General features: G+C 41.4%; 1 protein-coding gene across 2 annotated transcripts; it reads right to left on the reverse strand.

Annotated features, from left to right (window-relative positions):
- Positions 1-37,218: 37,218 nt before the first annotated feature.
- On the reverse strand, positions 37,219-57,878 carry Tlr8 (toll like receptor 8). 2 transcript variants are annotated; one of them, XM_045140818.1, is made up of 4 exons: positions 55,570-55,652; positions 51,699-51,764; positions 47,913-47,967; positions 37,219-40,329 (listed from the first exon to the last, which is right to left on the reverse strand). In XM_045140818.1, exons 2-4 carry the CDS (start codon positions 51,737-51,739, stop codon positions 37,219-37,221), a joined length of 3,207 nt encoding a protein of 1,068 aa, XP_044996753.1. In that variant the 5' UTR covers positions 51,740-51,764; positions 55,570-55,652. The 2 variants fall into 2 exon arrangements, with proteins under 2 accessions (XP_044996753.1, XP_044996754.1); XM_045140819.1 differs by lacking the exons at positions 51,699-51,764; positions 55,570-55,652 and adding an exon at positions 57,801-57,878.
- Between the last annotated feature and the right edge of the window lie 10,103 nt (positions 57,879-67,981).

The following is a 67,981-nucleotide window of genomic DNA, read 5'->3' on the forward strand; positions in this document are numbered from 1 at the left end:
GTAGTCTCAGGGTTGCTTCAAACTCATGGTGATCCTTGTATATCTGTCTCCTGAGTGCTGAGATTAAAGGCGTGTGCCACCACACCCAGCTTAATTCATGTTTTAAAAGACAGAGCCTTGTTTTAGCTCAGGTTGGCCTCAAGTTTGTAATCTTCCTGCCTCAGTCTCACCAAGATTTGGGGACTTTAAGAGTACATGGGCATAACTGGTTCTTAATTTTTAAACTAACCTTCATTTGTTCAACCTATATTTATTGAGCTACTAATTTGTGGTAAGCAACATTCTAGGAGCTGGGAATATCTCAGAAAACAAAACATCTGTTATTAATAAGTTTCTATTCTACAGGAACAGAGAGAGATTGCTCAGTGGGTAACTCTCTGGGTTAGCATCGCTAGAACCCATATAAAATGCTGGTCATGGTGTCACATTCCTGTACATCCGGGGCTGGGGAGGTGGAAACAGGGAATCCTTGGGACACACTGGCTGGCTAGTGTAGCTATATTGGTGAGCTCTAGGTTCAGTGGGAGACCCTGTCTCAAACGATAAGGTAGAGAGCGATTGAACTCTGGCCTCCATGTGCACTCCCACATACATGCCTACTTACACACGTATGAACATGTATACAGACACCCACACATAACACACACACACATAAACTGTATAAAAGGTGTGGTATAAATGAAGCTGAATATGGATGGATGAATGTGGGAAGGTGATAGAGAGGGCATCTGTGTAGGAAAGGTGGTCCAGGTTAGCTCCATGAGGTCAGGTGAAGAGACTGAGTAACAGAAAGGTGGTGGGGGGGAACAATAAAAATCTAAGAGGGTATGATAAGTCATATGGAAACTACTTTTTTGGACAATGGTGCACCCAGAAGCCATAGATTATTACTAGAAAATTTCTAGTGCCAGGGATGGGATACCTTCCAGTGAGTTTTTGGCCAGGGAGGTCCCTGATGCCCCCCAAACATTACAGGCCATTGCTGAGGCCCCTGGTTTCCCACCAGGAATAGATGGTAAGACCCTATTGCTGAAGATTCCATATATTTGTGCTCCAAGATCCCTGAGAAATCCTGCTGGAGCTGAGCTGAAAACATCGTATGTGTAAACCAGCTGACAGAAAGCTGGAAAAAGCTACACTGCATGAAGTTCCATGGGAGAGACAGAAGTCATCAGTGGAGATACTCAACAGTGGACACGGCAAGCCTTAAGTTTGGCCAGCCAAGACAAATGAGCCAATGGGTGTAATAGTGGCATGTCTGTTATAGGAGAAACCAACTGCCCTAATCAGAATAGAGTCCCACTCCATGGGAGGGAATATATGCTTGATATTGAAAACATAAAAAAAAAAAAGCAATCGAGTGCCATCTGAAGAAAGATTCACAGGAATGAGGAAGTGAGTAGATGTTGGGGATGGACATTATGCTGGGGGAAAGGCCACAGCAATTCCAAGGCCTTGAGTGGGGATCATAGCCACATATAAAGTCCATCACAGCTTACACAAGGAGAGCCACAATGACCCAAAGCAGTGTAATACATGAGGTCAAAGAGGTGAAATTACCTCATGCAAGTGTGGGACATGTGATGCTAATCGTTTAAGAATAGTGGCCTTCCCTTTCCCTGTGAAGTAGCAAGCCATTGGAAGTATGCAAACAGAGAAGGCCCAGGGGCTGATTTAGATTTGCAAGAGCTGTTTGTTGTGAAAAAAAACTGGAAGCAAGGAAACTGCTTTGGAGAGTAAGAGGAAGCAGACTGCCTTGGGATAGGACAGAGGAGTAGTCATGAATGCACTGAGACATCTTGAAGTATATCACACTTGTTATTCATTTGTTGCATGTATATGTGTGTGGTATTTTGAAGGTAGGGCCAAAAGGGTGTGCTCAATAGGCTATGGAGAGGGAGAGAAAGTGGAATCAATAGGCTGGAGAGATGGCTTTGGTTAAAGCATCTGATTGCAAAGTCTAAGGACCTCAGTTCAATTCTCCAAGGACTTATGTAAGCCAAATGCATAAGGTGGTGCATGAATCTGGAGTGTACCCATTCTCTCTCTCCCTCTGCCTCTTTCTCTCTCAAACTAATAAAGAAAAATAAAATATATGGGCTGGAGAGATGGCTTAGCAGTTAAGGCATTTGCCTGCAAAGCCAAAGGATCCCGATTCGGCTCTCCAGGACCCACGTAAGCTAGCTGTACAAGGGGTGCATGAATCTGGAGTTGGTTTGCAGTGGCTGGAGGCCCTGGTGTGCCCATTCTCAGTCTCTCTCAAATAAATGAATAAATAAATGTATAAATTTAAAAAAATAAAAATGATATATTTAAAATTGGAGTCAAGAATGATACCAAAGATGTTGGTGTGTACAGCTAGGAAAATGGTGTTGCCATCCACTGAGTGGGGTGGGAGGAACTGGATTTGAGGTAGAAGACTGTTAGCTCAGATGGGACATTAGACTGTTTTTGTGCATGTGCATGTGTGATTGCTGTGATTGCATGTATGCACGTTCACATGCATGTGGTCACATATATTTGCATGTTCGCCTGTGTGTGGAGGCCAGAGATCAACTTTAGGTGTCTTCCTCTATTGCTATTGCTCTGGACCTTGTTTTCTGAGATAGGATCTCTCGTTGGACCCAGACCTCACAAATTCAGCAGATGAGCTAGCAAACAAGTCATGGAGACCCTCTCGTCTTCTCTCCTGCACCGCTGTGTTTACAGGCATACACCATGATGCCTGACATTTTATGTGGTCTGAGGATTTGAACTCAGGTCTTCATATTTGTATGGTAAGTGCTTTGCCAACTGTGCCATCTTCCCAGCCCAACGCAAGACATCTGATTTTCTATTCGAACGTAGGTAGATATGTTGGAAAGCATGTCAATGAATATCTTTCTCTCTTCTTTCTTTTTTTCTTTACAGTACCTCTCCCAAAGGCTTGGAGAGGATCCTACAGGATCTAGCTTTCTATGGCTTCCATTTGCAGATGAAACAAGAGCCATTTGGGAATTGAATTGGTTGCATATCATTGCATGGCATCTACTGGGCATTAATCAGTTAGATGCAAGAGATTTGTACTCAGAGGAATTTGAAGAAAACAAACTGAATTATTATTCTATGAGCAAGAATGCTAAAACTGCAAGGAAGGGGAAATACATGAAAGTGGGAAAGAAAGAATGGAAGGGAAAAAAGTACTTCCTGTCCATTGAGAGCTGCTGCTTGTTTTATTTTATTTTATTATTTTATTTTTTGCCTTCAATTCCTGAAACTTCAATGTTTTTGCTTTCTTTATTAATTAGAGGTATTTTAGTTTATTATTTAGTTTACAGCATGCATCATGGTTGGCGTCACCAGAATGTGTAAAAATGTTCATATTTATAAAATTTCATAGTTCCAGAGATGCTGCAAGAATGATTAATAGCAATGTACTCATTGCCTGAGTTGACCAATTGTTAATAGTTGACCACATTGGCTTCATGAATTACTTTATTGACCGCCATGCACCTTTTCATTTTTAATTTAATTTATTTTTTTTATTTTTACTTTTATTTTTTTGAGGTAGGATTTCACTCTAGCCAAGGTTGACCTGGAATTCACTATGTAGTCTAAGGTTGGCCTCAAACTCATGGTGATCCTCCTACCTTTGTCTCTGGAATGTTGGGATTAAAGGCGTGTGCCAAAACGCCCAGTCTATGCACTTTTTCTAAATCATTTGAGAATAAGTTGTGAATATCACACCTTTTACCACCCCCCTAGGTATGCATTGACTAGCATTTATTAACAACAAGTGTCCAACACAGCCAAGGTACAATTATCAGTACCTGGAAATGTCACTCTGCTATAATACAACTATCTACAGACTTGGTGCAAATTTTGTCTATTAGCCTCATAACATCCTTCCAACAATTCTTTTCTGGTCCAAATACCACTCCAGGATCACATTCAGTTGTCACATTCCATTAGTGTCTTTTAATTTAGAACTTCCTTAGACACTCTTGGTTTTGCATGACACTAATATTTTGACTGAAGGCCAACTATTGGGTGGAGTTTCTTTTGATTTCAGGTTGGCTAATGTTTCCTTGTGATTGAATGTGTGCATTTTCTTTCTGGAAGAAATACTGTATGAGAGATGCTGTGTGTGAGATTCTGCATGGGAATGAGGGACCCAGAAGTTCCATGGCAAGGATCTGACCCCCTTCAGTATTGCTTCCCAAATAAAAATATTTTTCCCCTGATGTAGTGTCCCATTGTGACCCAGAATAACCTAGAACTCACTCTGTGGCCTTAGGTTGGCCTCAAGCTCATGGTGATCCTTTTACCTCAACCTCCCTATTGCTGGAATTAAAGGTGTACATCACCATGCTTGGCTTTCCCAAAGGAAAATCTGTGTTTATAGGTTTAGAGCTTCAAAGAGTCATCCAATAACCTGGAGCCTGCAATGTTTGTAAATGTCTGTTTTAGCTAAGGAAGCTCAACTTTCCACTTTCCTTGCTAGGAGAAGTGGGTTGAAGGAGAACTGTCTATGAAGACTAGCCACAGAGCCAGTGTTTTATGCATTTGTATGTTTACTTATTTATTTAGTAATCTGACAGAGAGAGAGAGATAGCGGAGAAAGAGAGAGTGAGTATGGGAACTTCAGGGCCTCTTGCCACTGCAAGCAAACTCCAGATGCATGTGCCACTTTGTGCACCTGTCTTTTTGTGGGTACTGGTGAATTGAACCTGGGTTGGCAGGCTTTGACAGCAAGCAGCTTCTTTAACTGCTGACCCATTTCTCCAGACACTGCCAGTGCTTCTGAATTCTCGTAGTAAGCTTGTCAGGTTGCTATGATGAACATTCCATGTCACATGTTTATGGCTCAAAGTAGTGACATGCACAAAGTCACTTCACTAGTAGCACCAACCCTACAAGATCAGTTTCAAATTTTATTTTTCAGCATTTTATTTTCATTTCCCCCATTAAGCATGGGGAAGCAAAGAAGGAGATGGTAAGATCTTTGCTACTATAAAAATTTAATCAGCCATTGACTAAGTTGAAACAGCATATACATGTATCAAATATATACATGGATTTAAAATAAGTACATTGGGAGCTGGGGAGATTGCTTAGTGGTTAAAGGCATTTGCTTGCAAAACCTACTGCCTGAGCTGGGCGTGGTGGTGCATGACTTTAATCCTAACACTCAGGCCACGGAGGTAGGAAGATCACTGTGAGTTCAAGGACACCCTTAGACAACATAATGAATTTGAGGTCAGCCTAGGCTAAACTGAGACCCTAGCAAACAAATAAATAAAAACGAAAACAAACAAGCAAAAAAAAGAAAAAGAAAAAGAAAAAAAAGAACTACTGCCTGGGTTGGCCTGGGCTGGATTCCCTAGTACCCACATAAAGTAAAAAGGTCAGATGTATAGAGACAGTTTCCACAAGGGAATTTAAACAAATATTCACAGCCTGCCTCTGGTGAAAGAGAATGGAGACTTTACTTACAAAACTTACATATGTACCAGAAACACTTAATACTTTTCTATTAATTGTATTACTTTTTACATTTCACCTTCATTTTTAGATATTTCAAAAATATTACTTTTTTTATTTTTTTGTGTTCAAAAAATGTGACACAAAACCAACCCAAAGACAATTGGGTAAGCTTTTGAAAGAAACAGAATGTGACCTGGGTTTGGGGTTTCTTTAGTAAGAAACACCTTTGGAAGGAAGTGAAAGACACCACCAGATGCTCAACCCAAGGAAGGGGACTTCCTGCTTATTTGCAAGTGGAGGAGCTCGTGTTCTTAAAGGGGAAGGTGGACAGGAATTGCCAAGTGTATGGCTACGAAGCTTTAAAAAAAAAAAAAAAACAGCGAACCATAGACCACTGTGCAGTAGTCTTTTCTTCTAGAATATATCATGGCACACCAGCCAGACGCTGTTAAAATCAACCTAATTTCAGCAGCTACTCCTTGAACAGTTTCCTGTAAAATATGAGCAAGTCTTTATTTACATTTTGGTGAGCTGTTTTGCAGTTTTAGTGAGGTACAGAACCTGCTACCATGATCATAGAGGTGTGAGTGTGTGTGTGTGTGTGTGTGTGTGTGTGTGTGTGTGTGTGTGTGTGTGTTTTAAATACCCATGTGTGCAGTTTATTTATGTAGAACCTAGGGTGAAGCTGGAAGCATATTTACAGGGGCTCTGGTTTGTTACTTTTTTTAAATTGGTTTTCTTCTTCTAGTTTATTCTTGCCAACCCTCCCCCCAAGCACATAAGGATGTGTCTAGGTAGCGGGCATCCCGCCTGTATGTGGAGATGTGAAGTGCACAGCAAGGCAAGAAGTAGGTTCCAAGCTCTCAACAGGGTGGCTTTCTGGCCTGGTGCCCCTACAGGGGAGGAGCTGTGGTTTCCTAGGGTTTCATCATCTAGCAGCCAACCGTTTATGTGGAAGTAACTTTCCACCGACTTCTCCTAGGTCTCCCTTGAGTGAAATGCCAACGTGGTGCTGAAGTGGGGTGCTTTGAGGAGGGACGCAAGTGAGTAGTGGATAGAGTAACTCTGGAAATATATAGGAGTCCTCAGGATAAGGGGGACAGACACCATTCTTCCCCGCCTCTGACCTATAATCCAGGGGTACTCCTCCTTCCCTGCCCCTTGTGACTGGAGAGTAAGAACTATGAAAAAGACTCCCAAGGGGTTGAGGAGGTAGAGCATATATATTCTTAGCCTTGATGCTCTTGTCACATTTGTCCACAGCCTATTTGCCACATGAATTATGGGTTATTCTGCAGAAGCAGAGCAGAGAAGGCTCATATACTTGCTGGACAGTCAACATTGTCCTGGGTTGTTGGCATCGATTCTGATGCTTCTGAAGAAAGAAAATAGTATAAGCTTGGTCCCAGCTGTTACCACCTGTTGGGGCCTTGTCTTCTCAAACCCTATTAGGATAGGTGTTCTTTTCTAAAAAAAAAATATTTTTTATTATCTTATTTATTAGAGACAGAGAGAGGTAGAGAGGTGGGGGGGGAGGGAGAGAATAGGCATGTGAGGGCCTCTAGCCACTGCAAATGAACTCCAGATGCGCCACCATATGCGTGTGGCTTATGTGGGGGACTTGGAGAATTGAAACGGGGTCCTTAGGCTTCGCAGACATGTGCCTTAACCGCTAAGCCACCTCTCCAACCCCAGAATAGGCGTTCTTGATGGTGGGCCACCTCTTATGTCTGTGCCTCTGCCACATAGAATGTGCTTTGATTCCCTGAGAGTGCCAGGTCAGGCTTAAAGAAATGGTAGGTTCTCTTCCCTTTCCCACCATTCCCATCATACCCTGATAGAGGAATGTTCACACTTAACTAATATAAACATGTAAGAGATCCACTTTATAGTGAAATTCCAAAGAAATAGCCAGTAATTTTGTAGTATATCAAATGCAGTAGTTACAACAGACTTATATTGAACAATTATCTTGTTTAGCTGAAATTGTGAGTGGACCATCCTATAATATGTGTGGCAATCCTACCCTGTAAGGGAAAACTTAGATTCATTTTCAGATTTCATTGCTACTTAGTAGTTTATCTACGCAGATTTACCCAAATACACACACAGGCACACACACATACACACACACACACTCAAATCTCATGATCCTAAGCTCTCCTTTCAGCAGTTAGTTCCTATCAGTCCTGACCCAGCTAGAAAGGTGGAAAGGAGAAGAAGGAGAAGAGTGGGAGAGGGAGGAAAGTGTAGTGAGAAAGAGAGGGAAAGAAATAGAATGAAAGGTGTGTAGAAGAAACACTAGAAGAGATGGCCTATACAAAGCAGATTTGTGGGTCACAAGCTTCAAGAGAAATTGGAAGCCACCTATTTGATAAAGAAGCCAGAGCCAGTGCAGCCAGCAGCCTGTGTTTTCACAAGATAAGCCTGAAGTATCCTTTAAAAAAAAAAGAAAGAAAAAGAAAAAGAGGCTTCATGTAGCTCAGGCTGTCTTCCAACTCACTATGTAGCTGAGGATGACCTCGAACTTCTGATCCTCCTGACTCCACCACCCGAGTGCTGGAATTACAGGCATATGCCACCACATCATCTCTACACAGCCCTGGGGATCAACCCCAGGGCTTCATGCCTGATAGGCAAGCATTCCACCAATCAAGCTTCATGCTTAGTGCTGAGCCTGTGGTATTCACATTGTCACCCAAAGGCAGAGTTCAGAACCAGGAGTGATGCCCAGTGGCTCCTGGGGAAATGTACAGCTTCAGACTTCCTGAATCCTCCATGGTCTCATTTAGCAGAAAATTCCTATGTTCCAAGACTGCTATATTCCAAGGACAGCTCTAACAAGACAGCATCTTCCCTTTTCTTTTTTCTTTCTTTTTTTTCTTTTTTTTTTTTTTTTTTTTTTTTTTGAGGTAGGGTCTCACTCTGATCCAGGCTGACCTGACCTGGAATTAACTCTGTAGTCTCAGGGTGGCCTTGAACTCACGGCGATCCTCCTACCTCTGCCTCCCGAGTGCTGGGATTAAAGGCGTGAGCCACCACGCCCGGCTTCCCTTTTCTTTATGAACACTTATGGTCAATATGATTGAGGTTTATTGACACAAAATAAAAAGCATTCATTTTAAGTGCATGCTCAATGAGAGTTGGAAACCATGTGTGCCCACATATCACCATCCCAATGGAGATACAGAATATTTCCATCACCCCAGAAAGTTCCCCAGCTCTCTGCCATTTTAGAGGCTTGTGCTTTACATGTTGTCAATGCTGGTGGTGTCAAGCAGTGACACTCCGAGGCAGGATGCAGTCGCCACACCCCTGTACCTTGGAAAGTCTTCTGTGGTCACAGCTATTCTATTTGTTTCCGCTGTGTGTCTTGTCTTCTCTCCAGCCAGACCTGGATCTCCTCAACGATGGCCCAGTGGCCCAGGTCTTATATCTGTCTGCTTGTGTCTCCAGCAACCCGCAACTTCAGCCCAGAATAAATGATACTCAATTTTGAGTTATTAAGGGTGGGAAGTCTTGTGCATCTTGAGAGCTTCTCTTCAAAAACAGGTACAGATAGGAGTCTGCTTCTCCCTTCCCTCTGTCTTCAAGTTTCCCATCTGCTTGGGATCCTGTTTGCCAGTTGTGTATGTGGCATAGAAAGCCCATGTATGGGCCCTTCTTTCAGGGCTGGGAATATAGTTCATTTGCTAAAGTGCTTCCCTAGTATGCATAAACTCCTGGACTCAATTCCCATCACATTATTATAAACTAAGCATGTTGGCACATGCTTATAATCCTAGTACTTTAGAGGTAAAGGCAGGAAGATCATAAGTTCAAAATCATCCTTAGCTACATCTTTCTAGGCTTCTGGGTAGACATAAGGATAAGACACATGTGGTCCATGATGCCATCAATCAATTTTGAGAACAGATACATGGTAATATATAGTAATGATGATAGTGTAATTTTTGATACCTATGTGTGATCTTAACTGTCACTGTAGAAAACCCAGGGGACATGTACAGTTTATTTACTGGGTGCTGATAGCTAGTGGAAGCATTTCTTAGTTAATCTTCAGAAGAGAGTGACACAGTGATTGAGGTTGCATGGAAGGAAACTGGGCTACCTGACCTATCCAAAGTCATGCTGCTGAATGGAAGTTGGGACTTGAATTCTAGCAGTTAGGATTGAGAGGTCTTATATTCCTGCCTCCAACTTAGTTTGAGTGAAAAATCTTGGAGCTATTTGGAAAATTAATTTTCTTTCTGACTTTGTTTTGTTTAATTACACTGTTTGTTTCCTCCAGATTTTCCAAATGTTGTTATTATTTTGTGACATAATTATATGCAAGAAACAGAAGTAGAGAATTGATTCTCCCTCTAAAAATTCAAAGGGAATATTTGGGAGAAAAACAAATTGAGAAATGGCTGAGATTATGGCCAATAGCTTCTGTTCTTTTTAGGAAGTTCAATTGGTTTGTTTTTATTATTGTTATTTACATATTTATATAAATAATTATTTTATTTTACTTATTTGAGAGAGAGGAAGAGGGAGGGAGGGAGGGAGGGAGAGAGAGAGAGAATGGGTGTGCCAGTGTCTCCAGCCACTGCAAATGAACTCCAGATGCATGTGCCACCTTGTGTGTCTGGCTTCCATGGGTTCTGGGGAATTGAACCAAGATCCTTTGGCTTTGCAACAAGTGCCTTAACCACCAAACAATCTCTCCAGCCCCTATTATTATTATTTTTGAGAGAGCATGAGAGACAGACAGAGAGAGAGAGAGAGAGAGAGAGAGAGAGAGAGAGAGAGAGAGAGAATGGATGTGCCAGGGCCTTTCAGCCACTGGGAACAAATTCCAGATGTGTGCTCTCCCTTGTGTGCATGTGTGATATTGCATGCTTGTAACACATTGCGTCTAGCTACATGGGACCTGGCGATTCAAAACAGAGTTCTTAGGCTTCACAGGCAAGTGCCTTAACCGCTAAGCCACAGTTCCAGCCCTGGTTCATGGTTTTTAACTTCCTCAATTGGGTTTACTTCCTGAAAGGTAGGACTGTGGTTGCTGTGTGCTCAAAGGCATAGTCTGTATGCGATAGACCATATCCCAAGACAAGCCTGGCAGCCTGGGGAAATGAGTCAGTGGATAAAATGCTTGCCCTACAAATGTGAGGACTGGAGTTTGGATCCCCGGAGCTCACATAAAGCCAGACTCAAGAGGACACATCTGTAATCCCTGGAAGCTTATGAGTAGCTGATTGCAAGCAAGGTGGAAGGCGGAGAACCAGCACCTGAAGTTGTCCTTTGATCTCCACCTGACCACTAATGCAACATACACACACACACACACACACACACAATTAAAAAACCCAGAACAGTCCTGATGTCCTTCCAAACAAGGGCAGGCCAGCAGGTATGTTCAATCTTTTTCTCTTCTCCCCTAATCTCTATATTCCTAAAGTACAGGCCATACTCATTTGCACTTGCCTCTCCCATGCCTTAGCCCACTTCCCTGTTCCTACTCTGTGAGCCTCCATGATTAGGCTTCTGGAAGGTGGCTCTTACAACTGGCTAGAAGGGGCCCTTGCTCTGCTCCACACTGCCCCCTAGGACTCCTTCTCTGACCTGCACCCCTCTCCCGGCTTCTAAACCTTCTCGGCACTCCTCACACTAGCTGTATAAAGTTCAAGGCTTAGTTGCCAGCGTTTGCAGATACTAGCACTCTTCTGCTTCCTCCAGGTAACCTACACTGTAGCTACAAAAGTTTATCGTTGCTTCCTCCATTTGCCTCCGCTTCTGCACTGTTCTCTTGAACCCCTGGTCTTGGATCTTGATTTCAACTTCACAACTGCTTGCAAGATAGCCATTGTGTTAATGATGTGAAGATAGAGGCTTTGTAGCCAGACAACCAGGATGTGTATGCTAATTCTGCAAAGGACTGGCTTCCTGGGTGTGGCACCTATACAGTGACCTGGCCCCAGTACCTTGTCACAGGTCCCAGGATGCCTGGAGCTTAAGTTTAGGAGGGCCCAAAGCTTAGTTGAATATTCTGCTGCTACCATCTTGGAATTTTAAAATTCTTTTTGGTGGGGGGTGGTGCTGCAAATGGAACCCTGTACTTTGAGCATGCTAGGCAAGCACTGTGTCACAGAGCTACATATCCAGCTCCATCTGAATTTTTTTTGAGGGCTGGACATATTGCCTAGTGGTTAAGTCATTTGCCTGCGAAGCCAAAGGACTCAGGTTCAATTCCCCAGGACTCATGTAAGACAGATATACAAGGGGGCACACACATCTGGAGTTCGTTTGCAATGGCTGGAGGTCCTGGCACACCCATTTTCTCTCTCTATCTCTCTGATTGCAAATAAGTAAGTAAATAAATAAATAAAATTAATTCTTTGACATAGGGTCTTATGAATCCCAGGCTGGCCTCAAACTTGCCTTGTGGCCGAGAACGACCTGAACCTTGATCCTCCAGCCTCTACTTCTCAAATGCTGGGATTGCAACTGTGTGCCACCACACATTTTTTTAATGAAGTGCTGGGGATCTAACCAAGAGCCTTGTACATTTGAGGCAAGCACTCCACCAAATGAGTTACATCCCCAGGCCCCCATCTCAATCAGTTTTGAACAAAGGTTCTGGCTTCACGAATGATACAGCTGGCTTTGCTTCAAATACAGACACTGACAAGCTACAGAAGTGTGATGATAACAGAAAGGGGCTTAGAACTGGGTAAGGTTCACTGGAAGTGCTCACTAAACAGGAGTTCTCATTAGCCCTATCTTTATTTTGTTTTTGGATTTTTTTTTTTTTGTTGTTGTTGTGAGAGGATCACATGTTGTAGCCCAGGCTGGCCTGAAACTTACTATGCAGTGCAAGTGCTGGAATTCCAGGTGTGAGCCACCAGGCCTGGCCCTGTCGCATTCATTTTGCACAGCAGGAAACAGAAGCTCTGTGAGTTGATTCTGTCCCACAGCTGTCACATGACAGAAACAGTGACATGACTCACTTTCACTTCCCATGAGAATGTGAACTTTCTTATGTAGCCCTGCCTCTTCTTAGCACGTGGTTACATCTGCTCTCAGTGTATTGTGTGGCAGTATTCAAAGGCTGCTCATACCTCTATTGTTCCTTTCTCATGAGTCTTAACAAGTAAGCCAAGCATGGGGCTAGTATTTCTCACATTTGATAAAGGAGAAAAGTAAATAAGCAACTAGCCTAAAGGCCTAAATCCAATTAGGAGCTTCACAGGGACAAAGATTCACCGAGCAGAGTCCGAGGCTCCTAGAAGTCATATATCATACTTGTATCCTCTCCTTCTAAGCCAGAATCCTCCCTCCCATGCAGAAGGCACTAGCAGAGGCACGCTGGCCTCTTGGGGAAAGGCCAGGATGCACAGCATGGGGGTGTGGAGGGGGATGGGGAGGCTGGGTAGCTCACAAAACTACCTAGAGATGCTTTGAATTGCTCTGCAGTGCTGACAGCTCAGCACTTGACTTGGGCTACTGAGGAAGTGCATTCCTATCACTAAAGGCAGTTCCATTTCTCCCCCGGTTTATTCCCGCACACAGGCTTTCTGAATAGGGCTCTTTTGCTCTGATCTTGGAACTGTGTGGGTGGAAAGGGACACAAAAGGAACAAGCACATTCTTCTTGCCCTCAGGGATTAGGGAGAAGACTGGCAGGTGTATTGAGAATCACAATCACAGGGTAAGTGTTCAAAGCCAGGCATTATGGGAACTCAGCGAGAGAAAGCAAAACCCTAGAGAGGTCAATAAAGAAGGCTCATCTGGGAGGTAGGATGTGAGCTGACACTTGAGGGATGAGGAACCTGATGGCCAGTTCCACCAGATTAGTTTCCTATGGCTGCAGTAACCAAGCACAATAAACAGAGCAGCTTAAACAACGCACGTGTGTCATGGCATTATTCTAAGAGTCACAAGGCTCACTGGGTCAAAATGAAGGTTCTGTAAGGCCATGTAGCTTTCTGAGGGTGATAGTTCTGGCTTTGTGAGGCCATTCATATTCCTTGGCTCAGAACGCTTTTGTTGTTAAAGCCAGTAATGTGGCATCTCTCTGACAAGTCATCCATCTTATTTCTCTCTGCCTCTGCACTTATACCTTCTCCCTGAAGGGGAAGTAGTGAGGATTGAGCCTAAAAGAGGGAATGAAAAAGATGTAACACTGCCTGCCTGCTCCAACAGAACCAGAATTCAGTGGGATCCAGTCTCAAACAGCACTCTCTTGCGCGCTCTCTCTCTCTTTCAATCTCTCTCTCTCTCTCTCTCTCTCTCTCTCTCTCTCTCTCTCTCTCTCTCTCTCTCTCTCTCTCTCCCCCTCGCCCCACCCAGGTGTGCTGATCCCTTCCTGAGATCAGACCAATAAGCTCTCTGTCAGGCTCACCTGAAACTGAGGGTAAAGCCCATCACAATAACATTATAAATAGATCTTTACCAAGCGGACAAGACCTTCTTTTGGCTATTCACCTTTCCTGAACTTCCAGGTCTCTGCTCTGGTAAGAACCCCTCATCTTGGTCCTGCTGAGCTGAGATTGGGGGGTGGGAAACTGACCCCTACTCCTACATGGACTCCTCTTACCTTCCACAAGGCAAGAGCTCTCTACTTTTTCCCTCTTTTCCTCCATAAATCTAATAAAATCTACCTAAGTCTTATTCGCTATTAAATTTATAGATTTAATTCTTTAAATTCCTAAGACAAGGATCTGGGGTATCTTAGATTTATTGGTGTGATTGGCATTGGCAAGGAGCCCCAAAACTCTTCCACTTTTAAGGCTCTTTCATTTCAATGGGCCCACTTTATAATCCAAATCTATTCAGGGCTGGGAAGATGGCTCGATAAGAGCTATTGCTGTGGAAGCATGAGGACCTGAGTTTAGTTTCCAGCATCCATAGTTAAAAAAAGGGGGGCGCTGGATAGATGGCTTAGCAGTTAAGCGCTTGCCTGTGAAGCCCAAGGACCCCGGTTCGAGGCTCGGTTCCCCAGGTCCCACGTTAGCCAGATGCACAAGGGGGCGCACGCGTCTGGAGTTCGTTTGCAGTGGCTGGAGACCCTGACGCGCCCATTCTCTCTCTCTCTGCCTCTTTCTCTCTGTGTCTGTTGCTCTCAAATAAATAAATAAAAATTAAAAAAAAAAGGCTGGAGAGACAGCTTAGCAGCTAAGGCATTTCCCTGCAAAGCCCAAAGACCTTGGTTCGATTCCCTAGGACCCATGTGAGCCAGATGTACAAGGGGACACATGCATCTGGAGTTTGTTTGCAGGGGCTGGATGGCTGGAGGTCCCTTGCATGCCCATTCTCTCTCTTTCTTTCAAATAAATAAACAAACAAAAATAAAGGTAAAATAAAAAAAAAACTTGGCATGGTTGCATACGTCTGGAATCCTAGTGCTAAAGAGATTGGAGACAAGAGAATCACTGGGGCTCCCTGGCCAGATTCAGAGAAGAGTGATACAGGAGGTCACCTGATGTTTTCTTCTGGTCTTCTCATGCATGTGCACAGGGAACGCACATCTGCACACACATACATACACCACACACACCTCACATACTATAGGCACACCAAAAACACTTTTTGTTTGTTTGCTTGTTTTCGAGGTAGGGTCTCACTCTCTAGCCCACGCTGACTTGGAATTCACTGTAGCTGCAGGGTAGCCTCGAACTCAGTGATCCACCTACCTCTGCCTCCCAAAAGATTAAAGGTGTGCGCCACCACGCCCCACCAAAAATACTTTTGAAAAAAGAATAATCTCTGAGTTTTGCTTGTTTTCGTTTTGAAACAGGGTATTGCTATGTACCTCAGACTAGCCTCCAATTCATGATTATTCTGCCTTTGCCTCATGAGGAGTAGGATGCTAAGCAATGCCACCACATCTGGTCCTGATCTCTCCATTTTAATATCAGCTCAGTGATTAATTCCACTCTCAACCTAATTCTGTTTTCACCTCATAACCAAACATACAGTGTTCAGAGATTAGGATATTATATCTGTTGGTGGGGCGGGGGTTAGGGAGCTATTACCCAGTATCCCGGCCAGGTATATCCAACCTGCCACATGCATCCCAAGATACCTATGACTATGGCTCAAAACATTGGTAGATGACAATGTGATGTCACAATGTCAAAAGGAGGGACACCTCTGCATGGCAAATGCTATCAGTCAGGGCTTCTCCCCACCCCACCAACCAACTGCTAAACCTCAGTGAGCACACCACAGGTTTGGCCCATTATTTAAAGAAAACCACACTCATAGGTCACCATCTACCTTAAGATGGAGTCTTAGTCTCACTGCCCAGAAGAGCTGTGGAACTTAATAGCATGTTGGACTATAGCTACCATGTAACAGGTCACTGAGGGAACATATTTTTGCCTGTAGAAATGACATTTTGCCAGGATCATGTGGGTGGGTCATTGCTGTGAATTGCTTGAAGCCTTCCATGCCATGACTGGGCAGCACAGAAGACTGCACATGCTCCACTAGCAGCAGCCAAAGTTTAAAGGGAGTCAATGTAAACAAATTGCCAGTCCCACAAAAGTCAAAATGCCACCTGACTTCCTTTCAGACAACCTGTAAGTGTTTGAAGGCAATCAAACACAAGTACTTCTTTCAGAGGCGGACAAAGTAAATATCAGGCTGACCTTTGGGAACAATACTGATGGTGGCAATTTGAGAGAGAGAAAAATGACTTGATATTAACCAGGTTCCTAGTTTTGTTTTGTTTTTTAACCCTAGCCTAACATTGTCCGAATTTGTTTTGAGTTTCATTTAAAATGTGCCCAAGGCTTAAGAAATATAAAATGGTTAGTAGGTGAGAGAATTTAATAAATCTAGGAGTCACTACAGCACACCTGGTGTCTCGGCGCACATGGAAACCATCTGGGGGACCTCTGAGAATGTCAACTGCCCAGAGGACGTTGGGCCCAGATGGCCAGAACCTGGGGGCAGACGGCATCTGCAGCATTGGGTGAATGGCTTAAACCTCCCACAAGATTGATTTGATTCCGAGGCAGTCATGGCCAGACCCGGCACTGCCCCAGAAAATTGCCTCACTCTTGCCCTGCGCTGCTTCCATTCCTTCCTTGGGTGCTCTATTGTCATGCAGAGAGTGTTTGGGGAAAGCATTGCACAGGATTTAGTTACCATGGAGGCCCTGGATCTACAGGGAGGCCTCAGGGTTCCAGGTGGGTGTTTCAAAGAACAAAGATTCCCCACACCTAGAAAACCAGTTCTCCCAGCTTCCAGTCACCAGGAGTGACATCACCAGCAACCAATAGAAAACTTACATTTGAATTTCCCTGTTAAGGTCTGAATTGATTTAACCTAGACATTCCTGAGCAGACCTTGTAGAGCGAGGTTCCCAAACAGTGCTCTTTTTAGGAGTATACTCTGATTCACAGTGGATTTGGCCTCTTACCAGTCTTAGACTCGCACAGCTGCTCAGTGCCTGGTGTCAGAGGAGGAGCTGAGTCCCCAAGCAGGTGAGGAACCATGTTTTACAGTAAACAATGACAATACCACACCCTGAGCTCCTACAGCACCCAAAGCTTTCTGCTCTATGCGGACCTTTGCTGTCATCTACTGGTAGCATTTGGTATCTACTCATGAGAGTGGAAAAGCGCCTGGTATTTTCTCCATCCATTCTCTAGGCTAAATGAGACCCCCTTCTATATATCAAACCAGAGACACACACACACACACACACACACACACACTGTGTACCTTATCTTTGAACCATGTTCACCTGAATATTGTTTGTTTGTTTCTTTGTGATGGGGTTTCACTGTGTAGCCCTGCCTAGCCTGGAATTCACTATGTAAACCGGGCTGGATTCAAACTTTTGGCCATCCCATCCTGCTTCTGCCTGCAAAGTGCACAAATGGCAGACCTGTGCCACCAAGCTCAGGTGAGAGTCATCTCTCTAGCCAAGTGGACATGCATTTTTAAAAATTATTTGTGGACAATTTCATACATGTATACAGTTATTTTGATCATATTCACCCCATTATGTTCTCTTGCCTCTTTCTCAGTTCCACTGAACCCCTTCTTCTTCTCAACTTCCCCTCCTATCTGATGTCTCTGTTTGTCTGTTTTGTGATACACTGCGTTTACAAGGGCTCCTAGTATGAGCATGAACACGGGGCGGAGGGTGTTATTTACTGGAGCATGAACAAGTTACCAGTGACTCCAGGTCCACCACTGATGAAAGTGACTCCCTTCCCCATGGCAACCATTATTTGCCAATAACTCCCAAAGGAAGGGTGGGGCCTCACGAGCACTTCCCCGTTCATGGTGGAAGGTTAATAATAATCTTGAGCAGGTAGCCATAGCTAACGTGCGTTTGTTACTGTAGCAGCCAGGTCAAGTCCAGAAGACTCCACTTCACAACACTCGCTCCCTTCCTCTGTTTCTTACATGCTTTCTGCCCCTCTTTTGAGGAGTTTCCTGAGTCTTGGAGGGAGGGATACAAAGGATCCATTTAGGGCAGAACACCCTGCGATCTCTTTCTCTCAGCATATTAACCAGTTGTGAGCCTCTACATTAACAGCAACCCCTGAATTAAAGGAAGCCCAGATTTGTGATTGACTTAAAATTTCTGGCCACTGGTGCTCAGTAGTTACGTAAAGGTACCCCAATAACTTCAAGGAGCAGGAGAACTAGAGAAGTAAACTGCTTTAAGACCTGTTCAGTAGGTCTTCAGACCATCTTCTCAACAGGCCCAGTGCATTGCTCAAACAGATATCCTTAGAACTGTGCTTATTTGGTTATAAGAGATGGCTGTCATGAAAGAAACCTTGGAAACTTCTGGAATGGTTAATGCAGGCATCACTTATATACTAAATTACATCAGCTGTGGGAATCCAGGCATGAGTAAGCTATGGTCCCTTGTTCAAGGAATTTGTATCTTGTTGGTCACAGACACAAATCTACTGATTACAAACACAAACGTGCCAAGATACAGGAGCACAATGCTGTCTAACATGAAGCTAGAAATCATGGACTTTGAGTTGGGGCACTTGGGTGATGCTGACACCAGTGTATTCCTCACCCAACAGCACTTGGAAACCTGTTGGAGATGCACATTTGTCATGCATGACCAAAACTGTTTTGACAAACCCTTTAGGAGATGCATGCCAAGGTTTGAGAGCCACCACTTTAAAGAAGTGAGTGATATGGGAACAGAAAGAAGCTCCAAAGATTGTAATGATTTTAGAATAGAAGGAAGGCATTAAAAACATCCCAAGTGAGGTCAGGTGGAGAGACTGAGTAAAGGAAAGGTGGAGAGAGGGCTAATCAAAATCTAAGAGGATATAAAGAAGTCATATGAAAACCTACTTTTTTGGACATGGAACACTCAGGAGCCATAGATTGTTACTAGAAAATTTTCAGTGCCAGGGATGGAATACCTTCCAGTGGGTTGTTTTCCAGGGAGGTCCCTGATGCCCCCAAAACCTTACGGGCCATTGCCAAGGCCCTTGATTTCCCACTAGGAATATATGGTAAGACCCTGTGGTGGTTTGATTCAGATGTCCCCCATAAACTTAGGTGTTCTGAATGTAGTTTCCTTGCTGATGGATATTTGGAAATTAATGCCTCCTGGAGGGAGCGTATTGTTGGAGGCGGGCTTATGGGTGTTATAGGTGGTTTCCTCATGCCAGTGTTTTGCACACTCTCCTGTTGCTATTGTCCACCTTATGTTGGCCAGGGGATGAAGTCTTTGCTCATGCCATCGTTTTCCCCTGCCATCATGGAGCTTCCCCTCGAGCCTGTAAGGCAAAATAAATCTCTTTTTCCCAGAAGCTGCTCTTGGTTGGTTGATTTCTACCAGTAGTGTGAACAGGACTGCAACAGACCCTTTGCTGAAGACTCCACATACTTGGGCTGCAACGCCACTGGGAAATCCTGCTGGAACTGAGCTGATAAGCTCCTCCATGTAGACCAGCTGACAGAAAGCTGGAAGAAGCCATGATGCATGCAGCTCAATGGGAGAGAGAGAAATCACCAGTGAAGATACTCAATAGCAGACACTTCAAGCCTTATATTTGGCCAGTCAGGGTGCAATAATGGCACATCTGTTATGGGGAAAAACAACTGCTGTCTAATTTGACTGGAGGCCCCCTCCATGGGAGGGAATACATTCCTGATACTAAAAACTTACAAAAGGGGAGTCATGAACCATAGGGGTGTAATGTCTGCTGCTGTCTGGCTAAATGTATATACTATATTCACCAAACTGCCCAGTAAGCACTCCTCTTAATGTTCATACCCATATATTAAGGCTACTCTCATTTTTGGTTAGAGAAGCTTCTCTTTTCACATGGAAGTGACCTTGCGATGACTCAGAATGCACTATGGTGCTGAGAAAAAGTGGCAGAGGAGTGCTCAGCATTGCACTATCTCTATCACACTTTCCAAGGCTCAGGGTCCATTGTGGAAAAGGTGGCAGATAGAATGTAAGAGCCAAAGGAATGTTCCTCATATGACCTCATAGTGCCTGACACTACTTACACAAGACTATCATGATAGGAGGAAAAGATCATGGCATCAAAATAAAAGAGAGACTGATTGAGAGGGGGATGGAATATAATGGAGAGTGGAGTTTCAAAGGGGAAAGTAGGGGGAGGACATTTACCATAGGATATTGTTTACAATCATGGTACTTGTCAATAAACAACAACAACAAAAAAACACAAAAAGGCATCTCATTTTTTTCAGTTTTTATCTCTCCGTGTGTGTGTGTATACATATGCCACAGTGTGTATGCCAGAGGACAATGACAAATATTGATTCTCACCATCCATATATCATATTTGAGGCAAGTCTCTTGTTCATTGCTATGCATGTCAAGCGGCATAGTCCAGGAGCTTCCAGGGATTCTTCTGTCTACAACTCCCATCTCCACATCTTATAGGCATACTGGGATCACAGACTGCGTTTGGCTTTATGAGGGTTCTGGGAATGCAAAGTCAGGTTGTTACACTTTACCAACTAAACCATCTTCCCAGTGCCACATCTCTTATTTTTGCATTATGGTTTATACCGTATTCTCTTAGAAGACTTTTACAATAGTAGAACTTGAGACAGAAGAAAGTGGATAGAATGGAGACTCATGCATATTGGGTGCACATTGTTACTGCCATGAAGCTGTGTTCATTGGGGCAAATCCTTTACCTTCTCATAACCTGCTTTCACATCCTTACATGTATATTACTTACTTTTCTCATTGCTATGACAAATACCTGACAAGGAGCAATGTAAGGAAGGGAAGGTATATGCCTGCTTACAGTTGTAGGGGATGCAGTCAATAATGGCGGGGATACATGGTGGCAGGGGGAAGAAATAGCTGGTCACATTACATCTGTAGAGGAAGCAGAGAGTGATGAATGTCGGTGCTCTGCCAGCTCTATCCTTTTTAATATTTATTATTAATATATTTTATTTATTTATTTATTTGAGAGAAAGAGGGCAAGAGAGAGAATGGGCATGCCAGGGCCTCCAGCCACTGCAAATTAACTCCAGACGCATGTGCCCCCTTGTGCAGCTGGCTAACGTGGGTTCTGGAGAGTCAAACCGGGATGTATCCTTTGGCTTTTTGCAGGCAAACACCTTTACCACTAAGCCACCACTCGAGTCTAGTTCTATCCTTTTTATTCAGTCCAGGTCTCCAGGCCATGTATGATGGCACTCCAGTTAAGATGGGTCCTTCACTTCAACTAACATAATCCAGAAACTCCCTCACCGACTTACCCAGAGCTAGGTTTCCTAGGTGATTTTACGTTCAATCAAGTTGCCAGTTGAGTTCAACATTACAACATGGTAGTAGTTACAATGGCTGTGGAGCTTTGAGGATAAGGATTCAAAATAATAGAGAGTGGGGCTCACTAAATATTTATCAATTCTATATATTGCTTATATTTATTTATTTTTTACTCCTATTGCCCATGGGAAAACACAGTTTTCTGGTGGACTTGAATTTCTCTCAGTCCTGGGTTGATGTTTTTTCTCCTATGTTTTCTTTTTTAAATATATTTTATTTATTTATTTGAGAGCAAGAAAGAGGGAGGGAGAAAGGGAGGGTGAGCAACAAAAATTATATGTTGAGAAGTATTCATAAGACTGAATAACAGCCAGGCTTCATGGCACATGCTGTGAGATTGAGGACAGTCTGGGACTAGAGAGTGAGTTCCACGTTATCCTAGACTAAGCTGAGACCCTGCCTCAAAAAAAAAACAAAAAAACAACAAAAAAAACCCCTGAATCACGTATAAACACCAGTGACCTTCTCATATTCTCTCCTCTAGTCAAATTAGACACTTTGGAAGAAAGCAGCACACAGCTTTCTTGTATTGTTCCCCAAGTGTAATGGCAAAAGTAAACAACTTTTCATAACCTGTGGCCATCAGATAGATTTGGAGTCTAAAAATTGTACAGTGTGTATATATATATATATATATTTATATATATATATATATATATATATATATATATATATATATATATATATGTGCTACATATACAGCTTTGTACATCTATAGTCAGCAAGCAGAGAACAATGAATGCTGGTATTCAGCCCCCTTTCTCCTTTTTCATTATTTATTTTAGAGAGAGAGAGAGTGACAGAGAATGGGCATGCTAGGGCCTCCAGCCGCTGCAAACTCTAGACACACGCGCCCCCTTGTGGTGCATGATTTCTTAAAACTTCACAGGCAAGCACCTTACTGCTAAGCCATCTCTCCAAGCCCACTTTCTCCTTTTTTGTTTGTTTGTTTTGTTTTTGTTTTTCGAGGCAAGCACCTTACTGCTAAGCCATCTCTCCAAGCCCACTTTCTCCTTTTTTGTTTGTTTGTTTTGTTTTTGTTTTTCGAGGTAGGGTCTCACTGTAGTCCAGTCTGACCTGGAATTCACTCTGCATTCTCAGGGTGGTCTCGAACTCACAGCAATCCTCCTACCTCTGCCTCCCAAGTGCTGGGATTAAAGGCATGTGCCACCACGCCTGGCTCCCACTTTCTCCTTTTTATCTACTCTAGTACCTTAGTCCATTGGATGGTGTTACTCACACTTAGGATGGGTGAATCTTTTTGCCTTTATACCTGGAAAATCAAAAGAGGGGTAGGTGTTTCTTTCCTAAGCTTCTCTTCATTAGGCAAGTTCATCTCCACACTGTATGGATTTTTATGATAGTTAATCTTGACTGTCAACTTGACTTGATTTGGAATCACCTAGAAGACACACTTCTCAGCATGCCAGTAAGGGAGTTTTCAGAAAGATTGAACCAAAGAGGGAAGACCCATCCTAATTGTGGGCGGTGATGCTCCATGGGCTGGGGGACCAGATTGACCAAAAAAGGAGAAAATGAGCTTAGCACCAGCATTCATGAACTCTCTGCTTCCTGAGCACAGATACAATGTGACTGGCCACTTCATGTTCCTGCTTCCCATGCCTTCCCTGCCATGACTATAGCTTCAAACTGAGAATTCCTATGAATTTTTCCTTCCTTCAGTCACTTTTGTTAGGCAGTTTGCCTTAGAAACAAGCAAAATAATTAATTCAGCCTCATGATGTATTTTTTACTCATGTCTTTGTTTTTAATGTTCTCACCACCCACCAGCCTATAGTCCTAGGCTACTTCCCATTGGTTTGTCCAGTATGATCTCCACTGAGTTTGTATCCTCTGAAGTAAAAGCACCTTGATTTTCCCACTTCATGTCTTCTATGTCCAGCCCATGGTTGGTGTGATGGTTAACCTCTGGTTGCCAACTTGACAGGATTTAATATCACAATTGAAACAGATTTCTTTGCATGTCAATGGGGGATCTTCTTGATTAGGGGAATTGAGGTAAGAAGACCTGTCCTAACTGTGAGTAGCAATTTTCCATGGGCTGGGAGCCCTGCGTTGTATAAAAAGGAGAAAGCAAGCTGAGAACCAGCACTGCTCTCTTCCTGCTTGTGGACTGTGGACTGAATGTGATCACATGGTTCAAGCTTTTGCTGCTAGTCTTCCCCACCATGACTAACTGTAACCCTAAAGCTTCTTTTTTTGTTGGGTATTTTATCTCAGCAATGAGGAAGTAACGAATACAGCTGGTGAGTAGAATATATAGGAAGAAATGTATAAGAATATTTACGGACAAGATTTCTCACTAAACACAAAAATAAATTTCTAATATTTTAACAAAGACGTGCCCAAGATATTTAAATATATTTTGGTACATAGGCTATTATGGAAATTTTTTATTTAATAATTTTTTACTTTTTATTAATTATGAAATTTACTGTGTGAACAAGTCACATCTTTGTCATATTCCCCTCAAGCTATCCTCTTATTTCCCCTCTGTCTTACCCCCATTCCACTGAGAGGCCTCCTCAGTGGGGTTCTTGCTATTCCATTCATTACTATTAGTACACTTTATTTCTTAACTTCTTTATATATCCTTCTAATAATAAGTTATAGAGAGGCCTACAGGTATTTTGTGGGTTCTATAGTCATGAAGCAGAGTTGAGTTCATTCCTTCAATAGTCTCCTAACACTGACTTTCCTTCCTCACTTCCGTCCTTTCTTCACAGTTTTCTACCTTCTTCTGACTCACAATATAGATATGCTCATTTTAGCCATTTTTTACTGTATGTGTTAAACTTGGAAAATAAATACTTCTCAAAAACTCATCTAAACTTGTCTTTCCAAGCCAGGTATGATGGCATGCACCTATAGTCCCAACAATACAGAGGCAGAAGTAAGAGGATCGCTGTGAGTTTGAAGCCACCCTGACTCAACATAGTGAAGTTGTTTCTCCTGTGTTGGGATTTTTGAGGCAACGTTCTACAGTGATTCCGTGATTTAAACTGGACATTAAAAAGAAAACATTTACATAGAAATAAAAAATACAGTATGCTCTCACTTTCTATTTTTATATTTTATTTTTATTTATTTATTTGACAGAGAGAGAGAGAGAGAGAGAGAGAGAGAGACAGAGACAGAGACAGAGAGACAGAGAGAATGGTTGTGCCAGGGCTTCCAGCCACTGCAAATGAACTCCAGATGCATACGCCCCCTTGTGCATCTGGCTAACGTGGGGCCTGGGGAATCAAACCTGGGTCCTTTCGCTTTGCACACAAATGCCTTAACTATGAAGCCATCCCTCCAGCCCTCACTGTATTTTTTTTTGGAGAGAGAAACTCTGTTGACACTAAGGAAGAGCAGTCCAGTAGGTACTACGTGCTGTGCAGTGTTCTCTGGAGAGTCATAACAGTCCTGGGAGCAAGTATCCTTCCCCAACCTTTGCCAGAGGAGCCTTGAACCTTGGTTTATTCTTCTCTTGGATGTAGGTTTTTGAGAAAGTTAGGGGTGGAAAAGATAATGCTTCTGTAGGTTTCTTTGCTCCAAGCCGCACTCTGGGTGTCTAGTTGCAATCTGCCTTTGCCCCAGAGTTGATGGGAGAGATCAGTAGTACATCTGAGTATGAACTTGAGCCTCAGGTCTTTCCGGATACAGATATACAAAAATATGGAAGCTGTGTGGAGGCTGGTGTCATCCCTGGAGAGCAAGTGTACGTGGTGGTAACCTTGTTTCATGCAGGTCCGAAGCAGAATGTACTGACCAATAAAGTCATTTCGGGATTTCCAGTCATAATCCTTTACCATAAAATGCAGTATAGCGAGTTCAGGTACCCGGACCCGGAAGCATAGTGTCTTTCCCCAGTATGGATTAAAACAATTGTTCTCCACATAGTTGGTCTCTTGCTGTGCTGTATCTCCAGGAATACCAAAGATCTCTACTTTAACCAGTGGGTCCACAATGGACTTCTCTTTGGTGTCATCCACTTTGGGGAGTTTCTGACCACTGATCACCTGTACTAAGAGGATTTGAGCCTTGTGAGGATTGATGGGCCTCTCAGGGTGGAAGGAACTCTGGATATCACGCAGGAATTCTGGCTTCAGCACATAGCCACAACCTCCATTCTGGCGGAAGAGCCCATCGTAGATGTCCATGGCATGTCCTGCAGTCTGCATGTTCATAGTCAGTGGTGGGGAGTGGGGGTGGGAGTGGAAAAAAATAAGTAAATAAAAAAGAAAGAGAGCTGGAGGGATGGCTTAGTAGTTAAGGCATTTACATCAAAGCCAAAGGATCCATGTTAGCCAGATGCACAAGGGGGTGCACGTGTCTGGAGTTTGTAGTGACTAGAGGCCCTGGTGTGCCCCCTTATTTTAAATTGAATCCCTTTAATTATTTATACTTACTAGGCCATTAACGATGATCATTTCCATCTACAGGTAGACACTTCTCTTTGTGCATCTACATACAAGCTTCATATATCTGTGTTTTCCTTTCATGTTGGGTTTTCAGTGTAAACAATAAAATATCCACAGTATCCAACTTTACTGGGTCCTGCTTTGCTGATTCAAAGGAGGAAAATCTTTCAAGATTAGAGCCCAATTACTATTGTCATTCCCACTGGATTTAATGTCTTTGAAAATACAATATTCCCTAATAAGTCACCAGAGAGCTCAGTCAGCCCCAACAAAGGTTAACCTAGTCAATGAAACTATTATATCTTTTTCAGTTTGTGTCAAGTGCTGAATTTATCTCATCTGCGGCTAATGATGTTGTCGAAAGGAATGTTGACCTTTTCACCCAACACCAAAAAAGAATCAATTATTATTATAGTTTTATAATTCACAACTTCCAAATTACAATACACCTTGTTGTGACCCGTCTCTTTGAAAGCACTAATGTCCCCTCTGGAGATCTAGTAAGACCAATTAAAGAAGCTCATCAGCTGACTATAAAAGTCTCAAGGCATGTGGTCTGGATATTTTTCCTGCTTTTAAAATGGAACAATCCAGAGCAAATAGTGACCATTACCAACCACTGACACCTAGGAACATTTTCAGTGGCTCATAAAGCTGGGTAAATCTATACATGGCTTCAAATCAGCATTTTCGAGAGATTCAGAGGGGGAGAGGAGAAAGGGAGAGAAACATAGTTGCAGGAAGTACCTTGCCTCCCCCCCAAACCACAAGCAAACAAACAAACAAAAAAAAAAAACAATAGCCAAGTAAGTTTGGAACACAGTACAATTACAGATTCCTTTTGGAAGTCATAGTGCTTAGTAGAAATATATAAGAACAGTATGGTTCCCAAGCTTATTTGACATAAGGACCACTTTTCTTTTTTCATACATATATTTCACACATGAGAACATGTAACATTTATCTTTAATTTCCCTTCCCATTATCCTCAGTTGTTCCCCTTTCATTCCCTTTAGACCGTTTTCTTCACGCATATAACCTACTTTCTACTTTCATATCAGTTTTTTGTTTGTTTGTTTGTTTGTTTTGGTTTTCGAGGTAGGGTCTCTCTCTAGCCCAGGCTGACCTGGAATTTACTACGGAGTCTCAGGGTGGGCTCAGACTCATGGCAATCCTCCTACCTCTGCCTCCCCCAGTGCTGGGACCACGCATGGCTCATATCAGTTTTTAAATTCTCTCTCTCCCTCTCTCTCTCTCTCTCTCTCTCTCTCTCTCTCTCTCTCTCTCTCTCTCTCCCTCTCTCTCTCTCTCTCTGTGTGTGTGTGTGTGTGTAGCACCCAAGATGGCTGTCACTCTAGGCAAGCACACTATCAACTGATTTACATCCCCAGCTCTGGTTAGCATTCTATGGTACCCAAAAGAGAGCTAGAATATACTTGCTGCTAAGAGTGAGGTAGGAGACAATGGAAGGTGAAGAAACCTTCCTCAGTGCATAGGGGCTGCATTGTGCAAACTTTCATTAGCTACTTTCCATGTTATTATGACAAAGCACTGAAAAGAAGTAATTTCAGAGAGGAAAGATTTAGGATGGTTTACTATTCAAGGAATAGAATCCATCATGACTGAGAAGGCATGGTGGCAGGACCAACTTTCTGTCCAAGATGGTCACTGGCTGCCCATGTATGTATATGTATATATATATATATATATATATATATTTGGTTTTCTGAGGTAGGGTCTTACTCTGGCCCAGGCTAACCTAGAATTCACTATATAGTCTTAGGATGGCCTCAAAATCTGGTGATCCTCCTACCTCTGCCTTCCAAGTGCTGGGATTAAAGCCTTGCGCCACCATGCCCTGTTGGCTTGGCTCATATAATTTTTTTTTTAGTGAAATCTTTAATATGTGGACATACTTCAAGTTTATCATATTCCTATTAGGTTATACTTTAAAAAATAGTTTTGGCCATTTGTAGCTCTTCCTTTTTCTATTCTTTTTTTTAAATTAAGTATAAAGTTGTATAGATACATCATATGTTAGGACGATCATTTCCCTCTTCCCTGCATCCATTCCTCTTAGGGCCCTATTCAGTGGGATTGTTGGCATTTCCCCTAGGTTTGTGGGGTATGCATGTGAGAGCATCAGTCATTGTCATTGGGAGAAAATGCCTCTGGACATTCCCTTCTACTCTGTGGCTCTTACATTCTTTCCATCCCTTCTTCCACAAAATTTCCTGTGTACCTCCATATATATATATATATATATATATATATATATATATATATATATATATATATATATATGACAGAAAGAAAGAGGAAGGCAGAGAATGAGTCTGGGCATACCAGGGCCTCCCACCATGGCAAACCAACTCCAGACACATGTATCACTTTGTAAATCTGGCTTTTTGTGGGTACTGGGGAATTGAACCTGGGCTGTCAGGCTTGCAAGCAAGCAACTTTAACTGCTTAGTTATCTCGCTAGTCCTGGGTGATACTCTTATGTTCCCTCTCCCCCACTCCCATTCCACAGAGGGTCCTCCGCAGTAGGATTATTGGTAATCACTATGGGGTCAGGAATGCACCGATCAGTCTCTGTAGTAGGGTGGGGGAGGGGGATGCCATAGAATACACCTTCCCACATGGTGGCTTTTACATTCTCTCCACCCCCTCTTCTACCATGTTCCCTGAGCCCTGGGGTGTGTTATCTCTCCTTTGATGGTGAGCTCTCAGAAGCCTTGGATTTTCTGCTTTGGTGTAACTTTGTTTCCTCAGTGTCTACTGCCATCTCCAAGGAGGAGGTTCTCAGGCTGGCAGTGAGTTCCTGTCATCTTGGTAGAGCAAGAAACAGAGAAGGGGGAAGGCTGGTACTCAACTAGCTTTGTCCTGTTTCCTTTTTTATTCAGTCCCAAATCCCAGCCCATGGGATGGTGAGGCCCACATTGGAGGCTGGTCTTCCCCCTTCAGTTAATCCTTTATGGAAATACAGATATACCAAGAGATGTAACTTACTAATGTATTGGTGTTTCTTAAGGCACTCAAGTTCACACTGAAGATTCACCTTCCCAGACATCCTGTTCACCCCAGACCTGTCCTGGAGCACAGCTATAGAAGTGTACCTGACAATTTGTTCTGTCAGACATTGAGTCAGTTATTGAAAAGTATTTTTGGAGGGCTGGTTATATATAGTTCAGTTGGTAGTGTGCCCTGGGTTTCTTCCCTGGCACGACATAAACAAGTTGTAGTGGTACAGGCTGGTAACCCTAGCAGGCAGAAGGTGAAAGGATTAAGAGATCAAGGTCATCCTTCACTTCTTAGACTTTGAGGACTGCCTAGAATACATGAGACCCTGTCTAACAAAAAGCATTACTGGAGATAACCTTCATTGAATAACAGGCATGGTAATGAATCCTGGGGACAGTGGTATGAAAGCATCTTCCTTGTAGGCTGTAGTTCAATAACAGCTGTTTGGGTTGCAGATATTCTTCATTTCTCCACCCTTAGCCCACAAAACCAAAGGGCCACCTCAATGAGATTTACAGGTTAGATGAGAGTTGTTCTAAATATCATTTAACTCTTCCCTATTGGCAGAGTAGAAATCACATAAGTGCAAAACCATGTATATGTAAGGAGCTGAAGTGGGTCTTTGGTATATTTTCATCAAGAACCAAGGAATGGGAGTGTAGTGCTCAGCATACAGGCTGGAGGAGCAGGCCAAAGGCAACCACAGAAAGCTTGACAGGTATTGTTCAGAAGTTGAGATTTTAAGCTTTACTCAAAAGAAGTCACATCATTTCTAAGAATCACTTTCAGTTGCAAAGACTGAGTGTGCTGGAGGGACCAGAGTAGATATCAGGGAACAAATGAGAGTCATCAATAACTGCAATATGTACAGTTAATGATTGACAGAGAGGTGGGAACAGAAGAAGAATCAATTTAGGATGTCAAATCAAGTACGGTGTAGGGATAAGAGAAGAGGTTTTGTTCACCTCCCTCTCTCTCTTCTTCCCTTCCTTCTTCCTCTCATCCTTCCTCTCTTTTTCTTTCCTTCTTCAAGGTTTCACTATATCTTCTAGGTTGGCCCTGAACTCACTATGCAGCCCAGGCTGGCCTCATACCAGCAACATTCCTATTGCTGTGGCATCCTGTGTGGTGGGATTCTAGGCATGAGGTACCATGCCCAACTTCATCCCTGTATTTCTGGTGCCATCGCTACTGAGACAACAGACAGCTATTCCTAAAACAGCACAAGTCTAATCTCAAAGGAGGTGAAAGAATAAGAAGATAGCTGGGCGTGGTGGTGCACGCCTTTCCCAGCACTCGGGAGGCAGAGGTAGGAGGATCCCCGTGAGTTCGAGGCCACCCTGAGACTATATAGTGAATTCCAGGTCAGCCTGGGCTACAGTGAGACCCTACCTCAAAAAACCAGAAAAAAAAAAGACAAAAACAAAGAAAAAGAAAAAAATAGGTAAAATAAAATAGAAAATGTTTTACATGCTTGCTTGGTTTTATTCACAATTTATTTATTTATGTTAATATATTTTTTTTGAAACACAATGACTTTATTGATATCTCACAATCAAATGTTGCTAGCTAGCGTTACTCTCACTCACGTATCATTTAAAACACAGGACACAGCTGGGCGTGGTGGCGCACGCCTTTAATCCCAGCACTCGGGAGGCAGAGGTAGGAGGATCGCCGAGAGTTCGAGGCCACCCTGAGACTCCATAGTGAATTCCAGGTCAGCTTGAGCTAGAGTGAGACCCTACCTCAAAAAACAAAAAAAAAGAAAACAAAACAAAACAAAAAAAAAGAATAAGAAGATAAAATCAGCAAAACCTTTCTGTCCACCACTAGAGCATATGTCACACAAGAAAAGAATGATTCAAATAATTTAAAACAAACAAAATAAAAACCTTCCTAGTGAGTGAGGTTCTTTGTTTTGTTTTTCTGACTAACTCTGATGAATTCTAAATGCTGTTCTTTACCCTTTTCACACAAAAGGGACATTTATACAGACCATTTTTCATGCTGAGTCACTGGCATGGAAAATCCCGACTTATCCTCTTCAGATTCAAACCACAGCTATTCCTTGCCTTGTTCTACCAAAACCACAACACGAATGCTGACTAAGCTATGGGGCTTTATTTAATCTCCCCTTTCTTGAAAGCACTCAAAGTCAGAAATGAAGAGAACACAATTGTGTGACTTTTGTTTTTAGGCATTTAAAATAAAAGAAATTCAAGGATAATGACCATGGAAACCTGACCATGTTACTATAATCACTTTAAAAAATAGTTTTATTTTTGATACTTTCATACATGCATATAATATATGTTGATCTTGTCACCCGAATTACCCTCTTATTTTCTGCCTCAACTAAATCATGTCTTCCAAGTGATCCCCTTCCTATTCTCACACCTTCTGTTTTGGTCTATTGTGTTAAATTAGGATTACTTACATGAGCATGGATAGGAGGTTATTTACTATAGTATGAGGAAATGACGACCCTTCCCACAGCTACAATTAACTACTATTAGTTCCTCAGTGATGGAGGGCCTCACAAGCACTTTCCCTATAGATGATGGAATGTTGACTGGCCCAATTGCAGGCAAGTCTTCGGTAGGTAATCATAGCTGCTGTGAGTTCATGGGCATAATGGTCATGTCATGTCCAGGTGACAGAGTTCTCTACCCTGCAAGGAATGTAAATTAAATCATGAATGACATTTTTAATGACTTTAGAAACATTTTTTTCTTTTTTTTTTTTTTACTTTGAGAGAGAGAGAGAGAAATTCAGAGAGAGAGAGAGAGAGAGAGAGAATGGGTAGGCCAGGACCTCCAGCCACTGCAAACAAACTCAAGACTCATGCGTCCCCCTATGCATCTGGCTGACGTTGGTCGTGGGGAACTGAATCTGAGTTCTTAGGCTTTGCAGGCAAATGCCTTAACCGCTAAGTCATCTCTCCAGCCCCAGAATCTTATTTCCTAAAAGTATTTGTTTTTATGCCCAGATGAGAATTTGGACTCTTTTTTTTTAAACTTTTATTGACAACATCCACACATATAGATAATATACCATGAATCTAATCCCCTTCTCCAATCTTCCTTTTTCCCCTTCTCAGTTCACCCCTCCATTGAATCCTTTATTCTTTTCAATTAGTCAACCTGCTGTATTGATATCACCATCTGTTCCTCCTATTATGTAGGTCGTGTGTAGGTAGTATCAGTCACTGGGAGGTCATGAATACCGCAGCCACATTGTGTCTCGAAAACAATATTACAAAGCAACCCTCCCATTCCTTTGACTCTTATGTTCTTTCCACCATCTCTTCTACAATGGATGCTGAGCCTTAGAGGGTGTGATAGAGATGTCTCACTTAGTGCTGAACACTCCACTGTTACTTCTCAGCACTTTGGTTTGTTTTGAGTCACAACAGTTTTCAGCGCCATCTGAAGAGAGGTGCTTCTCTAAGCAAAAGTGACAGTAGCTGGGCGTGGTGGCACACACCTTTAATCCCAGCACTCAGGAGGCAGAGGTAGGAGGATTACCATGAGTTCAAGGCCACCCTGAGAATACATAGTGAATTCCAGGTCAGCCTGGACTAGAGTAAAACCCTACCTCAAAAAAAAAAAAAAAAAAAAAAGAGGTTGGGCTGGAGAAGTGGCTTAGTGGTCAAGGCAGTTGCTTACAAAGTCTAAGGACCCAGGATCAATTCTCCAAGGCCCATGTAAGCCAAATGCACATGGTGGCATATGTATCTGGAGTCCACTTACAGTGGTTGGAGGCCTTGGCATGCCCATTCTCTCTCTCTCTCCCTGTCTCAAATAAATAAATCAAAATAAAATATTTTTTAAAAATTAGGTTATCATCTACTTCTGGTGGGTAATCAAGAGGCATGGCAATAGCCTGTAATGGGCGACAGGCGACTCCCTGACCAACAGCTCTCTAGAAGGCATCCCACCCCTGGTACTGAAATTTTCTTGTTCTAGTCTGTGGCTTCTTGGCACAGCATTATCCAACCTCACAAGGTATATAGCTGTCTTTTTTTAAACATATGTATTACTTAGCTAGTGAAGATGTAAGTATAGGCTTCCATATGGCTTATTCATAACATCTTTATTTATGATTTATCCTCCTCCCACCCATTCCTCTCCTACTTTTCCTCCCTTGATTGCACTTAGACCATTTCACCCCCAGTATTCTACCCCTCAACTTACATATCTACTATACTTTCAACTTAAACCCACCTCTCTCCTTCCTCCCTCACAGTCCCTTTCTAGCTTCCTGGCCTCTACTCCTGACTTTTATTCCAACTCACATACAAATCTAAACATCTGAAGCTAAGTTCCATGTATGAGAGAGAACATGGTGGCATTGGACTTTCTGAGCCAGGGTTATCTCACTTAGAATAATCTTTTCCAGATCCATCCATTTCCTTTCAAATTTCATAATTTCATGGATGTCATGATCCTGTCAAATTAATATAAATTCACAATTTCTGTATTCATCTCATCACAAGGCAGTAACGTCCAGTTCCCAGATCAGCACACTGTTTTTCAGATTACTCTTCAAGTATCCCTGTTCTACCATCTTACTATATAAATGTATGTGCATGCAAATACAAAGAATAATACTGGAAGTCATCTAAATATTTGACAAAAATGATAAGCAAAGTATCTTATGATGTATTTGTGTAAGGAAATGCTATACCAAAAAGTATGCACTTGGGAAAATATTAAGATAAAAGGGCAAAATACAGAGTAATGTTATAATGTTTAACCTTTTGCAGTAAAGGAAGAATTAAAGGTATAGCTATGTGGTGAAGTTGTGGCAGATATCACTAACAGTCTACTAAATCTTTTCTCTTTTACTTCCACTTATTGCTTTTTTTCTGGGCATATTTATTTGCCAGCAGACCTTACAGTTAAGTGGAGTCAACAAGGTCCTCGCCCAAGGGAAGGTAAGCAAAATCTGTGTGTCACTGGTGAGTCTGGGCCTTATGACTCTGATCTGTGTCATCTTTCTTGTTTTCTGTACTCTTATCACAACTTAGAACCCAAATGGCCATATGGATGGTGGCAGTTCTCTAATGAAAAAGAATAAAAATAGCATGAAATGGGAAATCTTGGATATTCAGGCAGAGCAGAGCTACCTTTCTGACTTAAACTAGCCTCATTGAGACAATGATGGACAGAGAAACAAACTTCTGTATTTATTATAGCAATTAAGCCTTTACACTTATGAACCAGAAAGAATAAAAAAGTCTTTAATAGTGTTTGTCTCTAAGAAGCAAAGATGTGTTGTAGGAAGATTTATCTTAGAGGTTTATTTATCTTCAATGAGGAATAAGTGGGTCTCAGAGGCATTTTCATCAACCACTGGATTCATCTTCTTCACTTTATGGAGCTATTTGCTAAGAAGAAAGGAAAATTCTTTGTGATTTCATTAACTTTTGCTTCTGTAACCAGATTTCATCCAAAGTGCACAAGGTTCATTAAATAACTTAATTATTAATTGCATTTTTTCAGAACAAATACTTTAATTTAAGGAAGTAACGATTTACTTTGGCTCACCTTTTCAGGGGTTTAGACCATCCTTGTGGGGAAGGCATGGTGGAGGTAATTTGGCAGCAGGAGCATGAGGCAGCGGATGACATCATGTTGGAAGTCAAGAAGCTCTGGCTTAATCTGGAACCTGGCCAGGCTATAAGCCATAAACCCTACCACAATAGCCCTATACCTGGCCTCCAGGCTCCATGGCCAAGAAATTCCACAACCTCCCCAAACATTTCCACCGGTGTGGGGGGGTGGTCAACAATTCAAACACATTCCACATTAGTTGTAGTTAGCTTCATGTGGCTAGGAGGATCATCCACAGCAGATATACTTTAGGAGAGGAAGGGATTTATTTTATTTTTATCAAGTCTATTAGAAAGAACTGTATAGATAGCTAAGTTGTGCAACTGCTTGTCTTGCATAAATGAGGACCTGGGTTTGATTCACAGTACCCATGTAAAGTGCTAGGCATGACAGTGCTTGCCTGTTATCCTAATGCTATGGAGGGAGAGAAAGGAGGAGCTCTCTGGAGCTCACTACTAACCAGTTTAGTCTAATTGGTGAGCTCCAGGCAAGGAGATAACTTGTCTCAAAATGTGGTGAATGACATTACTGAGGATAACACCCAAAGTTTTCTTTTGGCTTTCACACACATGTGCATGTGCATACATACCTGCCAACATACATATAGACATGCACGCATGTGTGAAATGCATACCTCACACTCACAAACACACTACAAAGCTGAGACCATAAGAAAATCTTTGTGCCTGACATCAAACTAATGTATCAAGAGGGGTCTTAGAGACTGAATGCTAATGTCCTCTTCACTTAATATGTTGGAAATTTATCCTAATCTGACTGCTATGAGGAAGTGAGGTTTTGGGAAGTAACTAGGTTATACAGATATAGCCTTCATGAATTAGGTTAGTATTACTATACTACATAGCTCAAACAGTTCTCACATTTTTTTTTTTCACAATGTGAAGATACAAGATGAAGTCATCAGTGTACAATGAAGAAGAGGACCTTACCAGAACTCAAGCACACTGGCACCCCAGTCTCAGATTTGTAGCCTGACAAACTAATAGAAATAATTTTTTATTGTCTGTGAGCCACTGTACATGGTACTTTGTTATAGCAGCCAAACCTCACCAAGATAATAGATACATTCTATTTCTCCATGTTATTATTTTTAGTGCCTATTCATCAGAATGATATTGTATTCTAGACATTTATTCTCATGCATTAACAAGCACAACCTTTCCCTACAAACTTTGTCACAAAATAGGCTCAATATGACAAAATTAAGTTGTCCTTGACCAACTTTGGCCCATTTCTACTTTGTCCATGTTAAGTAATACTATGACATACTATTTTGGTCAGTCCCTTAGAAACATATATTTAAAGATACCTCATCCCACAAGGTTAATGCAGAGGCTGTACTTAAGGAAGAATGGTGCTTTGGAGGTTTTTTCTCATTTCAATTCTGAAGGGATTTTATTGTCTTATATTTGGAACATTTTCAGTTCTTCTCAGATAAATTTCCTAAGGAGCTTCATACCAATACTGGGTAGAGGATGCTATGGAGTTACTGAAACAACAAAGATGAGAAAAGGAGTAATTATAGGTGCCAAACAAGTTCTAGTTGAAAGAATTATATAAAAGGTGCCAACAGAAATCTGACTTTTAATCTCCTGACTCTGAAATCAGGATATAATCAATATCTTTATTAATAATTATCTTTATATGAAATCTACTTTCCCTTTGATTTTTAAAAAAAGGTTTTTAAAAAGAAATATTAAAAAAACAACTTGTAAAGATGGCATTTCTTTTAATATTCTACTTCTATTTCCCTACTATGTATTTGTCATACATTTGTCATATACAATGGACACATTTTAATCATTCATGGGAAGGTTTTAAGCTATGGGAATTAACAAATACACCAAAAGCCTTCAACGTAGATGCATGCTTTCACAAATGGTAAGAAATAAAAGATACTTAAAACTAGCCATTTTAGTCTTTACATGATATTTAAACCTTGAAAGTCAAATACTATAGCCAATATTGGTAAAAGCTATTTTAAAAGAAAGACATATACATTTGTGGCATGATATAACACATAGCCACAAACATATCATCAATCTAAACAGTAAATTAATGTCAGGACTATTAGTTACAGTGGCACAAATTCTTGGATATTAAAAAGCAAGTGTATTGTAGTAGACTGCTTGCTAAGATGGGCCACAATGATCTCCCCCTCCTGGAATTGACAACCTGTGACCAACAAGAAGCAGACTTTTCCTGGATCATAGTCCAAAGACATGGTTGATGACAGACTGGGACAACCATATATCTTGGTTATGGACTAGTTTCTTTGAACCCAGATATTCACAGCCCTATTACCTTGGTCTTTATCTGCTTTCACTGGACTGAGATGGCTATTTTCTGGAGCTGATAGGATCTGTGAGTGACTTTTAACAAATAGAATACTGTCACATTGATGGGATATTATTCTGATTAGATCACAAAAAACCCACTATGGTTTAGCCCTGATACCTTCTTCTTGGTCTTGCTGGCATTGATGAAGTGAGCTGCCTTTTGAGAGAGGTCCATAGTAGGGAGCTGAATTCAGCATTTGGCTAAAACCCAGGAGGATTAGCTGAGGATGACCACATGAGTGTGCACTTGGAAGTGGATCAAAATGTCAGGAAAGCATGTTTGGGCATAGATTTGAACCCTGAGGTGAGTCTGTGGATGACTTTGTCATAGAGGACCCAGTTAAGTTGCACCTGAACTCTTGATCCCCAATGATTGTGATATTTCCACCATGGGCCATGTGAAGCCACTGAATATTGAAGTTATTTGGTACATAACAATAGATCACTAAGTGAGAAGGGTTTTTGCTTTGTATTTTTATTATGGTGTTCAAGCATACCTTCCTAGCATTAGTATTGCCTAATGGAATCAACATAGAAATTACTACTCTGGGAATCATTTTCAGTTAAGACCACGTTCTTCAGACTTTGCCAAAACAAGCCTTCTGCCTTGGGGTTGTCGGGCCACTGGAGGATGGAGCTCTTACAGATCCTCCTCCGTAGCCTCAGGTACTGTGAGTGCTGCAACACAGGCTCCAGCAGGATAAAGATAATCACGTCCATGTTCTCATCCATTAGTCTTTGTAAGGCCAAGTAGAACGCTGTCTTAAAGTTCCAGCTTTTTGCATATTTTTTGGTTAAAACAAATATTGTTTTCTTGCTCTGATTGATGCTTTGCATGAGGTTATCAATGATGGCTAATCCTGGGTCCCAATCTCTCTCCTCTAAGCAAAGGAGAACATTTTGGTCTTCACTCTCTTCAAGGTGGTAACGTAGCTCGTTTATTACCCAGTCAGTAACAGAAATATCTTTGGTGTCATAGGAAATGTAAGCATCGTAGAACGTCTGGGATGTGGAATAAGACATGTATCCTCTTACCTTAGCTAAACACATGTGATAGATAAACCAAACATCCCAGTAAAACAAATGGTGAGCTAGAGCTGACAACATAACCATGGTGGTGCTAAAAAATGTAAAGGAAAATAGGATTGCTGCAATGGTGTCTGAAACACAAGTTGTGAGCTCTAGGCTCATGATACTCTTCCCCCTTTGGTCACCAGGACTAGAACAAATGACATCTACCAATCTAGGAATTGTGATGTTCACATTTTCATCTATCCATGCTCTAAAATCTCCAATGTCACAGGTACAGTCAAAAGGGTTCCCACCTAGAACCAAAGTAGCTAAGTGTGTGGTGGTCCTTGTTTGTAGTGAGGATTTATTGATCATTTTTATCATATTGAAACTCAAGTCAAGGTACACTAGATGGCTGGTGTCAGAGAGAAAGCCAGAGGGCAGGTGGGAAATCTTGTTTCGGCTTAGCAGCAGGGTCTGCAGAGATGTAAATTGAGATAGATGATTCGTTAAATAATGGAGCTTGTTTCCACGTAAGTCAAGCAACTGGAGATAAGGGAGATGCTGGAGTGATGACCAATTAAAGAAATGTAATATATTGTCATTTATATATAATTCTGTGAGACTCTGGGGCAAGTTCAGGAATGCTTCATTTGGGATTTGTTGAAGTTTGTTGTAAGATAAGTCCAGACGTGTCAGATTCCTAAGACATTTAAAAATAGGCCAATATCTAGTATCATCTGCATTCCACAGAAGGTCAAGGCGATTTCCACGGAAAACTAATTCTTTCAGGGATATGCTTTTCAGTTCATTCTCCTCTGTTAAAGTATAGATGCTATTGTAGCTCAGGTTTAAAACCTTGAGATGTGTTAAATTCTGAATAAATCCTAGGCGATGTGTCACACCTGCTATGCTGAAATAGTGAGCATTGTGGCTGAGATCTAGAACTTCCAAGTTGTACAACTCATTTAAAGCATTGTTATCATCAAAGTCTAGTCTGTTGTTGGTCAAATCCAAATATTTGACCTGAGGCACAGCCAAAAATTCCGTTCCATGTAACACTTGACCATTGCCATTGAATGACAGATTTAAGCAGGCAATGTCCTGAAAACCTTCAAATTGCTTCTTTCCAATAAAGAAAATGCTATTTAAACTTAAATCCAAGGCTTTGCCATAAGCAGTGCACTGTGACTTTATTAGAGGTCTGGTGCTATGATAAAAATTTGAGTGTGGGTCAAACGTGGTACCTGTGGAGCGTGGTTTAAGGACATGATGTTGCAAAGAGGAGCCATTTATATAATTCTCTTTGATACCATTTACCAGGGGTGATATTCTGTTTTCTGACAAGTAAATAACTGACAAGTTGGAAAACTTTTGGAAGAGGAGAAAATCAATTTGCTTAATGAAGTTAATACCCAGGTTGATAGTCCTTAAGTTGGGAAGACCCATCAAAGGCTCAAAATGTTCTTGTTTCAGTTCTTGGAACACATATCCTCGTAAATGTAAAGCTTTGAGAGACCGAAGCATAGAGAAGTTTTTGGAAATAGTAATATATTGCAAATATTGTGTCTTTATATAGTTAAAAGATAAATCAAGGATTTCCAAGTTGGATAGTTTTGTTAAAAATGCCCCAGAGGCAATTTCATGCACTAAATAGTTGAATTCAAGATGAAGCTCCTTCAGATGAGGCATATTGTCAAACCATGTAGGACACACCTTCTGAAGAGAAGTGCTAGAGAGGTTTAGGTACTGAAGCTGCTTCAGATCCTGAAAAGCTTGAGGATGTATTTCAATTGAAGCATCTCTTTCACAGGGAGTGCAAGGAAAGGGTGCATTGAAACACCTGGGACAGTTGCCACTTAAATCTAGTACCATTAGATTGCTCAGTCCCTTGAAGTCTCCCTGTGCGATAGTTTTGATCTTAGCATTGCTTAGAAAAAGCTTTGTCAGGGAGCTTGGTAGTTTGGGTGGCACTTTGAGAAGAGTGTTGAAAGACAGTGATAATACCTTCAAGTTGGTAAGGTTTTCAAATGCCCCATCTTCCAAGTCAAGGGTTTTACTACAGGCAAAATAGCAGTTCCAGCCTAGGTCAAGGCCTTCCAAGTTCATAAGTCCCAAGGTGTGGTTTTTAGTTACCCAAACTATATTGTTTAGAGTGAGACTAAGTTCTCTCAAAGAGTCTGGCAATCCAGCAGGTATACTGTACAACTGATTGTCTTCAAGCAGTAACTCCCTTAGATTTCTTAGGTTGAGAAATGCCCCATCAGTAATATTCATACCATTTGTATTCTTACTGGGATTTTCATTCTGTTGGTTTGCATTGCTGTTTAGATTTATTTTAGTGAGATTTTGCAGCTCTTGAAATGACTCACTTGTGATATGTGTGATGAAATTATCAGACAGGTCTAGGTCTGTGACGTAGCTGCTTACTGTGTGGGGGACTTCTTGAAGCCGACGATTGTTGCATTCTGCAATAACTGAGCCATTCTGCCTTTTTTCATCACAAGGATAGCTTCTAGAATAATTTGATTCACGGAAAACTTCACAGGAACCAGAGGTGAGCAGCAAAAGGAAGGTCAGAACTGATGGCTGAAGGGACATATTTTCCTAAGGAAAATCAGAAGTGGAAGCACAATATTAGAGTCACAATATTTGCTGGGTGTTTTGTGGGAGAAATTAACAGATCTTCACCATACTTGTGTGAGCTCTGAAATGTGAACTTCTTTAGGAGCTAAATAAATTGCAACAAGGCTAGAGAGATGGCTTAGATGTTAGAGGCACGTGTTTGTAAAGCCTGACAGCTGGGTTTGATTCCCCAGTTCCTACATAAAGCCAGATGTGCAAAGAGGCTCATGCATCTGGAATATGTTTGCAGTGGCAATAGGCTCTGGTGCACTCATTCTCTTTCTCTCTCCTTGAAAATAACTAAATATAAACTTAAAAATAAATGGCATCACATTAGGTTCAGAACATTTGTACTTTTTCACTTTCTTAGTTGGAGAGAAGCTTGAAGAAGTTGAACATGAAACTGTCTGAGAATATAACTTTTTACAGAAGCCCCACTGCTATATTGAGTCCATTGAGAGGACCTGTAGCTATGGGTCATACTGGTTCTGTAGTTCATTTTTAGCATAACTATTGATGAAACTTGGTTAGTCCCCAAATACAGATCAAATTCTGAATTCATCATGGTTATCATTGGAGGCATTCAAGACAAAGTCATTTCTCCCTTTCGATACAATCATATTTGAAGCTGGTATTTCCCACATTTTTTGTCTGCATCTCTATGGTGTTGCAAGCTCTCTTACATGACTAGAGAGTGGATAATAATGACAAAATGCGTCAGATACTATGTTAAGTGTTTCATAAATATTTCCTTACCTACATTAAGGCTCACAGGGACATAATTATTATCCATATTTTGCAGATGAATAAGAAAATTCTGAGAGTTAGCTCACTTTTACAATGATGGAACTCATGTTGGGGTTAAGCCACTCTGATTCTGAGATATGCTTTTCATCACAGGGACATCCTATTACCCAATCTCCTTTTGAAATCTGTATGCCAGAAGAGTGGCTCAAATGCAGATAGCATTCAAATCATTGTGGGGCTAAAGATATGGCCCACTGGGTAAAGCATTTGCTGTGCAAGCATGTGAATTTGCATTGCAGGGCCTCGTGAGAAGCTGAATGTGGTATCATGTATATGTAATGCCAGTATGAGATGAGAGCAAAGACAGGAGAATCCCCAGAAGCACATGGGCCAGTTAGCCTGGTATATGCAGCACCTCAAATAAGGTGGCAAAGACCAAAACACAAGGTTGTCCTCAGACCTCCATACATAGACACACACACACACACATACACACCAAGATTTAAAAAAAAAAAAATCGTAGGCTGAGGAAATGGCTCAGTTGATAAAGTAGTTGCTGACCAAATGTTAGCTCCTCAGTTCAGATTCCCTCACCAATGTAAAGCTGAAGGCTATAGTCAAAGCCTGTAATCCCAACATGCCAATGGGTGAGAAATGAGGTGGAGACAAGCCACATCCACTGGAAGCTTGTAGGCCAACTAGCCTTAACAATGGAGCCTGGAACAGTGAGAGACTATCAGGCACAGGCTGGTGCCTTCAGTAGACAGGCCTGAGCTGCCAGGCAAAGCTAAGGACCCCTAGGCTACAGGAGGCCATTTTCTCTCCAAGCCCAGCACACTTGACCTCTGGCCAGTTGCCTAGGAAACTCCTTATATGGTATCAGCCAGCACCTTTGCACAGCCCATCTCCCTATTATTGCTTATGTGCTGGAATATATGTCCCAATATGCTAATTAGGCATTAGCAAGCAAACCTTGTACACCCAAACCCGTTAGGACCCTCATCTGCTTATAAACCCATGTCCCTATTGATTAAATCAAGCTGTTCACAGAGACTGTCTCTTGAAAGTGATTCTTTCGCTCACCATGGTTGCCTGGGCTCCTTCAGGGGAACTGCGGCCAGCCCTGCGGACCCAGGGATCCACAAGAAACCCTTCCTCAAGTGAAGTGAAAGGCAAGAACGAGCACCTGAGAGTTGTTCTCTAGTTATGTGAATGTTTGCATGCACACACATGAACACACACGTAACAAGCACACAAAACATTGTCTGTGAACAACCACTCATATAAACACTGGCATTAATAACTTTTGGGGCTCAAACTGTTTCTGGCTCAAATTTTGAAACTTACCTAAGGAAGGCATGCTCCTATACTTTGGGCACTCTATACTACATAGTAGAGCACCTCACTTCCTGTGACTATTTCTGAATCTGTAGAGAGCTAAATTATTATTTTGTTAATACATAAGCTCACTATTTCCTGCATTCTGCAATAACAGCATTTTGCTACTCTAATAATGGTGCTTCCAGTCATCAGTTAACTTTAAAAAAAAAAATTTGTTCATTTTTATTTGTTTATTTGAGAGTGACAGAGAGAGAGAGAGAATGGGTATTCCAGGGCTTCCAGCCACTGCAAATGAACTCCAGATGCATGCACCCCCTTGTGCATCTGGCTAACATGGGTCCCGAGGAATCAAGTCTCGAACCAGGGTCCTTAGGCTTCACAGGCAAGCACTTAACCACTAAACCATCTCTCCAGCCCCATCAGTTAATTTTTACAATGCAATCAAGGAATTCATGTGACTGGTTTGGTCAAGGGCAATAAAGAGAATTCTCAAAATCTTATTTCACTGATTATGGAGACTAACTTTACTAAATTAAATTTTTCACTAAAAGCCTAACTTTATTGTGAGTTTAATTACAAAAGTGCCGTCTTTTTAATTTCTCCTATAATTTACATCTGGTGAACAAATTCCTTCAAATGTTACAAAAGCATTTTAAACATTTTTAATGTTTTAAAATATTTTAATTTTATTTTTAGAGAGAGAGACATATACAATTGGCACACCAGGACCTCAGCCATTGCAATCGAACTCCAGATGCTTGTGAAACCATGTGCTTACCTCACCTCTGTACTTCTTGGCTAAAGTGGGATCTGGAGAGTCGAACATGGGTCCTTAGGCTTTGCAGGCAAGAGCTTTAACGGCTGAGCTATCTCTCCAAACCATACATACAGACATTTTGGAGATCTCTATCCCAGGCTGGCTTCCAATTCTCTATAGAGCTGTGATATTTAATATTGATTGTCAACTAGAATCACCTGGGATAGATTAGGTAAATGAGGTTAGCCCCTAGGTATGCCCTTCAGGGATAATCTTCATTAGATTAGGTGAGGAGGGAAGATCTACCTTAACAGTGGGTGGTACCACTCCAGTGGCTCCGGATCTGAACTGTATAAAAAGCAGAGAGGTAGCTTAGCATGCATTACTCTCTGCTTCCTCACTGTGGGCTGAATGTGGCCAGCTCAACTTCAAACTCCTGCCACCATGCCTTTGGAACCATGATGGACTGGAACCTGGAGCTGTAAGCTTAAATATTTTTTTTCTCCCTTCAAATGATTTTTGTCAGGTATTATAACCAAGCAAGAATAAGTAATTAATATAATAGCCAAAAATGACCTTAAACTGTTTCTGACTCTTGAGTTCTGGGATTACAGGGCCATACCATCATGTTAGGTTTATATGGTGCTTGCATTGAACCCAGGGTTTCATGAATGCTAGACTGAGCTAAGTCTCTAGGCCTAACAGGTGTTGACTATTTCAAGAACCAACAATTACAGCCCATTGTCATGGCCATGATAATATCTGCTCCTTATGAGATAGAAAAAAATGGAGTAACACTGTTAAACATTTTTAAATGCTTATAGTTGCTTTCAAATACAACAGTATTGAGTTGTTTCTGCTTAATGTTTAACTGGTACTTAAAGGCTCTGCTTTGTTTGGTGTGGCAAGCACAATTTTCAAGTGACCCTATGAATTTTGCCCCCTGGTATGACTCCTGTGATGATGTTATATTATATGAAAACTGAGAAAGGATTTAAATGATTTTGATGTAATCATGGAACCCTTTAAAAGAAGAAGGTTTTCTCTGGCTCATGGCAGAAGGAAAAGTAAGAAAGATTTGAAACATGAAAAAAACACTGGAAGCATTATGTTGGAAGGATGTACCACGGCAGTCAATGTAGGCAACATTTAGAAGCTGAGAATGGATCTCTGCTAACAGCTAGTCAGTTGTGAAAGAACTTAAAGGAAATAAAATTGACTGACAATTTCATTTTTTTATAATTAAATGGATATAAATTCAAAATAATTACTACATGACAAGATTTTACCTATGATAAAAAAGAAGTATGTGACGGGCTGGAGAGATAGCTCAGTTAGTAATGTGCTTGCCATGCAAACATGTGAACCTGAGTCTGGAGGCCCAATACCCACATTAAAGACAGATAAGGTTATACAGGCCTATAATCCCAGTGCTGAGGAGACAGATACAGGATCCCTGGAGATTTCTGAGTAGCTAATGTAGCTGAATTAATGAGCTCCAGATTCAGTGAGAGACCTTTCCTCAAGAAAATAAGGTGGAGGGAAATTGAGGAAATCATTTTACCTTGACCTTTGACTTCCACATCCATAAGCACATATATGCACCCATACACATATGAAGACACATGCATACCACACCCACATGCTAAAAATTACATGATACTATAAGGGCATAAAGAGAAAGGGATTTGACTTATTTGGGAGGCTAGGGAGGACTTTCACACTTTGTTTCTATAAACAACAATTTTCCCATCATTTTTTCTAGTAATGATTTTGTTTTCTCATTGAAATATCTCATGTGCTGGAATTGTTTAGGCATAAAATATGAAATGTATACCCACATTATATTTTCTAAATGGAGACCTAGTTGGATCAAAATCATTTACTGAATAATCTGATATGCTCCTTATATATGCATGAAATTCTGAGGGGTATCTGTATGTACTTTCAGACTTTCTAGTCTGTTTCATATATCCATATGTATTAAATATTTAATATATACTTAATATATATTATGAACACAACCCAGTAGAAAAAATGGGCTAAATATGTTTACAAAGTTCCCATAAAAGGAAACTTGAATAGCTTTTAATCATAGAAAAAGTTACTCCATCTCACTTAGAAACATATACTGTGATATCATTTTTAAATTTTTTTGTTCATTTTTATTTATTTACTTTAGAGCAACAGACAGAGCAAATGAGGCCGATAGAGAGAGAGAAGAGAGAATGGGCATGCCAGGGCCTCCAGCCACTGCAAGCGAACTCCATATGTGTGCACCCCCTTGTGCATCTGGCTAACGTAGGTACAGGGGAACTGAGCCTTGAACCAGGGTCCTAAGGCTTCACAGGCAAGCGCTTAAACCCTAAGCCATCTCTCCAGCTGTCTGATATTATTTTTAAAGTGAATCTATTGTGTGTTTGAAGATACTGGGAAACAGGTACTCATGGTTTGCTGCTGGGAGTCTAAATTAGTATTACCTCTAAGATGAAAAGCTCTTGGAATACCTGTCAAAACTGGAATCATACATAGATTCATAATTTCAGTTCTAGAAGTAGATCTTCAAAACATGCTCTATACACATTGATGACTACATAGGACGATGTCCAATGCAAGGCTCTTAGCAATAGCAGATGACTGAAAATAATCTAAACATGTATGAGGAAAAGTATGATTACAGTCCTATGATAGACAATTGTGTAGCATTGAACAAGTGGAAGACAATTCTATATTCATCCATTCAACTAATATTTATTAAACATATATTGTATTTCTGGTACTGCTCTCAAACCAGAGGTGCAAAACTGAACAAAACAGATGTAAATACTGGCCAATTTCATGCAAAAGATACATAAATAGATGAGGAAAGGTACCATGGAGAAAATAAAGATGAAAAGGAGAGTAATTTTGTACTATGTTCCTCAGTTGGACTTGTGTGATGTTTTTGTCACCATTAAACTATAGATAAAGTTTGGGGAAGTTAGACCCAGGGTATAAAGTATCATTTCAGCATCAAGAGTCCATACCATCAACATACCTTTCCCAGTTTATATGAGCCTTGATGAGTTTCACTGAGGAAGTGTCAGGAACTTTCCTATGATAACTTTTAACTAAAAAAATATCCATTAAAAATGCTCCTAAGGAAGTTTGTGGGAACTTTCTGTTCAGTGAGGAAAGATTCTGTATGCTTTCCTTTGCAAGCTAATAAAAGCATTATTGGTGGGTGAGATGTCCCTGGGGAGTTCAGAGATCAGGTGCCATCTCATGTGGCTCCACTATACTCGAAGTAAGATGGTCATATCTAATTTAAAATACAATTGTTCATTTCATACAAAGCAGAGCAATTAAGAATAAAATCCTCTGGGGGTCATTAGACACCAAGAAAAGTCCATTGAGGGTGTCTCAAAGTTCCTTCAGTCTGAAAATGGACTCCAAGAGAATTTAAAGTAACCCTAGTGTAGATTATGCATCATGGAAATGAACAGAACATTTCAGAGATTTCTGAGTGAAGAGCTTGAAGTTCCTAATGTCAGCTTCCCCCAAAAGCAAAGAGGTGAGAGCAGGAGTCAGCAAATTCCAAAGAGCCTAAATTTGAAAAGCCCATGAGTGGGAAAAGGAGGTGAATGGAGGTCAAGTAGCTAGTAAAGGAGCTGAGGAGAAAGGGTTGATTGTTCATGCCTCTACCCTCCATTAAGGACCTCATGCAGTCTCAGAGGGTTAGTATCACTCATTTCTCAGAGCACTTAGCTGAAGTCTATAGGAGTGCCATGTAATGTCAACTGGTAGAGAATACTTTGTCCATTTGAGTGAGAGAGGGAGACAGACAGAGAGAGAGAGAGAGAGAGAGAGAGAGAGAGAGAGAGAGAGAGTTCCAGCAAAAGCTACATCCCCTCAGTTGATTTTTTTTCAGGATAGTATGGAGAATCTGATCCCAGATGAAATAATGAAGTGAGAAGGATGCCAAGAGAATTTTAGCCCATTCTTTTCCTCATCCTCTCCTGACCTCCTAACCTCCTCTCCTTTTTCTCCTTCAGTGCTAAGAATAAGACCCAGGGTCTATATATGCTGGGCAAATGTTCCATCACTCTACCGCAGACTCATTTTCACTATGGCATAATATTAAATAAAAGCCACCTGAAATGGCAACTATGCCAATAAAATAGAAAAATGGCAACTTTTCAAAGAAAATCGCAATAATGTAAATATAAGAAAATGAATGAGAGAACTGAACATGACAGCTGCATGCTCCCTTGAAATCCACTGTGAAGGAATAAAACCACACAAAGCCCAAGAAGGTGTAAGAAGACAGAACAGCAAAGTTGGGCATGGTGGCACATGCCTGTAATCTCAGTACTCGGTAGGCAGAGTCAGGAGGATTACAAATTCCAAGCCAGCCTAGAGTACATAATATGACCTTAGTTCGAGGAAAAAAAATGCTTCCAAGAGGAACGGGGGGAAGGAGAGAGGGGGAAGAGAAAGAGAGAGAGAATGAGAGAGAGAGGGAGGGAGGGAGGGAGAGAGAGAGAGAGAGAGAGAGAGAGAGAGAGAGAGAGAGAGAGAGAGAGAGAGAGAAATCAGTTGGTGCCTAGAACTCTGACAAAGTGCAGGAGCTAGAGATGCAGGTTCCTTAGAGGGGCATTCCAGCTGTGACTGGACAGTGGTTGTCTGAATCTCTAAGAAAAGTTAGACTCTCTGCACCCCACCCTTTCCCAAGACTTACTCTCTTGAAAGGTGAAATCCAGGAGACTCGGGCACACTGTGGATGCTGAGGTGAACTGCCAGAAAAAGAACAGGGGGTTACAGGGTTAGAGGATGGTCTGAACATGGGACACTGGAACCCTTTCTCATCCCTGCTTGGGCACTGGGGACTCTGGCATCTAGCTGACTTATGAAGGAACATCAACTTCAGCACCCTGGAGTGGAGCTGGATGGGTTCACTTTAGGGGGACAAACTGGCCCAGTAGCATTGCTAGGATCAAGGTAAGGCTAGGGAGCTACTTCAAACAGTATGGGGGTGGTCCTAAAAGCAAAAATCCATAATGAACAAAAAAATTAGCATTTGAAATAAAAGCAGGACTCGCCTTACATTTGCAATACTGCTTTATTTGCGTCACCTCAGGCTAATTCTCTGCACTACAATAGCTGTCTTGGCTGAAGGCTGGGACGTGTCAAGTTGTTAACTTATTTTTTTTTTCATGACAGGTTCTCACAATATAGCCCAGATTGCTCTCAAATATATGATTATCCTGCCTCAGCTGCCTAAGTGCTAGGATTATATGTATAGTTGACCCATTTTTAAATTAATTCATTCGTTAAATATTGGCAAGTTTATACATATAAAATGTAATTTGATCACATTTTCCCACCATTACCTTCATTTATCCTTCTTCCCCTGTTTCCGAATCTCTTATTACCAATTAGTGCCCCCCAGTGATGTCCTTTTTTGGGGTGTGATGCACTAAGTCCTTGACAAACACCTAGCATGGTCTCCTTGTGTCTGTTTGCCTTTTCCCACTCAGGTTAACTTCCCCTCGAGTCCTTGTTCAACTCCCCTCTGGCCAGGGCAGCTACATCACTGAATAAATTGACTCTAACTCCCCATTCCAAGCATGGTGGCTCATGCCTATAAACTCAAAAGGTAGAGGCAGGAAGGTCACAATGAATTCAAAGAAAGCCTGGTCTACAGTGTGATGGCCAGGTCAGCCTGAGCTAGAATGAGACCCTTCATCATAAACCCCCAAAACAAAACAAAAACAGAAAGGAAGGGCTGGAGAGATGGTCTAGTGGTTAAGGCTCAGGCCTGCAAAGCCTAAGGACCCAGGTTTGATTCTCCAGGTCCCACGTAAGCCAAATGCACATAGTTGCACATGCGTCTGGAGTTATTTTGCAGTGACTGGAAGCCCTGGCGCACCCATTCTCCCTCTCTCTCTCTCTCTCTCTCTCTCTCTCTCTCTCTCTCTCTCTGACTTTAGTAAATAAAATAAAAATTAAATTTAAATAAAAAGAAAGTAAAGAAAAGAAAATGACTCTCGCTCCCCTAGCCATTTCAGAAACAATGTTAGCATTGAATGTTTTGACTACTGAGGTTCATACTATCTGTTGCTCTTCCTTAAGTTTGACCTCAGAGCCTACTCAAATGATCCCCCCTGCCTATATATTACCTTCATTTTGATTTCTGGCTTCCCAAACAATGTAAAAAAATACATCTCTGCTACTTGAGCCCTCAGGTTAGTGGCACTGTATGATATAGTAAACTGATTGTAGATAAATAAGAGTTGGTCAGGGGAACCAAGTGCCAGGACAATTGACCCTATACCCAAAGCCTTCTGTGTGGACATGTCCCAGAGCAGCTTCCTAGAATCCTTCAGGAAGGCTGAGACTATGGCGTTGCCTTGGGACACTGGGAGAAAACCAGAATGCATTTCTTTAAACAACAACAACAAAAAGCCTATGAATCGTGAAAAAAGGAAAAGGAGAAATTTGCCTAACTTCCCCTCTCTATTCTAAATTCAGCTGTCTCCACACCAGAAGCAATTTCACAGCCTGTTTTCTTTCCCTGCACATAATATGCACACTGGCTGGGTTCGTGGTGTGCAGCCTGCCAGTTCTCTTGAAGGGGCTAAATAGCCCAAGGAACTCCATCTCTATTAGGCCCTCATCCAAACTTTCCTTCTTAAATTGAACACCAATAGACACTTAACACATCTTTTTGAAAACCAGTGCAATGTGAAGAACAGCTCAGTGTCTTAACAACAAGATGGTGAAACTCCGTTTCTGAAGAAATCACATGTGTCTTTTGCAGAAGACATGGAAATTAAGCCAAAACTGAGTTTGAGGCTTCCTCCCTGCTAACCAGCTTTCACAGTGCACAAAAGTGATATGCAGTCTGCTGGGGGAACAGAGTCATTAGCAGTCTTAACCAGCAGTTGATTCTGCATACTACACAACTAACCAGCCAGGAAAGATGTGCCAACTGTTGCAATAGTGGCATGATTGTTAAGGGGTACACAACTGCTTTCTGATTGTATTTGAGGTCTACTCTATAGTAGGGAATTGAAGTTCAGCACTGAAAACCTATTAAAAAGTCTGTGGCTATAGAAGCCATAGGAAAGAAATTATTTTTGTTTTTTGACCAAATGGTTATGTTGTGCCTATCAAATTTCTCCCTAAATATTTATGGCTATGCCTATATATTACTGCTGCTATTAGCTTTGGTTAGAGAAGTTCCTATTTACAGACTACTGGGAATGCTGACAACTTGCCAAAGCACTGAGAATAAGTGACTTTAGAGTACTCAGAGCTAAATGAGACCTCTCTGTCACACCCTCCAAGTCTCAGGGAACACTGTGGAAGAGAGGTGTTAAAAATGTAAGATGTGGGCTGGAGAAATTGCTTAGTGGTTAAAACACTTGCTTGCAAAGCTAAAGGACCCACATTTGATTCCCCAGTACTCATGTAAAGCCAGATGCACAAGGTGGTTCATGCATCTGGAGAACATTTGCACTCACTAGGGGCCATGGCATGCCCATTCTCTCTCTTAGATAAATAAACAAATAAATAAAAATATTTAATAAAATGCAAGATGTAGAGGAATGTCATATTATGCTTTCTTCTGGACATGGATGACAGTTTCACTCATGACCTCACAGTGGTGGTCAGTACCTGCACAAGACCTGTACAATATTGGACCCATCAACGTCCATCATAGATAATAGATGAGAGCATGAACTCTCCAACCCTCCCTGAGGAGTTATTGACAATTAATTGTTATAGGAAGAAAGAAAGAATTTTCTTCAGTGGTATAGCCACAGGTAAGTTACAAATGCTCATGAAACCTATGCTCGTGAAAGAAACTCTAATTAAAATCAGTGGGACACATACACACACACACACACACACACACACACAGGCATAAAATTAGAAAAAGGACTATTTGGAAGAAGTGGTTCAGTGAAAGGGAATGGGGGAGGAGACAAAAATAGATAACTAGGGGAGATTATGATCAGAATACATTATGTACATGTATAAAAATTAATCATGTGATTAAAGACTGAAGAGATGGCTCATCAGTTAAAGGTGCTTGCTTAGAAAGCCTGACAGCCTGGGTTCGATTACCCAGTATCCACATAAAGCAAATTGTAAAGTGGTGCATATTATCTAGAGTCCTTTTGCAGTGCCAAGAAGCCCTGGTATGCCCATACACACACTCTCTATCTTTCTGTCTGTTTCTCTCTGTCTGTCTCTCTTCTCTGTCTCACACACACACAAATAAAGAAATTTTTTAATAATAGTAAAAGCATGTGCCTTGGCTGAGGATAGAGAGCAGAGGGTCACTTCCATACCCTTAAGTACAGCAGGTTATACACAGAAAGAGAGTACAAAGGTGGGAACTGAGGCAGCAACACCCCAGGTAAGGCTGAAATAGCCCATCTATTCCACCATGAAAGTGGGCTAACTGGGACAGAGAGCACCTTTTTTGTCACTCCCACCTTTATATTTTTCCTACCTCTTTCTATATGTCAGGAATCCATTTTGCAAAGGTGACATCTTCCTTCAACCTCTTCAAGTTTTTCTTCAAGATAAGTTTAAGGGACAGGAAAGGCATATAGAAGGTTAACAAAAAGAGAGAGAGAGATTAGGTGGACTCAGAGGTCAGAGGATCTTGAGTTAGAGGCTGGATACACAGTACGACCCTGCCTCAAAAAAATAAAAAAAATAGCAACCTCATGGATCATGTTGAGCCCAGAAGCCAAAGATATTTAGAAAAATTTCAGTGTTGGGGTGGAATATCTTTCAGGGAATTGTTGGCGAGGAATGTCCCTGATGCCTCCACAATATTACAGGCTATTGCCAAGGCTTTTGGTTACCAACTACAGCTAGATGGTAGGACCCTATTGTTGAAGACTCCACATGCTTGGGCTGTAAGTCACTGAGAAATCAGGCTGGAGCTGAGCTGGAAACCACTTTCCTGTTGACTAGCTGTCATGACACTGGAAAGAACTGTGCAGCCTTTTGGGGGAGAAAAGTCATCAAAGGTCTTAACCAGCAGTGGGCCCTGCAAGCTTTACAGCTGGCCAGCCAGACCAAATGTAGCAACTGATATAATGGTGGTAAATCTGTTACAGGAGAAACCAACTGCTCTCTGATTGGACTTGAGGCTTCATGGGAGGGAATTTATACCTGGTACTGAAAACCCAATTAAAAGCCTATGGCTGAGGAGGTCATAATCCCTACAGGAGTAACAACTACTGTTGTCTGGCTAAATACATATATTATGTCCACCAAATGGCCCTATAAACACATGTATTCCTGTATATTAATTTACTCTCATATTTGGGTAGAGAAGCTTCTCTTTTTAGATGGCAGTGACTACTTGGGTGACTTAAAACTCAACATAGTGCTGAGAAGAAGTGCCAGTGTAGTATTTAGTATTAAGTGAAACATCTCTATCACACCCTCCAAGGCGTGGGGGCCATTGTGGAACAGGTGGCAGGAAGAATGTAAGATCTAAAGAAAAGAAAGGGAAGGAGTGCTTACAATTCTGTATTACAGAATAAAGTGGCCTTGATTTTCAAAACCTCTTAGTGACTGACACTACCTACACAAGACCTAAATACTATGAGTTAAAAATGATGACATCAAAATAGAAGAGAGACTAGTTCAAAAGAAGAAGGGATTCAGTGAAGGGGAGGTTGGAGATGATGAAAAGGAGGGTTGTAGGAGGGGATTATGATCATGGCATTTTGTCTATATTTAGGGAAGTGGTATATAAAACATTTTTAAGGCCAACTCAATACTAAGAAGGTTATATTATCTTTGAGATGATAGTCATGAATAATTAAAAGTTGAATCCTAGATTCTCAGTTTGGAAATATATTATATCTTGGTAACAATCCTAATAGTATTTGGACCTTGTGTTGTTTCAATTTTCTTCCATTTACCATATAAGGACTTGGCTATGGCCCTGCGAGGGAAAACTGCTTCTTTCTGTTCAAAAGAATGGAATCTGCAAGAAGATGAGGCATCCTGATCTGCCCAAAGATGAGAATGTTGCATAGTATGGTCCCCTCTTTTAAGAGTTAATCCAACTAGGCCTGTCAATCACCTGTCCAGGAGACCACCCCTCAGGGAAGCTAATTCACACGAAGATATACTAAAGGAATGAGAAAAATAATCATCTCCTTAATGAAGTTATGTACAATTCTTGAGTCCCTTCCTTGAGACAATTGCTTAATGATCTCCTGATCTCTACTGCTAGTCTTGCCCATTTTTCTGAGGTCTAACTCAAAGGTATAAATTTTCATTTTCTCCTTTCTATCTCCTCTTTGGGTATTGGCCAAATGCCCAAGCATGCTTGACCTGACATGCTGGGTTTTCTCACTGGTTTGTGTATTTTTAAAATACCTTTAATTTTTTTTTTTTTATCAGAAAGAAGGATAACGAGAGGGCAAGAAAGAAGGAGGGGGGGTGGGAGAATCTGCACACCAGGGCCTTCAGCCACTAGAGTTAAACTCCAGATGCATGTGTCATCTTGTGTGCATTTGTGCACTTGCATCACCTTGTGTGTTTGGTTTATGTGGGACCTGGAGAGTTAAACATGAGCCCTTAGCCTTCTCAGGCAAGCAACTTAACTGCTAATCCATCTCTCCAGCCTTTTTTTTTTCTAGATAACCACACTTCCCTTTTTACAGCTGTTGGCAGCAGACCTCAATTGCTTACCCTAACTCAAAAGGCATGTTTTTTTCTTCCTTTTTTCCATCTCCCTCATAACAGCAGCTACCACAATTTATAGCTTGCCAGGCTATTGTGTTTTTTTTTCTCTCTAAAATTCTAATAAAATCTTTCTGGAACTTCACAATAATAGATTTGGGATGCAGTTCAAGAGCACAGTGTTTACTAAACAAATCAAAGGCCCTGGGTTCCATCCCCAGGATCACAAGAAACAAAACAGCTTGGATTTTTCTTTGAGAAGGAAGAATTTGCCTCAGAACAGATGCAGCCCTCTCTGGGAATCATCTTTCTAATGCATCCTAACTCTGCAGTGTTCAAAAAAACTTATTGATACTCATATATGATGAATCCTCTAACTGAATTACTTAGCTGTTTAATACCATGTGGAATTCAACAAGAACTGAATTTTTGCTAACCTTATTTTTAGTTAAACACTGATCCTTTATGACAGTAAGTTAAGAAACTTTTATGCAGATAAAATTTATCATCTTGTTAAATTATATGCAATCAAAAATGGTTACTTTATTGTATACTTTCCAAATGTAAAATTGTGGGGAAACAAAAGAAAATTGAAAGTCATTAAATGTGCTTATCAATGAAGAGATAGATCTTAATTTCACATACATGAAGATAAGGGGAAAGTACACCATTCAGATTGTAGAAGGCTTTACCATGGCACAAACACTAGGAAGAGTATAAACCATGTATCTGCTCATTCATCCTTATAAAAATCAATGGTGCTGGGGCTGGAGAGATAGATCAGTGAGTAAAGTGCTTGCCTTGCAAGCATGAGTATCTGAGTTCAATCCTGAGCACCAATGTAAAAATGCTATTAATGGTGGAATGTGCTTGTAATCCTACTGTAGGGAAGATAGAGGCAGGAAGATTCCCTGGAGTTTGCTGACCAGCAAGTGTATTCTCATTGGTGAGTTCCAAGCCAATGAGAGGCCCTGTCTCAAAAGTAAGTGTATGGCCTAACTGAGGAATGACACTCAATCAAGGCTGTCCTCTGGCCTTCATGTACACATGCATCAGAGAGAGAGAGAGAAAGAAAGAGAGAGAATGAGATGGATGGATTATGTCATAATCTGGGAAGATTTGGACCCTGATGCTTGGAGGAGTTACTTTACCCAACATCCCTTCCATGGTAGGTAAAAGAGCTGAAATAGAGCTTAAATCTACCTAAGATAGTACGTTACGAGGGCTGGAATCCAAAATTCTAGCTGACCAGAATCTAGCAGAAACATCGTGGTCATATATCTAACCTATAGAATCCAAAAGCCGGATTTTCTACATTATCTTCCTGTATTGCTCAGATTACCACAGACAGCATCCAGATCCTCTGATATTCTATAGAATAGCAGAAAAGCCATCATGTTTTGAGGTAAGCATGAAATAGCAGCTCTGTGACCATTTGAAAAGTCAGCATTGCTTGTATTTGCTAATGATCCAGAAACACAGTCTAAGCATTCAAATGCAGCATGACAGCTGAGATTGTCTTCCATTCTGCACATATACATGTACGCATGTGCATGTACACTCATGTGCTTGAACCTATACATGCCTGAACATGCACACACACAGAAAGATGGACCTCGAGAGTTTATCTAAGCAAGTTTCAGAGATTAGCATGAGTCCTGACTTACTGTTCCATGATGTTTTGTGAGTGTAGGCCTCCCAAGAACTCTTCCGCATGTTTCAATTATTAGATGGAAGGAGAAGGAGAAGCAGCGACTGAAGCAGAAGAATAAACTCCATCAAGCATCCCCACCTCTACCCATGGCCTCAGTTTGTTAGAGAAGTAGACTGGGGGACTTCTGTTTTGGTTTTTGGTATGGAACCACGGTGGTCAATTAACAAGATTCAAGACTTTCAAGAATCATGTCCCCCATGTCCAGAAAAGGTTTTGCTCATTAATGAAACGACCAATACACCCCCTGTGTCACTCTGACACAGTGATTCTTAAATGTGGCTGCATGTTGGATATACCTGGGAATTTTAAGAGCTACAAATGCCCGGATTCACCCTGAACTGCTGGTTTCATAAATCTAGGGTTCAACCTGCTTAGCAGTTCTCTCTAAAGTTTACCCCATGATTCTATCTTTAAGAATATTCCTTGACTACCATCTGCCATTGAGACAAAGGTAGGCATTTTTACAAACTTGATTCTATTATTATTCTTTATGCTTTTTATGACAAAGCATGTTGACTATCATAGAAACTTATCACATTGAACTTGGGTAACATCAATCGTAATTTTATATGAGTCATTGGCTTATTTGGCCCAATATGGGCCACTGTAGTGCATTTTGTAAAGCATCACATAATTTTCGTGCAGAATGAACTAATTTTCAAGATCCATAATGAAAACCGAGTATAGAAAATTAACTTTGGGGACTGGGAAGATGGATCAGAGGGTAAAGTGTCAGTCATACAAGCATGAGGAAGTGAATCTGGATCCCCAGCTCTCAAGAAAAAAATCTGCGAGTGGCACTGTTCGTCTGTAATTCCAGCACCATGGAGGCAGAGGCAGAGGTTCCCTGAGACTTGCCTGCTAGATAGTTCTTGCAGTCAGGTTCACACTGCTGGTAAAAATCACCAAACCATGAGCAGCTTATGGGGAAAAGGGGGTTTATTTTTGCTTACAGGCTTGAGGGGGAAGCTCCATGATGGCATGAGCACAGGGTGGACATGAATCCCTGGCCCACATAAGGTGGACAATAGAAATAGGAAAGTGTGCCAAATACTGGCAAGGGGATACTTGCTATAACACCCATAAGCCCGCCCCCAATAAACTCCCTCCGGGAGACGTTAAGTCCCAAATTTCCATCAGCTGGGAACTTAGCATTCAGAACACCAAAGTTTATGGGGGACTCCTGAATCAAACCACCACAGTAGTCTAGCTGACCCTGTGAACTTTAAGTTTCCTATGAAATACTGCCTCAAAAATAAGGTTGAGAGCAATTGAAAAAGACAAGTGATGTCTACTTTTAGTCTCCACATGCATGTATACACATGTACACATACCCACAGAAATGTATTCACACATATACAAACATACACCACACATATGTACATATACAAAAAAAACATGGCAAAAGTTTAAAGCTACATTTTGTTATTATCAGAAATGACAGTGGCCTTTAATCAGCACCAAATGATTGCATAAAATATACATGGTAATTTTGCATAAGATTATTTTGACATTTTCAATTGCTCTTCAACCTCATTGAATTTTCTAGAAACTATATCCTTCAAAAAGATTTGTAGTTTGTTTTTCAATCTGTTACTTTTTGATAATAATCAAAATAGACAACAGATTCTTCTAAACAAGTTAGAACAATAGTTAGAGAAGTAGTAACAAGCTGCTTTAAACTGAACAGGAAAAGTGTCATTGCTATTGAAGATTTTAATAGTCGAGTTAGGCTGAGTTTTAACTGGGTTACAGTGACTGATATATGTCTATGATGGAAAAGAACTGGCCCTTCTCTACAGAAATAGCAAGGCTAAATATTTTGCTTCCCCCTTCACCTCCCACCCTGTTGGCCTAGAAAAGTACGGCCAGAAAGTAATATACCAGTTCAACTTCTATCTTGGAATGTTCTTGTTTTCCACTTCAAAATGATAAGATTATTACTGCTTTTGAATTTTCAAAATTTATTCTCTAATTGCTTTATATGAACACCCACCCATACAAGTTATAAAAACTACCAAGCTTCCTTGCATACCATTTGTGCTGTTATCACCCTTCACCTTCTTGTACTTACTTTCCCATTTCTTACTTTGTTTGCCCTTGCTAGTGGCCACCAACACACATTGCTGAGTTGGAAACCACATTTGGTTGGAGAGCCCTGGTACAAGAGTAGGCATGGCTTACCCCTTTCTGGCTGAGGTTCTTTCTAATTTCTCTTTCTACTACTGGTAGCAGCAGTACCAAGAGCCCCCTCTGTACAGGAGGTGTGTGGAGAGAAGACACTGACAAACTTCCTGAAATAGATGGTTTTACCATGAGCGGAACTTAGTATGGGTTTGCAGAAGTTTACATGGGAAGAAAGAAACTCGTGACTTCCTAACTGTTGCTAAACCATTTATTGAATGTGGTTTAAAATTTCAAAACAAAAATCAGGGAAAAGGTCATTTATAAAATGATTTTAATAGATTCCAAACACGACATGCATGTAAGGAGATATATGTTTGTGAATATGGTTATTTGTGTGTGAGAGCTGAAGGGTGGCTGCAATGAGTCTTATTACCAAAATGTTAACACCAGTTAGTTCTGGTAAGCAGGATTAAGGGGGAGTTAAGGAGAGAAAAAGAAAGATTCTTTCATTTTAGTGAGACTTTTTTAGTGTAGTCTTTAAAAACAAAAACTTATCATAAATTTGCATCAAAGTAAACCATGTTTGGTTATATAATGCAAAAATGTATAGTTTCCACTTCTCTCTACACATTTACAAGACAGGACAGTATATAGGTGGGTGTGGGTCACTCATCAAACTGGGTCTTTGTACTTTGTGAAGCACCTCAATGCATTATAAGCCCAATAAATATTCACTGAATGAATAAGTGAGTGAAAGTTTATGAGCATTTATAGTGCCAGATATTTTCCTCTTCTTGATTTGGTTGGATAAAATTAGACTTGAATCTCTCTGAGCCAGAACTTTAGCAAGCTCACCCAAGAGCAGGGGTCAGCAATCAGCAACTATGAAACCAAATCTGGCCCAGAAATACCACTGTAAGGGCCTACATAATATCAGAAAATTTCCAGTTGAGCTAAAATATGTACCACCTGGTCCTTTATACTAGGAGCTAGGTTGACTTCCAGCCAGAAACATGGGAGTGAGATATAATATGTTCATTTTGCATCACCCTCCCCCACTGAAGGAGAAGAAAACATATTGATGACAGGATAGACAGGGTGACAGTTATATAAACATGAACAATAGAAGGCCTTGACATGAAGGAATGCCTTTCAGAAGTCATAGAATGACCTTGGTGGCCATTTTCAGAGTAACTTCTAAGGATAGACCCCGAGAAATCTGCAATATGGCACCTGGTTGGAGAGCATTTCCCAGTATTCAAAACAGTACAGGGAATAGCCTGGGCATTCTTATCATAACCAATGATCTTTTTCATGACAAGAACAAAAGACCTTATCTGGACATCTCTCAGTGTCACGGTTTCCCTTGGAACATCTATTCAGAAAGAAAAATACTTAGAGTGATGGCTATAATCCCAGTGCTTAAGAGGTAGAGGAACGAGTGTCATCCAAAACCTCTGGCTTCCCTCTCCAGTGATATGCTGCCTATTTCCTGACAGTTATACCTGCCCTTCTAGGTCCACCAAAGCAAATTGAAGTATTGGCATATGTACATAATAGAGGTTTTCAAGTAGGCAAGCATTCCAAGAAGTCTACCCATAAGAGCACCCCTTTGTCCTGACCTCCCAAATCATGAAGTGGGCTGTGTGCCTATCACTGCTGGGAGCAAGCAGGTGGGGGCTGGCCAGCAGAATCAAACAGAAATGAAGAGTTTCAAAAGCTGTGGTCCAGTTCAAAATGTAGAAAGTATAGGAGAGCCACACATAAACTAGTATTTTACCATTCTGTAGGACAGAATAAATTCAAGCTGCCATTGAGCAGATGAGCTGGAGAGATAAATGCAACCATAAAATATACTGGATCTGAGAAAAGAGGTGGGCCACTGAGAAGTTCAGGGTCAGAGGAAGCTTAGAAACCCCACCTAAGTTTTGAGAATTCTAAATATATACAGTGGTTACTTCACACCTCATCTGGAGTGTGTAAAGAGGCAATATCTAGCATTTTCTTCACCACCATAGTATGAGAGGCCCAAGAGTGCTACTCTGTTTTTCTATAAATCCCAGAGTATCATGTGTATGGGGGCAGTGCTATAGTGGCTGGACTAAAAATTTCTTGGAAGATGGAAAAGCAGACCCAGAGATGGGACACAGGAGTCTGTGGACAGAAGCAGGGACTGAAGGGACAGGGCTCAGTGGGATGGTTGATAAATCAAAGCCATCCTTCATGGCTGTCTGAAGCCATATGGACTTGTTGTACAGCTTGTTTTGTGTTAAGCACTGGTTTTCCTTATCCATAGGTTAACAGTAAGGAGGGACAATAATTGACTGCTGCTCCCACAATGCATAACCCTCAACCCTACTGAGGAGGGCCCCCAATGGAATGGGGGCAGGGAGGAGGGAAAAGATGGTACCAACACATGATGTGTCCATGCAAAGTATGTTCTTAATACAAACAAAAAATAGTAGGGAGGGAGACACTGTCTTTATAGAATTGAGATGTGACAGGACTTGGTGAAAAATAGAGGTTATACAGTAGGGAAGGCTAGAATGAGCTGTGTGCGACTAGTTGAAGACATCAGTATGAACTCAGGTTGAGATTAATATAGATATTAATGGATACATACAAAATATAAATACCTGCACACATATATAGGTTAGTATTCATATAGTGATTTCACAGTTCTGTCTACCAAGATGACCTGGAAGAGTGACACCTAGCAATAAGAAAACTCCATGCTTAGATGCTGGTTACCATTATCATTCTCCAGTAAAATAATTTAATGGAAGACATGGAAAATTCTAGAGTTATGGCAGGAAAGAGATAAGAACAGCTTAAATATTTCATAGTTCCAGAAAGAACAATATGTTTGGGTCTGCAGAGATGGCTCAGGTGGCAAATAGCTTGCTTTGCTAGCATAAGAACCTGAGTTCAATCCCCAGAACTCACTCAGCATAGTGGTACACACTTACCATTTCAGCTCTAGGAAGACAGAGACTTGCAGATTCATAAGATTAACTGGCCAGCCAGTGTAGGCTACTTCCTAAGTTACAATCCAATGAGACTCTGTCTCAAAAATGGTAGGTGGTGCCTAAGGAATAGCATCTGAGATTTTCCTCTGGTCACTGTACACACACACACACACACACACACACACACACACACACACACGCACACACGTTCAAAAGCCTAAGGATCTTCTGTCTTATGGTTGGAATACCTGTAGCCACCTGAGATAGCTTGAGGAGGCCAGGAAGAGTCTGGGAACACTGACTTCCACAGACCTTTGCCATCAGTACTCCTTAGGATGGACCACATTCCCAAAAAAAGCCCAGATGGACACTGTTGAGGACCGACTTCACCCAGAAAAACCCTGGGTAGATCCCATTACTAGCTGTTGCCAGCAGACTTTCAGGGGCCTCAGTGGTGTTTGAGGGCACATTGCTGGCCAACACATCTGCATGTGGCTGCTGATTGAGTGACATCTGCATCCATGCTGAGTGGTTGATGCTTCGCAGGGTCTTCTACCCGCCCCATGGTTTCAATGATCTGGCTAACCAGTGGCAAACTTCTGCAGTGCCTTGCAAGGGGATGTGCCCCAGCTCGTATGTGACCTGCTAAGACAAAGCATGCTTTCTATCCAAGATACACATAACAGAGAGAACCGGCTCAATGAAGTGGAGAAGCTGCTCAGGACAATCACCAGTGTGCCTTGCAAATACTTTAGTTCAGAGGCTGAACTCATCTTCTTTGAAAGATCTCCTTTGGATCAAGTGCTAGAAACGGATAAGGTACATTATATTCAACCCAGGTCACAAAGTCCCATCTAAATATAAGAGATCACGAGGTCTAAGCTGGGGAGATAGCTCATTCAGTAAAGTGCTTGCATGGGAAGCAGGAGGAACTCAGTTTGATGCCCAGAAAGCAGTAAAAGTGGCAGGTGTGGTGACCCACATTTGTAATCCCTATACTGGGGAAGTGGAGAAAGGAGGGTCTCTGGAGTTCACTGGCCAGCCAGTCTAAACTAACTGGTGAGCTCCAAGCCAATGAGGCAACCTGGCTCAAAAAAAGGTTCACAGAGGATCACCATGAGTTCAAGGCCAACCTGAGACTGCATAGTGAATTCCAGGTCAGCCTGGGCTAGAGCAAGAACCTACCTAAAAAACAAACAAACAAAAATCCCCCAAAACATCAAAAAACAAACAAACAACAAAAAAAAGGTTCACAGAGCCTGAGGAACAACACCCTAGGTCATCCTCTGGACACACACACATGCACCTGCATACAAACATACAACCATATGCTTAATAAAAATAAAGCATGAGGTAGATTTTTTTGTTTAAAAAACACAGAAACAGTAGTCATTAACCCAATGGGAAGGACTAGCACCTGGATTCAGATCTTACAGAACATTTGTTTGAGAATGGCATAGAGGTGGTTTTACTTTAAACCTGGAGGACAGTGATGACCCAGTGGCTTATGCCACTAACTTGCCCTATTATCACCTGCTCCCTTTCAAGACAGATGTTTTAGACTGAGCCTCTCCATCGGTTCTCCCCTGCCTCAGTCCTTCTTGCACATCCTCATGCTGTCCACTACTTGGCCCCAGAGACCAAAGAGGCTGCTCAGTATGGACCTTCCCTGTGGTATTAGGCTCCACCCCATTGTGAGTCCTGGGTGGCTTCTTGGTAGCTAGATCATACCTCAGGTCTCCCACAACAGCAGGCTTTGAGGCCTGAAGTTCTGAGGGGTTCTGCCTGCATTCGAACTCAGCATCCTGCCTCTTTGCTTGGGACTCACTTGCTCACACTTGGTGCCTGCAGGTCATGCTTCAGTCTTTGGAAGAGCATTCCTCTCAGCCACATAGCCCTGACTTCTCACAATTTTCTCCTGTGTCAAAGGTACAAAAAAATTCAAGGGAGGTTGTTTTGACAAGTCTCCAAGTTCTGAATGACTTGGGCAAGTGGACTTCCCTGAGAACCAGGATGTGTGGCTTTCATTTTTGACTTACATCTTCTCCCTGGAAACTAGGTTTTGGGTCAACCAAGAGGAGTGTTTACAGAAGGTCAGGCTGGGATAAGAAGTGTTGTCTACAAGGAGAGGAAGACACTCACATTCGCAATCAGCTGCACATATGAAAGTGAGTAGCGAGTCAAAGATTCTCCGGTAGAGAATAGAAGCCCTTCCTGTCTGCCAGCACCTGCCAGCACCTGCCAGCATGTAAAAGTTCTGCAGGGCTGTGATGCTGTTACCATTGCCCAGGGATATGAAACTCCCCTGAGTTCACACAATGACATAATTGTCATAACAAATCTGAAAGGAAGGGATGGAGAGGAAATGAATCTTGCAACTTGGCTCACAGAGGGGCCTGGGTCCTGGAAGTTTATCTCCTCAGAGTGTCTACTTAATGGCTAGCACTTGCCCACATAAATAATAGGAAATTATTGAGAATTCTCATTATCTTACACAGTTTGTTTTTAATCTATTTGAATAAAATAATATCTATCACTCTAGAAATGAAGGATAGGGACATGTCAAAGGGGCCTAAGGACCAACTGGAATGAGATCTTAGTGGCTGGAGCTAGAAAATAAAATTGAATGTGGGATTATAGCCAAAGGATGAGACCAATATCCATGCTTCAAAGCAGGAACAAGTGATTGAATAAATAAATAAATGAAAGAGGAGAGAGAAATGCTACATGCTGAAATATATTAAGTATCACCCTTCCTAATTATCACCCTTGTCGGGAGCTACACTTAGTATACATTATGGAAGTTCCAAGGATGTCACTTTTCACTGGAGAATTCTAGGTCAACCATGTGGCCAGCAGTGACACGTTGACAGTAGATAGCTCTGATATGATCCTTGGAAAATGACACTTATTTTCATGAGTATTCCCCCTCAAAATGACTTGAGCCCAGTCCAATAAAGGGAAATTTGAATAAAGTTTTGTGGTTAATCAATGAAAATATATTGAAATTGATCCATTAATTATGACTAATATTCCATAGTATCAAGATATTAAAAAAGGGGGGAACATAGGTGTGGTTTCCATAGAAACTCTGTACTACCTAATTTTTTCTGAAAGTTGAAAACTAGTCTAAAATCATGAGTGTATTTAAATATTAAAAATACAATAGAAGGGCTGGAGAGATGGCTTAGTGGTCAATGTGCTTGTCCACAAATCTAGAGGACCCAGGATCAACTCCCCAGGACCCACATAAGCCAGATGCACAAGGTGGCACATGTGTTTAGAGTATGTTTGCAGTGGCTAAAGGCCCTGAAGCACCCATTTTCTCTCTCTTTCTTAAGCTCTCTCAAATATAAAAAAAAAGTTTAAAAAATACAATAGAAGAATACATGAACAAAGGAAGGTGGTTATTCCATGCAATGCAATTATGTCATAACATGCATTAGTTTGCTTTTTTTTTAATAAAAGAGACATGTGACTGTGGTGATTACTGTGGAGACTCAAAACTCATCAAAGTGCTGAGAAAAGACACTGAAGTATTGTGCACTAAATGAGACATATCTGTCACATTTTCCAAGACTCAGGGACCATTGTAGAAGAGGCAGCTGAAAGAATGTAAGAGCCAAAGGAAGGGGAATAGTGCTTTGCAATACTGTCATCCAGAGACAAAGTGACTGTGGTATTTATGACTTCATCTTACAGTGGCTGTTGCTACTTACATAAAACCTGCATAAGAGGAGGAGAAAACATGTTGAAATCAAAATAGAACAGAGACTACAGTTGGTAAGAAGGCATTCAGTGGAGGGGGAATTGGAGAGAGGGAGAGAGTAGGGTTGTGGGAGAGACTTATAATCATGGTGATTAAGATCATTGAATATTGCATATAAGTATGGAAATTGTCAATAAAAAGATAATAAAAAAGAAAACAACATATGAAGGGAACATGATGGCGCATGCCTATAATTCTAAAACTTAACAGGAGGATCAGGAGTTCAAGGTCATCTCAGCTACACAGGAATCTCAAGGCCAGCATGAGCCACATAAGACATTGTCTCAGAAAAACAAATCAAACCAAACCAAAAATAAAAAGTCTGTAGCATTGGAAAAAGAAACATCTTTTTCCACAGAAAACCATGGCAGCAAGTGTGACTAATGAGAGTGTTTAGGAAACAATAGTCAAGGTGTGGAGGGCTCTCAGTCCTCACTGTATTTCTACTTCCTTACACAGGGTCCGACATATAGCAAGGATTCCACTAAATTACATTGTTGAATGAAGATCATGCAAGAAGAACTGTTGGGATTGGACATTGAAAACTTTTTCATATGCTGCCTGTACCAGCTGGCTCCTTGCTGCCTTGGGCTTCTTATTTTGGGATATCAAGTGCCAAGCCATTCTTTACTTTCTCTACTCATTTCATTCATTGAGCAGTGTAAACCCCACTTTGGACTGGGTGCTCCCTGAGGATACCCTGGTGACTGCAGAATAGAAGCTCAGTAAAGGTTTTTGAAACAACAAGAGAGGGAAGAGGAGAAAAATGAAGCAGGTGAGATTAGAAAGGAAGTGTTGGGAGGCTGGGAATGGCTCAGTAAAGCCTTCTGTGCTGGATTCAATTCCCAAGCTATTGACATAAGCCAGAGGCAAAGAGAAAGGAAAGTTCCATAAATAACCATAGCTTAACTTTATATAGTGTTTGCTTCATTCCAGACATTGACTTCCCCATCCACTGCAGTGATAGAATCAAAGCCTAGGGCCTTATGAATGACAGGGAAGTACTGTCCCACTGCAGCTACTGGTCCAGACATTTGTTAACTCATAGCATCTTCCAGAAACTCTATGAGGGAGAGGGAACATAACTATTTCCATTACTTATAGGAAGAAAGTGATGCAAAGACAGGCTTAAGGCTGGAGAGATGGTTTGGTGGGTAATGCACTTGTCACATAAGCATGATGGCTTGATTTCGGGTCCCAGCTCCCACTTATAAGCTGGGAAGTGCACATCTGTAATAAGGCTGACGAGATGGAGGCAGACTAGCTAGTCTTGCTGAACTGGTGAACTTTAGGTTTGGTGTGAGAACTTACCTCAAAAATAAGGTGGAGAGCAACTGAGGAAGACGTCTGTAGTAGTTGCCTTCTCATTGTTAAGACAATATACCCAATTAGGACCAGCTGATAGGAAGAAAGGATTTATTTTCACTTACAATTTCAAAGATAATTTTCATAATGGCAAGGAAAGATTAGCAGAGCAGAGTCTGGGCATAAAATCTTGTCATATTGGCTGAGAGGTAAAAGCAAGTATGAGCTCCTACCTAGCACTAGCAAGGGGGACTATATAGTTTCAAAGGCCAGCCTCAGTGGTACACCTCCTCCAAGGTTATACCTCTTAATGGCTCAACCAGCTAAGCATAAAGCATGAGACTTAATCACAAACATATTATACCATGGGGGTCATTTCACTATCAAACCACCACAACATTCAATGTCAAGCTTTAACCTCCATGTACATGAATATCTCCACACATATGCACACACATATGAAAATGCATACATAAAAGAGGCTTAAAAAATCAGGTTACAGTAGTGCCAAAGTATGTGCTTTTAACCATTATATAATCACCCAACCATGTCAAAATTTACAAGAACCTATAAAAACTCACCAGACTTGACCAAGAGAATTTTACTAGTGACACTGAAGAGAGTAGCTTTGACTGTGGTTGAATCAAAAGCCAGGTCCACACTGCTGGGATGAACCTCCAAACCAGATACATTTTATGGTAGCAAAGGATTTATTACAGGCTTACAGATACAGGGAAGTTCCATAATGGCAGAAGAAGCTGGACCCCTTTCACAGGTCCACGCAGAGAGAAAAACCACCACCAGAACCACGAACAAGAGCAAAAAAACCTGACAGCCAAACAGCAGGGGACCCAGGCAGAGGTCAAGCACTCTCCTTACCTTCAAGCTAGAAATCAGATCCACTCCAAGTGACACCTCCTCTAACCAGGCAGCTGGAGACAAGCTTTTTAATAAACATCTGAGTCTATTTGGTGAAATTTAAACTACCACAGGAGAGTTAAGCAATAGTGCTTCCTATTCACCACTGACCCCACTACCAACCACAGTGTACCTCAGATTAATGTTCTGAAATTGTACTTGCTAGTATCATTACAACTGACATATGCATGGAACAGCAAGTCAGCATCAAGTTTCTTTACAATGTAGACCTAATCTCTTCCCAACTATCCATCACGATATTCCCATACTTCAGTCTTGTTCAATTAATGTGACCACCTTTGTGAAGTTGGGGCCTGGTCTTGCCAGACTCTTAATAAGCTTCCTAGACAGGTCTTAGCAGACCTCCCCTTGACCAAAACTTTGTAAATAATGAGGGCTTGAATTCTCATTTTTAGAAGGGGTTACATGATTTCAAAGGATCAATAATTTATCCAAATTTATCAGCTAAGCTGAAATTTGAAATGGAAGTTTTCTTGTACTTACTACAGCTAGGTAGGGATTCCTTTTTGTGGCCCATATTTTATATTCAAAAGCAAATTTTAATTAGGGCTGGAGAAAGGTACTTGCTTGCAAAAACTGATGGCCTGAGTGGATTCCTCAGTACCCACGTAAAGCCAGATACACAAAGGGGCACATGCATTTGGTGTTTATTTGCAGTGGCAAAAGGCCCTGGAATGCCTCTCCTCTCCTCCCCTCCCCTCCCCTCCCCCCTCTCTCTCTGCAAATAAATAAATGATAGTATTTTTTAAAAAAATATTTTTAAAAGTATAGTTATATTTGACAACTTCTATACTTACTGACAACAAACCATGGTATTTCCCTCCCCCACTTTCTCCTTCATAACTCTGCTGTCTGTCATATACCCTCTCTCTCCATTAGTCTCTCTTTCAATTTGATGTCATCATCTTTTTCTCCTATTATGAGGGTCTTCTATGAATATTTCTAGGTACTGCGAGTTCTTGGATATTGAGGCCAAATTCTGTCCAGACAGTTGTATGTAAGGAGCGGTACCCTTCCTTTGACTCTTACATTCTTTCCACCACCTCTTCTGCAATGGACTCTGAGCCTTGGAGGATGTGAAATGTTTCAGTGCTGGATACTCCTTCATCCCTTCTTCTCAGCAATATGTTGCCTTTTAGCCAGTGGTCATTACCATCTGAAAAGAAAACCTTTTCTAACCAGAAGTGAGAGTAGCATTAATATTTGAGTATAAATATTAAGTGTAATGCTTTCAGGGCAATTTGGTGAAAGGAATA

The sequence above is a fragment of the Jaculus jaculus genome, chromosome X (genome assembly GCF_020740685.1).
Source record: "Jaculus jaculus isolate mJacJac1 chromosome X, mJacJac1.mat.Y.cur, whole genome shotgun sequence".
Classification (NCBI taxonomy): domain Eukaryota; kingdom Metazoa; phylum Chordata; class Mammalia; order Rodentia; family Dipodidae; genus Jaculus; species Jaculus jaculus.

Bases quoted from the DNA above. Each gene is read 5' to 3' on its own strand.
- Tlr8 (XM_045140818.1), bottom strand. From the start codon at position 51,739: ATGTCACCTTTGCAAAATGGATTCCTGACATATAGAAAGAG. The intron at 47,968-51,698 runs GTAGGAAAAATA...TTTTTCTGGCAG, and splicing joins TTCCTGACATATAGAAAGAG to TTCACCTCAGCATCCACAGT. The intron at 40,330-47,912 runs GTAAGTCTTGGG...GATTTTCCTTAG, and splicing joins GGATTTCACCTTTCAAGAGA to GAAAATATGTCCCTTCAGCC.